Source organism: Coptis chinensis, chromosome 5, assembly GCF_015680905.1.
Source record: "Coptis chinensis isolate HL-2020 chromosome 5, ASM1568090v1, whole genome shotgun sequence".
Lineage (NCBI taxonomy): Eukaryota > Viridiplantae > Streptophyta > Magnoliopsida > Ranunculales > Ranunculaceae > Coptis > Coptis chinensis.
In genome coordinates, this window is record NC_141460.1 from 4,089,183 (window position 1) to 4,161,271 (window position 72,089).

Genomic DNA, 72,089 nt, shown 5'->3' on the forward strand with positions numbered 1-72,089 from the left:
CTGAATATCAAAAGACCCATTAGGAAGATCAATTGGAGCGCTACTAAGTTGTCTCCACATAGGGTGTATCAAAGATAAGGGGATGCTTCCCCTACCAATTAGAACAATTTCACATAACTCATGTGCACAAGGAAGCTCATACATACTCTTGTAAAGATAACGACAACGAATTTCATCTGTCCCAACTCTAACAAACCTTATTGGCTCTTTTGCTATCAAATCCAATGCATATCTAGAAATGGACCCTCTAAGTTGCACATATGTGTTTTGTTTGTAATGATGATCCCAGAGATTTAAGCTCCTATTAAAAGAACTTTCAATTTCTGTCACTTGGTTTGTCAGGAGATTAATCAAATTAAAGTTTCGGTAGAAGTTACCATTGCTAGAACCCAAATGCCTCTTCAAAGAGGAATGCATACTTTCAACTTGGTTACTGCTCGAAGTACCAAAATGCATATGGAGATCTATCCAGGCCGAGACAATCCTTTCTTTGTACTTCGAAAGCCACTGGTCTTCTATGTATTCCACCACATCATAATGATCTCCATACTCAAGTTTAAAACAACGTAGGTGTTCCAAGTACTTAACTTCAGTACAAGCTGTTATCATTGTTTCGAACATAAACATAAATTGTTCATACTCAACAAATTTCTCAAATGTTTTTTTGGCATTGGTCTCAATGTTTCTCCTGATGTGAACTCGACACAAGAAGTGTGTAGCTTTAGGAAACACTGCAACCATCACATTCATAAGTGCAAATTCACAATCAGTCATAATTATCTTTACAAAAATAGCTTTGTAGTCCAGAATATCACGTAACCTCTTCAAAACCCAAAGGTAAAAATCTTCTTTCCCGCTCTCCAAATACCCAAAAGCAATACAGAATGTCTTCATCGTGGATGTGAACCCAACAACTTCAAACAATGACATCTTGAACACATTCATCTTGTATGTAGGGGGATTTCCCATCACTGAACAGATGACATGTGTATGGGAAATAACCTAAGACTATAGATGTCTGAAATGAGATGAGGACCATCAGATTAGTTCTGTGAGTAAGTAATCTCGTGTGTAGCACGAGTGTTTAGTGAACATGTGCTAGGCACATGACTGACTGCCTTCCAACATAACAGTTACCCCAGTCATTAGGAACCGATGTAGACAGTTCCTGAATAGAAGGGAACTGAAGATGGCGATCTTTGATGATAAGGAAGGAATCATAAAGACATATCTTAGGAGTTACCTTTTAGATATAATCTTCCTATACACGATGGGACATTATGATAAACAAGGAAACTTACCTTTCACAAAGATATGGTCTAGATTCAGACTTCCATAAAGAGAGAATTCCTAATAGGAAGATAGAGTCCAAAGATGGAAGGGAACTCACTAGCGGTGAAGACAGCCCTAACCCTAGGACTCTCAAAGCTCTTCCTATATACACCATAGGGATTTCGCTCTTAGGAACTATGCAAGATAGGGTTTGATTCTCCATAATAAACAAGGAGATATGTAGGCAGCCGTCAGATGGTTCAACCCTAAACTCACAATCATTTCATCCTATCTCCATTCATACAAAGGTTCCAAGATCACAAGGCACAGAGGAAGATCAGGGAAAACTCGAAAAAAACCCCTACATCTAGTGGCGCCGTTTGTGGGGACAAAAACATGTAAATATTCATTTTCGACGATTGATTTAGCCTTAAAACTCTTACTGTTATGATGGCAGGAGCAAAGAAAACAAAGGGTGGCGCTACCACATGCAGCGTCGCTGTGAGAGAAGAAAAGCATGAGACACCTGAAGGAGGGGACAACGCTGGTCACCACGACGCGAACAACCCCCTCCAGAGACCCATGACTAGCACCGACGCACCAGCAATTCCTCATGCAGGCCCCAGGAATAACGCTCAAGAAGAGTGTCAAGATGGTGAGAATGTTGTCCTCACCAACCCAGAGTCTGTTCAGGCAAGCCAGGCAGTACAAGCTCTGGAATAGCAAAGGAACAATCTTGAACGAGAAGTACAGCTGCTGAGGCATTTGTATCAATCTGACACAGGGAAGGAGCCACTCATCGATCTCGATGATGATGACCTTCCAGAAGGTGGTCATGCAAAGAACCCATGGCATGGGGGTCCAGCTCGATGCGAGACATCTGAGTCGGAATACAACAACTCAGATGAGGACTTTGATATAACATCCGAACTAGAGTCAATAGACCAGGATCATGATGTCGACCCTCGACACAGAAAAAGAGCTCAAACCAATAAGCATTCTACCAAAGAAGCTGCATGGGAATTGAGAAGAATGACTTGATCCGTCAGATGCATCAGATGACAGGCAAGGGGAGAAAAATATAAAACTCCCTTGTTCAATCTGCCATAATGGGGGAAGGTAGATCTCCTTTCGCATCACGGGTGATGAGGAAACCATATCCTCGTGGTTACAGACAATTGAAGTTCAATGTCTTTAGTGGCAAGTCAGATCCGGTGGATCACGTATTCAGGTATCATGCCTCTATGGGGGTAATATGAGAGATATGACCATGTCATGTGTCAGGAATTCAAAGCCTCTTTGTCTGGATATACGCTCCAGTGGTACCACAGATTACCTGAGTGTCAGATCAGGTCCTCAGAAGAACTATTTAGGACCTTCATAAACAGGTACTCATGTAACAAGCATCAACCTAAACGGATCGATGCACTGTTCAACATCAAGAAAAAGGATGGAGAGGCACTAAGATCCTACATGCAACGATTCATGGAAATTTCCATCCAAATAGAGTCTTGTGATGAACAGACTGCTATAATAGCTTTTAAACAAGGGTTGGATGAAAACAACACCTTATTCGGATCTCTCTCCAGAAAACCACCCCGTGATTTAGAGGAACTCCTTGACAGGGTTGAAACTCATGCGGGGTGGGAAGAAGATGGCCTGAACATACATCAAGAAGTGAAGAAAACTAGTCGGACAGTTCCTGGAGTTCCTTAAAAAGGGAATGACAATTCTTCCCCTCGAAAATCAAATAGAGACCGTAATCGTGGTCGCCAAAGGGCCGAATCCCCATCAAAGGGACAAATGCCCAGAGGGAAATACCAAAATGTAGCCAGTAGTGTAGATGAAAAGCAACAGAAGAAGCCACATGTGGAAGGAACTGAAGAAGCTCCTCTTTCAATAGACAGAAACTTCGCCCCTCTGAACAAAATGCCAGATGAGGTTTTGGACTCGATAAAAAATCAGAGTTACCTAAAATGGCTAGCTCCGCTTAAGCCAGGTTCCCTGGGTACCAGAGACTAAAGAATCTATTGCAAGTTCCATAAGAGTAAGGGTCACAGCACCAGAGCCTGCAGGACCATGAAAAATGAACTACAGGATCTAATCGAAAGGGGGTGTTTGAAGCAATTTCTAGCAAACGAACAGGTAAATGCAGTATAGCCTGAGGAGATAAGCACGTCAGTTCAGGACTCCCAAGGTACTGAACCGGTCAATGGTTGACTCCAGATAAATATGATTTCTGGTAAAGCAAGTAAATGAAATGGACAGGTTACTGACAAGGGTGCGCGATATCAAATGTGCATCGCCAAGCAGATGATGATCATGAACAGTGAGTTGACTATAGGAGCTCAGGTCAACACGGTACCCCAAAAAGATCCGCTCATTCTTTTCACTGAAGCTGACTGCCTTAACATCCAAAGCCTACATGAGGATGCGCTGGTTCTCACGCTCCCTTTTGGAGATTATGATTTGTATCGCATATTGGTGGACCCAGGCAGTTCAGCAGATGTACTCTACTATGATTCATTCAAAAGTTACAGATCCCAGATGTGGAGATGGTGGCCACCAGCTCCAACCTGTATGGATTCAGTGGGGACAAAGCTCTCACAGTTGGGGATATCCAGTTACTTGTAGCCACTGGTCCGGTAACTCTTATCATAAATTTTGTTGTGGTAAAAGCTAACACACAATATCACATGATTTTAGGCAGGACCTGGCTACACAAACTCAGAGCCGTTCCTAACACCTATCACCAATGTCTAAAATTCCCACATCTTGGGAAAATTGAGACAATAAGAGGAGATCAGGTGGCTGCCAAGACATGCTATGCTTTGGCAATAAAGCAGTCCCCACTCCCTTTTGAACCAATAGAGGTGGGGCCACCCGCCAAATAGCAATTACAGTTGGATCCCCCTCTCTCGGACCTGGTCCCAAGAGAGAGGGAGGATCCCCCCTCATTGGAGCCGTTGGAGGAAGTGGATATTGGGGGAGGCAACTCGCCAAAAACCACTTTCATCGACACCATGTTGAGTTCTGAAGAGCGTATGGCTCTGATATAGTTCCTCCGAGAGCACAAGGACGTGTTTGCTTGGTCATTTGAAGAAATGCCAGAAATTGATCCCCATGTGGCATGCCACCAAGTCAATGTCCGCAGTGATGCAGTAGTGGTCAAGCAGAAACCAAGGAAAATAGGTGCTGACAGATCCAAAGCTATAAAAGCTAAAGTTGAAAAGCTGAAGGCAGCTAAATTTGTCAAAGAAATCAATTTTCCCACTTGGATTTGTAATATTGTCCCAGTAAGAAAGAAGAATGGGTCATGGAGAATTTGTATCGACTTCATGGATCTGAACCGTGCATGTCCGAAGGACAGTTACCCTATGCCACGAATTGATAAATTGGTGGATGCAACGGCTGGACATGAACTGTTGTCTTTCACAGATGGGTCGTCTGGTTATAACCAGATCCCCTTGCATGAAGAAGACCATAAGCATGCCAGTTTCGCAATCGAGGATGGCCTGTACTGCTATCAGGTCATGCCATTCGGACTGAAAAATGCAGGGGCTACATACCAACGATTGGTTAACAAGATGTTTAAAGGATTAATAAGTGACATTGTGGAGGTGTATGTAGACGATCTTTTGATCAAAAGCCTGAGACGAGGAGATAATCTCTTCCACCTGAAGCGTGCATTAGACATTCTCAGGGAGTATCGCATGAAGCTCAACCCTACAAAGTATGCTTTCGCTATCTTATCAGGGAAGTTTTTGGGGTATCTAGTTACTAAAAAAGGAATCGAGGCAAACCCAGATCAAATTCGGGCACTCCTAGATATGCCCTCACCTAAAAACATGAAAGAGGTTCAAAACGTTATAGGCAGGTTAGCAGCTCTGAACAGGTTCATCTCCAAGAGTTCAGATAAGTGCAAACCTCTCTTTCAGTTACTGCGAAAGAATACCTCATTTGCATAGACGGAAGAATGCCAGAAAGCATTTAATCAACTCAAAACATACCTGGGGGTACCACCAATTCTCTCCAAGCTAGTTGAGGGAGAAGTCTTGGGCGAGTGGCTTGCGAGATAACCTAAGTAACATTTATGATCCTGTGCTCAAAAACTTTGCCGCTTTTAATTAATGGGGACCAAAGGTTGGGAGAAGTCTTGGGCCAGAAAGCATTGATCTTTTGTCAATGGGGACCAAAGGTTGGGCGAGTGGGTGCGAGATAACCTAAGTAACATTTATGATCCTGTGCTCAAAAACTTTGCCGCTTTTAGTTAAAAAGTTTTAAGACAAAGCTTTCTTATCTTCTCAATCCTAATTTCCTTTCCTATTTAGGTAAAATCCATCACTGCCTAACAGTGATTGTTCTGGATAGGGCAAGGAAGTCGGATCAATTTCTCTCTTCTCTTTCACTCTTGTCGTCGGGTAAAATCCCTCACTGATCAACAGTGAGTGTTCCGGTCTCTATTAGGAAAGTTGACACCTTTGGTTTATCCTTGCTTTCAAGTAAAATCCACCACTGAGGTACAGTGGGTGTTCTGATTAGCTTCAGGAATCGGTCCTCTCACCTAATAGATCATGTGTACTTCCTCATTCGGGTAAAATCCTTTGCTGCTGACAGTATAAGTTCTAGAGAGGAAGGGACAGCCATGGACATCTATGAGTTTGAGAACCCCCATAAGGTGACCAACGAAAAGCTACAACCACCAACGCAATACATCACCATAGAGGCTCGAGCTGAAGATTCAGATCCTAAAGAATCACAGAGGATTTCATATGCGGCTGTGACAAAGCAACACCTAAGGGCGCTAGTGGAATTTCAGGAGCTGACTACTCCAGAAAAAATGGGAGAATACCCCGCTGTCACAATACCGGATAAGGCTTATGAGGCAGGGTTGCTATTCTGCAAACATTGTTTGGTGGGACGCATAGACCTTCAAAAAGTCTCGCTTGACAGAGTGCGTATTTTAGCGAACCAAATCTGGCAACCAACAGGCGAGTGGCTTATTACACCTATCGGAAAGGGGTTCCTATTCTTAAGATTTTCAAATGCGGATGATCTGAATAGAGTTTGGGCAAAGGGTTCTTGGGACTTTGATAAGAACCCTATGCGAATCAGCCAATGGTCTCCAAATTTCAATCCGCATGACCAAAGACAATCTCATGGTTTGGTCCGATTCGCTTTGCGTGTCTTGGACAGAATATCGGGAGCCGAAATCCCTCATGACAATTGCACGTGGAGTGGGTTATCCAATGCAAATAGATGAAAAAACACTCAATCGCGAGTATGGGTACTACACAAACATCTTAGTGGATGTGGATCTGTCAGAGCCTATCCCGGATCAAATCTACGTCAAAGCTAAGAATTTTAACTTCTGGCAAACAGTCGAGGTTGGGAAATTACAAAAAATGTGCACGCATTGTAAAATTGTTGGGCACTTGGTCACAGAGTGCAGGAAGCTAAGAAGGGATATGCAGCACAACAAGGATAAGGATAAGACAAATAAGGATAAAGAGGTGGTGGTGGACGCCACTCCCCTCCCAGAACATGGTGGAGATAGCTTTCACAGGCGAAAAGGGAGAAAAAGAAACTCAGGAGAGAGCAGCAAGCAAGGAGAGACTATCTGGAGACCAAAAGCCTCGGAGAAAAATAGAGGGGTTGATGTTCAAAACAGGTTCGATGGGTTAGGTGAAGTGGAGGAGGTTCATGTTATTGAGGATCAGGAGTTTTTGGTCCCAGACCAGGTACCAAAACCTCATACATGTACCGCAACTGTTCTTAGAGGTACCCAGCAGGAGCAAGAAGATTTTGGAAATGAGCAACATGCTGAGAATCGAGGTACTCAGATTGACCAAGTAGAACATGGTAAGGCGCAGCAAAATGACAGAGAACATGAGAAATCTCCTACAGAACAAGTTCCGGGGGAAACATTTCTGGTATCGGGAGATGTGGTCTGTGACACTAGGCAGCCTCGCGAAGATGGTGACTCTAGGCAGACTCGAGGGGAGACTCGAGAGGAGGAAGGGATCCATCAAACGGAGAGTGTAGCAGCAACAGATCTTCTGGTAATGGGAGATGTGGGCTGGGTCTATAGGCAGAATCGCGAGGTCTGGGATTCTAGGTAAACTCGAAAGGATTGTGACTCGGGCGCACTTCGAGAGAGTGTGTTTTTCTAGGCGCACTTCGAGAGGAGGAAGGGATCCAGCAAACAGAGAGTGTAGCAACAACAGTTCCACCACCTCATATAAGAGAGGAGGATTGGCTCATATTGCGCAATGGAATAAGCCCATTTTCAGAGAGAGGAGGATCTACATCTGAGTCTCTATCTCGTATCCATACAACTTCAGTGGGACTAAACATAGCAGACTCTGAGGCGGAGAAAGTGCTGCACCTACTGGTGCAAAAGCAACAAGTGAAGGAACTCGAGTCTAAGCCTCCTGATCCTACCTCTCCGCAATCATCGAACTGGAGTGATATGATTAAAGAGGAAGTGGAGGACCAACTCCAAAGCAACAAAGAAAGATACAAACCACAATGGCAGCTACAGTCTCACATTCCTCCAGCCACCAGGTCCAGATCAAGATCTAGGACTAAGGGACGGGAAGAATAACTCGACTTTCACCATCCAACCGAATAAATTTCCAATATTCTCAATGAGGTGCATATATTGGAATATTAGAGGTATAGCAAACGACAAGTCTCAGAATCGACTGTCCAAGCTTATCAATAAATGGGAACCAGAGATTGTGGGTATTGCAGAACCGATGATTTATCCCACTGATCTCCCCATGAGTTTTCTACAATCTTTGGGAATGAGTAGTGCTTTCTACTCCAATCCCAGTTCGGATCTTAAAAGAACACCTAACCTTTGGCTCATGTGGAAGGATTCAATTTCAGCTCCCAATATGATTCACTTTTCGAATCAGCATATTACAGTTATGGTTGACAATGTTTTAATCACCATAGTGCACGCCCATTGCCTTTACGTGCAAAGAAGACTTCTTTGGTTAGAACTATCCACCATCAACTCTTTAAATTTGCCATGGCTGATTCTGGGAGACTTCAATGCCTACTTAAGTGTCTCGGAAAAGAGAGGGGGGAATAATCCCACGGCTGCTTCCATGAATGACTTCAGAGACTTCATGAACAACAACCAACTGATGGAAGTTCCCAATTCTGGGTTTCAGCTTACTTGGTGGAATAAGCAAGTCGGAGATTTTAAAATTCTGGGCAAGCTCGATAGAATGCTATGTAATGTGAACTGGAGTTCCACATTCCCAGGATGGAAATACAAGGTGGTGAGCAGAATTTGCTTGGACCACTCACCTTTAATAGGGGCGATCGATCCCAGCGACCCAACAACATGCCTTTCAAGTTCTTCAACATGTGGTGCTCCCATCCAAAGTTCAAAGATGTGGTGATGGAATCTTGGCAGGAGCCATTATCGACACTCTTTTTATACATTCTCACTCAAACCGGCGACTAAAGGTTGTTTTGAAGAAGTGGAATAAAGAGACTTTTGGTAACATCAGTTCAAGGTAGAGCAAGAAACCAAGAGGTTGGAACCGATGCATGAGCAGCTCGAGAGTGGGGATGTTACGGGAGGACTTTGTGATGAACATGGTGGACCAAGAAAATCAAAATGGAACTGCCTCTACAAAGAGAACAAGATTTTGGAAACGAAAGTCAAGAACAAAATGGGACAAGGACAATGATCGAAACACAAAATTCTTTCATGCAATGGCCAATAGAAATAAAAGTAAGTCCCTGATCACATAAATGAGGAATGAGGAGGGTGTCACCCTTCACACTCAGGAGGAGATCGGCAGGCACATAGTCAACCATTACTCTGCCAAATTCAGGAGAGTGGAGCATACTATGGATTGGGATCTTATACATGCTATGCCTCAGGACTTGCAAGCTGAGGATAATGATCTCCTCACATCCATTCCAACACCAGAAGAAGTGAAAGTGGCTGTCTTTCATTTGAACCCAGACAGCTCCCCAGGTCTCGATGGGTTCTCCGGATATTTTTTCCACCATTGTTGGGATATAGTCGGGTATGATCTTACAAGGGCCATCTGCTATTTCTTCTTAAAATCTAGACTGCCATTTGGTATCAATACCAACTTCATTGTTCTAATCCCAAAGGAGAAAAATGCCAATCAGTTAGGCAGATTTCGGCCGATATGTCTTTCGAACTTCGTCTTCAAGGTCATCACAAAGATTCTTGCCGCAAGGCTGCATCTAGTAGCAGAACGAATCATCAGCAAGGAACAATATGGCTTCATCCCTAACAAAAATTCACAACAAGCCATTGGCCTAGCATCGGAACTGGTGAATAATTATTTTTGTGAATCATCAACTGAAAAGCTTATGAAATAGGGGTAGAGTCAACCTTTGGTTCACCATCAGTGCTTGTTGTTGCACCAGCATCAGGAACTCGTGCTTCACTCTCAGGAACAGATTGTGTGGTTGGATTAACTGAAACGATTGAAGACTGAATAGAACACTCACCTGAAACTGGAACTGGTAGAAAAGGAAGTTGAATGGGAGGCATGTCATCATCGGTGTCTTCTTCAGAGGATGAGGAAGCATCAGGCATAAGTTCTTCCTGTATAGCTGAGATGTTGGTGTCTAGATCAGGAAACAAGATGAAAGAGTTGGTCACTCGCCCCTGAGCATCCAACTGAGAGACATATTTAGTAGCCTCGATAGCCTCCTCAAACTTAACTTGTCTGGCAACCTCGAACGACTCTTGAGAAACATCAAGTGCTCTCAAAGCAAAGCGAACAGCATTTTCAGCTGACCTCTTCCTCACCTCCTTCACCACTTGAGAATAGAACTCAGAGGTCTCTGCCAAGAGGTCACTAGTCTTCTTATCAGAGCGAAGACATTTTTCTTTTAAAGCCCTCTCATAGCCTGACATGACCTCATTTGCATGGGCAATGACTTGCCCAAGTGTCCTCATCTCAGTGTTCCTACGGTTAAGTTCCCCTTGGACTTGATCATGTTGTGCTTGCAGGGTAGTGAAGTGGGCGTGCAATTCCAAGAACTTCACTTTCTAAATGGTAGCATCAGCAGCTCCTGTTTGGGTTTTCTCCAGAGAGCTCCGAAGGTTGGAGATAGTGTCTCTCATGTTCCTAAAGCCAGTATAAGATTTCTTCTCTTTTGCCAAGAGCTGGTCAACCTGGATCTACCGCTTCGTAGTTCTCTTCTCAGCTGCCTCTTTTGCCCAGATCAGCTCACAGTAGCCATGGCATCAGTGGATGAATCAGCGGAGGCCGCAAAGATGGGGTCTTTCATAGCCAAGAAGTTATTCACTAACTAGAGAAGAATATAGAATGTGTAAGTACCACAATGAGAGAAACCGAACATTGAACAGAGAAAAAAGTCTTACCTTGGCAAGGTGAACAGTAGAGTGGCAATAGGACAGGTCTAAGGTCCCAACTATATTGGCTTCAGACTTATCAACTGGAAGTCGCACAACTTCCAAAACTCCAAGCGCAATATCAATATCTTTAACAAAATGTTTGTTGGTAACAAGTTGTTCATCATTTCGTCCCTAACGCCTCATCTCCACTATCATATCCCTTTTAGGGGAATCTAGAGATCGAGGCGAGAAAGGGATGTCATCACTCTCCCTTCTCTTATCATCAAATCGAGAAGGGGGGGAGAGCGATAGTCACAATAGTGGTCTCAGTAATACCCTTCCTCTTGCGATTATTAGGAAGGGGATGGTCAACAGTCAGAAGGACATTATCACCAGTTTGTTCAGAACCTGTAGAAGGAACTGGAACTGGTAGAGATACAACTACATTCTTACAAGACTTAACAGGTAGGGGAATACTAGCAGAAACTTTAAAAAGTGTATCTTCACTAACAGAGAGAAGACGAAACTTCGTTTTCTTACCAGAGGGGGCAAACATCAGAAGCGGTATCAGGCCTCTTCAAGTTTGAATGGTTGGACGCACGCACTCCCTTTTTAAAATGACTGGCTGCCAGCAGTTCATGAGGCAGTTCAGAGCCCCTCCCGCCAGTGATCACACAATCATTACTAACAACAGGCTCCTAAACTGAACCCGATATCGCAACATCACTGGAGACGGCCTCTGAACTCTTCTCCTTGCATTTTCCTCTTCTTCTATTAATCAGAGAGGATTCATTCTGAACTAGAAGAGGAAGAAGTCTGGCATCCTGGTCAACAAGAGGAGGAAGTGTTGTGCACCCAGAATTCATAGTATTTATCCCAAAGGGGGAAGAGCTAGGAATAAGTTGCAACAATTCTTCAGTAGACATGTTGAGATATTTAAAAAGATGGGTGGGATCAAGAACTATCACCCAAGACATCCTCTGTTCCTTGGGGATCTTCTTGATAATGTCCACCGTAGTAGCATCAGTTGAAGTTAGTTGATTCCAGGGGGAAGACTCATCTAAGGAATAGTAGCAAAAGATATTCAGGCAAAAGACTCCTATATCAAGTTATAAAGTACCTAAATAGGACTTACTGGTTTGAGCATGGGTGTGCTTTTTGGGAACAGGAATTCCCATGGGCTCACCATCGTCATCAAAGGGGCGAATATCCCAAGCATCACCCAATACATGAAGGTGGTGATCAGCCTAGCCTTCGTCACTCTACTTCCCCTCAAAAAAGACGATCAGAGAATTCTTGTATCTGGTCATGAGGTAATAGTTCGATTGGTCTCGAATATGCCGGACCTCATAAAAGTAACCGAACACCCAACGGTTGAGAGCAAATCCATGTCTCTTGGCGAGAAGGGCAGAGTACATAACAGCTCTGTAAAATAGGGGTGCTACCTGACCAAGGGCGAGATTAAAGTGAATCAGACACTTTCGTAGCAATGGGTGGAGGGGAAGAGTGAGTCCGGCCCTAAGTTGACCATTGGTGATGAGCGCCACCTCCTTGTAGGCCAACTTATTAGATAACCTCCCCCACTCCAGGCCAACATCTTTAGGGATGTGAAATTTTGCGCGGATCAGTTCTAGGGAGGAAAGATCTCTGAAGTTTACAAGTGACCAATTGGGATTCATGGTCAAGAAAGATGAAAAGTTTCAAGTTTTGGTTAAACCCTAACGGGAGATCAAAAGGTTCAGTATGCAGAAAAAGTAGCAAAAGAGATAATGCAAGTTCTCTCCCCAGATCTCTTATATACAGATAAGATGGACGGTTAGGATGAACCTAAGCGGTGCGTCTTTTCGGGATTAAACTACTATCATTACCTTTTTCGGAAAATGCCGCGTCTGTTCGAGCCATCTTTTCAGAACCATAATTAGTTGGGTACATCAGCAGTTCCCAACAACAGTTTTGGAAAAAGGATTCTCGCGCCAAAAGTAGCGTCACTTCAAGTGCCCACGTGCTAGATGGCACGATAGGGGGCATCTGTAGAGGGGATTTCCTGTCATTGAACAAATAACACGTGTATGGGAAATAATCTAAAACTATAGATGTCCAGAATGAGACGAGGACCATCGGATCAGTTCTGTGAGTAAGTAATCTCGTGTGTAGCACGAGTGTTTAGTGGACATGTGCCAGGCACATGACTGACCGCATTCTAACATAACAGTTACTCCAGTTGTTAGGAACTGATGTAGACTGTTCCTGAACAGAAGGGAACTGAAGATGGCGATCTTTGATGATAAGGAAGGAATTGTGAAGACATATATTAGGAGTTACCTTTTAGATATAATTTTCCTATACATGATGGGACATTATGATCAGCAAGGAAACTTACCTCTCACAAAGATATGGTCTAGATTCAGACTTCCATAAAGAGGGAATTCCTAATAGGAAGATAGAGTCCAAAGATGGAAGGAAACTCACCAGCGGTGAAGACAGCCCTAACCCTATGACTCTCAAAGCTCTTCCTATATAAACTATAGGGATTTCGCTCTTAGGAACTATGCAAGATAGGGTTTGATTCTCCATAATAAACAAGGAGATACATAGACAGCCGTCAGACAGTTCAACCCTAAACTCACAATCATCTCATCCCATCTCCATTCATACAAAGGTTCCAAGATCACAAGGCACAAAGGAAGATAAGGGAAAACTCAAAAAATCCCCTACATTGTACGTGTAATCCATGACAATGACCTCAGGAAAATATTTTGCCAAATGAACTAATTGGGGATGTGCAAACAACAAATCTCTACCTTCACCTGTTACTGGATTATCTCTATGAAACTCTGTGTAACCAAATTCATCTAAATTTCTTAGAAATTCTTGCATTTGGTTTTTTCCACTCAACCGAACCAACTGATTCTTGTGACGATAATTGTATAAAGTACTTTTGTTTGACAAGTTATTGCCATCTCTCTATTTCAAAAGGGGAAAATTTCACGCGGTTTAACATACTCAAAGACAAATCTTGAACAATCAATTTTTTTTCAGCTTCTAACCTTCCGATGAATGCACGACCTATAAAATGCTCCCTCATAGTATGATTATGAGTTCTACATATAACATTTACTATCCATCCACCTTCATTTCGTAATTTCCCTTTCAACACAAATGGACAGCCACATTTGTTCGAACTAGATTGCCTATATTCTTTCATTTTTTTGTTCAATATTTTCAATTTTACGGATGGTCTAAATTTTCCACTTCTTTCACAACTCAAGAAAACTCTAGGTCTTCGCCCAAGTCCCGAATTATTAGACCTTGATATAACAACCACAACTCCAACAGTCATACCAACTACCGAACACCATTGGTTCAACGAGTGACAATCTTCGAAGACTTGCGTAAACCCTTGATCTTAGATATTATTGATGAAAATTTGTTTTTTGTTAAATTATTGATAAAATAAATAAACAAAATACAAGCTTTCAAATTATTACCTCAATTGTTGTAAATGATTTGGTCATATCGGGATAGCTAATTTCAACATTGTTGTGGAGTTCATCATTGGAACAATAATTGGATTGTAGTAGTGTTAAAGCTAATTCCATGTCATTTGGAGAACCTTGAAAGTTATCATTTTGATTTTGGCAGGAGAATTTATCTTGAATGTTGCTTCCACCACTTGAGCCCATTCTCAAAGTGAAAATTTGGTAGGAATAACAACAATTTTGTGGGAGACTCAAAACTAACCTAAGAGAACAAGAGAGGGAGGGGGAGAAATTTCAGAGAGCATGAGTGGTACGGTAGGAGTGTTGGTGGAGTTGTAAGTACGGTGAAGAACAAAGAGTGAAAAGCTGGACGTCTAAATTACAATGGGGTGTAGAGAGAGTTATTTAAGAGTCCTGTATTGGGCGCCACATAAATTGGATTGGGTAGCCTCCAGCCTAAGCCCAACAACAAAGCCCAACAACAAAAGCCCAATACACCCCCCAATCTCAATGCATATCGGCTACAACATGCTCTAACCGGTTATCTCTCTCGCGATTTCTCACCCAAAACCCAAAACTCTCTCGCGATTTCCACCAATCACTCGTGATTTAATTATTGACCACCAATCACTAATCACTGTCTTCAGTTTCGAATATCAATTTTTGTGAGTGTATTTTGTTAATTTTTTTAAAAATTCAACTCTAGTTTCTCAAATTGTGGTTTCCATTGTTGAATAATAAGTATGGTTGTTATTGTTAAATAATTTGTGGTTTATATTGTTGATTATTATACAATGCAAGTTGTTTGGACTCCAAAACGACAAATTATATAATGCAATTTGTGGTTTCTATTGTTGATTATTATATAATGCAAGATGAATAATGAAATCGATAGAATGTATAAAAAGGTGAGAGATATTTTTGGGTATAGTGAGGGAGTCTTGGCTTTGAAACTTTAGGGTTATGAAAAATTGGGTTTGAGTGCACCTACTGTTGTTAAGTTAGTAAGTTGTAGTCCATCGCTATTGGTTGGTGGTGTTAATGAGGATTTTGTTAGAGTTATTGAGAAGTTGAAGGGTCTAGGAGTTAGTAGTGATTGGCTTGTGGGACATTTGTCATATGGAAGTGTATATGATTGGAGTAGGATGCATGACATGATGTATTTTCTTGAAAAATTGGGTTGTAGTAAAAAAAATATTGGACGGCTGTTTGAGATAAATCCTGCTTTCTTGATCGAAAATTCTGGGAAGAAAGTTTATGTCCTAATATCTATGCTACTCAAAATAGGTCTCAAGATGAATGATATTGGAAATTGTTTGAATTTAATGGTATTTGATTTTTCTTTTAATAATCTTAGTGGTATACCAATTATGGCATTTGTTTCGTTGCGAAGTAATTCTTGTTGGGAATTTTGGAAGTTTGGAAGTTTTGGAACTGTAATAGTAATGTTAAAAATCAGAATATGATTTAGATTTGATTAAACTTAACTATTTGTGTATATATATATATATCTAGACATGGATCTTTGAGTACTTCTCAGTATTTAGACCAATCCCAAACATGGACTATAGCTTATCTGAGGCGTGTGCTCATAGACACACAGTAGTCGCTCTGCATTATGATGATACAACACATGCATTGCAGTATTATCGAGCGATACTTGATGATATATATGAATTGTTTTAATGTAAGTATTTAAGTTTGTTTATATTATTTTCTTTTGTTATTGATCATTAGAGTTGTTAATGACACATTTGATTTTGTTTCAGGTTGATTGGCATCCCTATAATAAAGTCAGAGCTACAAGCCCGATCAATGACATTGCATTTTTTTGAGGGATTGATATGTTTTTTCAACATTGTTGAGCTTTATGCTGTCGCAAGGGTTATGCGTCAGTTGGGTCACGTGTAGCTTATACCCATAGATCCTCCAACACTAAATTGGACGACAAGAACTATAGCAGGACGCGGGTATAATGTGAGATGGACCAATATTGGGCCAACTTACTAGGAGTCATGGAAGAATCACGTGATCCAACTCTGCAATCGAGGACCTATCTCATCTTATCCATGGGAGTGTCATCCAAACTACATGACTTGGTATGCGAGGAATTCTCACATTCGATTGGTAAACCCTGAGCGTCTTCCTATTCATTTCTCCCTAGGGACACTTCCCAACTGTACACTGATTGTGAGTATTGTGATTTTTAATTGAGTTTCTCTAATTGTGATTTTTTGCATTCGATTGGTAACTTATCTTGATTTCCCTTTTTTCGACAGAACGACGTCATCGATGAAACTAGTCGCATGCTAGAGAGAGGTCTGCAATTGGCTGGGAATAATATTCCAGAGGAAGCAAGGCCCTCCTTTAAACAGGCATACAATTTGACTAGGTGCAAGTGCAGTGGTGGGCGTTATAATTCATGATTTGTTTCGGTTTAGGGTTTGTAACTTTGTAATTTGTAACTTTGGAAGGAATGGATGGATTAAATGAATGAATTTTGATTTTGGAATGAATGGATGTTAAATGGAATTAGTTGTTATTTGAGTTTACAATGAATGAATTTTGAAATGAATGGATGTTTGTGTTTGTATAGATATGAAAGTGTTGTAAAAACAAAATGAAATTCTAAATTTTTTTTGTCCAAACGACCCGGCCATGTCGTCCCCTTGAATTCTCAAATGACCCAGCCACATCGTTCATTTGAATTCCCAAACGACCAGCTCAGATCGTTTCATGAAAAAACAGAGAACTTTTCTCAAACCACCAACTTAGACCGTTTGGTTCAAAGGTCAAACGACCAGTTCAGATCGTTTGGTTCAAAGGTCAAACGACCACCTCAGATTGTTTCATGAAAAAACAGAGAACTTTTCTCAAACGACCAGCTCAGACCGTTTAGTTCAAAGGTTAAACTACCAGCCCAGATCGTTTGGTTCAAAGGTCAAACGACATCACCATGTCGTTTGGGGTAAAATCAAATCAAATTACACTTATTCCAAATTACATTAAAATATCATATTGACAACATATAAACATTATCTCCAAATCACTCGATTGCCGTTTGAATCAACTTAGTCGATCACTCGATCTCCAAATCAAATCAAATAAAAGCCCAAACATTATTTCCAAATAACATATAAATCAAATCAAATTACACTTGTTCCAAATTATATCAAAATAACATGTCAAAATGAATTTACAAATTACATCAAAATATCATATCGACAACATACAAACAACTTAGTCGATAACATGTACTGTTAGGTCTTCAACGGGCTAGTCTTCCTATATTAGATTGGGAATATTCAATACCATAAATTGAAATTGCCTTGCTGTGAATGCCAAATTCCAAATTTCAACTTCCAGCAATATCATATCGAGCTCTAAGCTATTGGGGCATTACTGGAGGAATCGAACAATCTTCAACAAGTTCAACATTGACAAGATGATTTCCACCAACATGTGCGCTACCAACACTTTTTTCACTCTCTCAGGATTTGCTTGGGTTTTCAGCAGCATGATAAGGAAACACTGACGACTTCCTAAATGCATGAGGACAATATTAAATCTTGAAGCAAATAGGTATCCAACAAAGAGCATGCTCATCCACTTATTTAAGAATGTGTAACCTTCTTCATGTGGGATTGTTTTCTTCACATAAACAACCTCATTTTGAGTGTACAAAGTACAATAAAGGGGGAGGTAGTCAATAAGCTCTTCGTACAAGTCCTTTTTCATCTGCGGCCAATCTTCTTGACTTCTTCCTAATGCAATGCACAAAGCTCTATAACCGCAGTTGCCATCGCCAACAGGGTCATTTGCTCTAACAATGTATTTGTGCATTTCTTCAGGAATATCCAACTTGTAATCCTTAGGACCCCTCATATTTCCAAAGTCTACCCCATCTTTCACATTTCGTGGTGTGGTTGTTTTTGGAGAAGCCTTATTTCTTGGTGTGGTTGTTTTTGGTGTTTTTGGAGAAGCCTTATTTCTTGGTGTGATTGTTTTTGGTGTTTTTGGAGAAGCCTTCTTTCTTGGTGTGGTGTGGGTGTTTTGGGTGGTTGTTTTTGGAGAAGGCTTCTTTCTTGGTGTGGTGTGGGTGTTTTGGGTTGGTGTTTTTGGAGAAAGTTTCTTTCTTGGTGTGGTGTGGGTGTTTTGGGTGGGTGTAGTATTTTGTTGTGACGAGACCCACTCCTCATGGTCACGTTGAGAATGTTTAAAATGATATGGATCTCGCTTTGAAGAGTTCTCATCTCCAGTTAGAAGCTTTCTCTTGTAGCTACCTTTCGGCCGACCTTAGGTTTTTGCTTCCTCACAAGGCGGTACTAGTCATGTACTTTTTGGTATGACAATCTCCATAAGCTTCCTAATCATAACAATCTGCTCTTCTTCAAAAACCATTGCAAACCTTTTCATGAACAAGTCGATCGAAGGTCTAACATTGGGACTAACAACCACTAACACATTGGGAGAAGTAGACAATATTTTCCAAAAGGGGTCAATAACAGTCAAAGGGATGGACTGCTTTTGCTCTTCAAACTCAATTAATTCATGAGCACATAGCAGTCCATGACTTGTGCGTAAATAGCACTAACACCTGATCTCTCCATCTTTAACACGTTTTACGCGGGTATCTATTTCTTCAAATAGCAAGTCCAAACATTTGCGTAAGACAAGGACTTTGAGTTCATGAAACAAAGGAATCTGGTGGTGGTGCTGAGTTACAATCATACTCCTCTCGAAACTAGCTCTAATCTTGGACATCTGGATCTCTAGAATCGGATGGGCTTATGTCACCAAGCAAGCCACTAAACTGACGTAGGGACCACTCATAGTTGAATGTTGTTTCAGAATGAAGCAACACCTGGCACACGGTGAAAGACTTCCACGTTGAACTTACCCCAACAAACTGTACGAAAGGCCACCGATACCTCTTAGTTTTGTAGGTAGCGTCTAACATGAAAACTGTTGGAAAAGTCCGAGCTAACTTAACACCTTCTGGATAGGCCCATAACAACCCTGTTATATCCTCGGTATTCTCATCCTCTCTTAACTCCTCAAAATAATGTTTTTTTGCTAACAACTCACACAATCTCTGCAATTGTATGAGACTGTTCATATCCAATCTCCTCACCTTCTGCCTTACAGTGTAGACATGGGATATACTAGATATGTTTTTATGATACCTATTCTTGATAGAATCCAAATTTTGTTTAGGCTTTATTCCACACTTACTCATCTCTGACAAGTACTCGAACTTTGGAACGGTTAGACGAGTAGCAAATGCATGTCCTTCAAAGGTCTTCGCCAATACATGGTTGTGAATACCATTTCTAACTTATGTTTTCCAACTATCGATAGTGCCGCGTTGGAAAACACCTTTTAACTTAAATGGACATCCCGATTTCTTGGTTCCCGACTTTCTCTTATTAGCCTCCCTTCGCCTTCTTTTTTGTGTGACTGATACACACCCGAGCACTCGCAAGCCAAATTCAATCTTGCTACTTGGTTTTCCTTAGCATACTCTGACTTTTCAATTACCACAACCACATTAACTTGGTTTCCCTTCGCTACGTGTATGAAAGACCTAAACACATAAAAAACAATAACTATTATTAATACACTAATAAAATTACATTTAGAAAATAAAAAATAAAATAAAATCAATGCCTACTCCATCATAACTCTTCCGTAGTAAATATTTCTGTTGTATCACTTAGAATCGGTTAACAATCCACATTATTCGAGTTTGTAGAGGATCGATTCTCGGATAGCGGCAAAGGATCCTACATATCGAATAAAATAAGAGTCTAAAACAATTTGTGTAATGAGGGATTTCAAAGTCACAAAAAAAAATGAACTTCTCACTAAATTTAGTCCAAACGACCCAGCCACATCGGCCAATAAGGTTTCTAAACGACCTAGTCATGTAGTTCCATAGAGGGTCCAAACGACCCAGTTATGTAGTTCCATAGAGGGTCCAAACGACCCAGCCATGTTGGCTGCTAGAGTCCCTCTGGGTTGTTTGGGCTCGGGTTCTAAATGTTGTTGATTCATTCATTCAAGTGTTTTACATTCATTCATTCATTCAATCAATCAAGTGTTTTGCATTCATTCTAATCAATGCTCTCTTGTAGATTCATTCATTCATCCAATCAATCAAGTATTTTGTATTCATTCTAATCAAGTGTTACCTCATTATTTAGGTTTGTTTGTCTTTGCCGTCGACGATTTCTCGGAATCTCATTTGCTCGACTAGTCGCATCTTCTATTTCTTCAACTTCTTCACCTTCACCTTCACATTTTTTGCCACTTCTTCACTTTCTATTGGTTGTTCTTCACCTTCAACATTTCTTCTATTTTCTCCTTCTCTAATTTGTTTTTGCACCTCAAGCATTACCTCAAATGCTTCCTCTTCATCTGCATGTTCCATTTAGGATTTTGATTAGGTTTTGATTGAATATGAAAATAGTAAGGAGTAAATGAGAAACTTGAGTGTTTGATTGAGTATGAAAAAAAGAGTAAGGAGTAAATGAGAAACTTGAGTATTCTATGTAGAGATATTTGAAATTTTGATATATTTCAAATAATTGAGTGACATGTTTGTAAACCATAAACTCCAAACTAGTTTATTATTCACAATTGAAAATAATAAGTTTAGATATAAAATAAATTATTATTTTATATTTGGATAATTGAGTGAAATATGTTTGAAATTAATTTTTTTTTATGTAGGTACGAAATTTGTAAACCCTAAACCCTAAACTCAAAACCCCAAACTAGTTTATGATTCACAATTTGAAAAGGAAAATGGAAAATAACAAGTTTAGATATAAAACAAATTATTATTTTGAATAATTAAGTGAAATATGTTGGTACGAAATTTGTAAACCCTGAACCTTAAACCCCAAACCCCCAAACTAGTTTATGATTCACAATTTGAAAAAGAAAATAAAAAATAACAAGTTTAGATATAAAACAAATTATTATTTCAAATAATTGAGTGAAATATGTTGGAACGAAATTTGTAAACCCTAAACCCCAAACCCCAAACTAGTTTATGATTCACAATTGAAAAAAAAAATGGAAAATAATAAGTTTAGATATAAAATAAATTATTATTTTAGATTTTGACATGTTTGATTACAGATTTTAACTTAATTATATAGATACTATGTCATAACAGATAAAGAGTGTAGAGTGCATGTAATTATGTTGGTGCAACTAATTGTGTTGTTCCTAACCCAATTTTTTAAATCGGATTTCAATTTTGCTAATTTAATTGGAATGTGTTGATAATTGATCATTACTAATTCAATTTTGGAGATCATTGTTTAAATAAATTATTGTACAATTATGATCAATTAATGATTTTGTATTATAAGAAAAGTGTTCGGTGTTTATGTATAAGAAAAGTGTAATTGGTGTTTATGTAATCAATATTTATTAGTTAATCAGGCTAATCATTGGTTAATCAGGAATTTCTTTGGTTTAGAACTTCTCAATTATTTTAGTCCAAATGACTTCCCCAGGTTGCCCCATAGAAGCCCCAAATGACCCAACCATACTGCTTGCATGTGATACCAAGCGATATGTTCAAGCCGTTTTAGTGTACACTCAAACGATATGGTGGTACCTTTTGGGTGTACACTCAAACGACACGATCAGACCGTTCCATGGAGATTCCAGGAGCCAATTCACAAACGACAGGCTCAGACCGTATGGATGTACACTAGAATGACATGGTGATATCATTTGAGTGTATACTCAAACGACATGGTAAGACCGTTTGAGTGTACACTCAAACGACCCGGAGGTTTCGTTATGGCGAGACCAGTTGAATTGGTTGTTGGGCCTGGGCTTTGATGACAAACTTGTAAAATTTCTTTTTTTTTTGAGGTTTTCCAATCCAATTTGATGAGTGCCCAATTAAACTATCTTATTTAATGGTATACTGGTCATATTAACAAAAAATAGAGTGTGAAGAGAGCACTAATTTTTTTTGGAAAAAACTAACCATAATGTATAGAGAGACTATCGGGATGTGACTAGTATTACTCTTCATTTATTCCCTTAAGGTCAAATGAGGCTTTGATTGGATAATTTTCTAGCAGCACATACAAATAGTCAGGGAGGACCAAAGATTTTGTTACACATGGACTTATATTCACCAAAATACCATATGCTGATTGCTTGGACTTGACTCCTTTTTGTAGCTTTCATCCCCTATTGTGGTGGATAAGGGCCACTCCTAACTCTACAAGCCCAATCTACACAACAAATATCCACTTAAGACAATTTTTTTTTTGAAAAAGGTAATCTATAATTCTATACTCATTATTAATTAAGAGATTAGAGCAAATCTCCTAAAAGGAGAAAGAGATTAAGGTGTAGGGGTACCACAAAAAAGTGAAAAAAACTTATGTACTGACTACGTACTACTGATGTACAATCGGAGTACTAGACTTCTAGTCTACAAATTAAGAAAAATCAAAGTAATTACTGTCCATTAATTTAGAAGATAATAGTAAATCTCTCAAAAGGAGAAAGAGATTAAGGTGTAGGGTATAACACTAAAATCTTATTTAAAGTTTTAAACATAGAAAGGTAGGTGGTGGGTGCCTTGTCAAAGAAAGTGATATGTCCCTTAAACTTTTAGACAACACCCCTTAAAAACTAATTAATCTCTCTTCTAAACACACCATTAACGCCTTAAACACAACTTAAAACCCCTCCCAAAGTAGCTAAAATAATAACTCCGTTACCGTTATGAGTTAACGATGACTTCGCCAGAGAAAGAAAAAACGCCACCACCACCACAAGTCGTCGCCGTTACTAACGGCGTTGACGGAAATGATGACGTCAACAAAGCCCCGAGACTGCCTCGATGGACGAGACACGAAATACTAGTTTTGATAGAAGGAAAAAGAGTGGCAGAAAACCAGGTCCGACGTGTACGAACCGGCAACGGGTCGAATCAGTCAGAACCGAAATGGGTTTCTATATCATCGTACTGCAAACGGCACGGGGTGAGCCGGGAACCGGTGCAGTGTAGGAAAAGGTGGAGTAACTTGGCAGGAGATTTCAAGAAAATAAAAGAATGGGAATCGGGAAAATCGGACGAGTCGGAATCGTTTTGGATTATGAGGAATGATTTGAGGAGAGAGAGGAAGTTGCCTGGGTTTTTTGATAGGGAAATTTATGACGTTTTAAATAACGGGACTGTGACGGGAACGGAGTTAGTTGCCGTTACAACGGAAGAAGGTGGTGCTGGAGAGGAGGAAGAGGAGGAGGCTGTTTTTGATAGCGGACGGACCGCTGCAGCGGAGGATGGGTTGTTTTCGGAAGAGGAGGAGATGGGGGAAACTCCTACGACCACAACGGACTGTCCTAAGACTAGTACTATTCCAGCTCCATTTCCTATTTCAGGTAGTTTTTGATAATTCATTGACTTATCTAGAGTTTGCAAGAGTTGTATTTAGTTTCAAATGTTATTATGTTCATTGCTTGCCTGATAAGAAACACTCCTGTGTATTGTGGTTTTGGATGCAGAGAGGAGATTCCAACCTATGTACAAAGCATTTTTTTATGGAGGTAATATCTATGTTCTTTGGATGCTCTTTGTTTCATATGTTTGCTTAAGAGTTAAAGTTTCGAATGATTTTGTCTTGTTTGAAAGGTAGATGAATAATAGGAAATTGTGGTTGAGTTACTTGAGTATGCTCATAAAGTATTGCCACCGGTAAATTAAGCTTTTGGGGATAGGTGACAATGTTAGTGATCTCAGTGGTTGCTGAAAAGTTAGTTGAGTTTGATTGTTAATATCACTGAGAGCCTAGGGTGTGTTCAATTAGTTTTCAGGAAAATGCATGAAAATTGCCTAGAATACAGGACAAGAAATAGGATACTAGGAGGGAGTGTGATTGAAAAATGAGAGAGAGAGAGACTTTCCAATAGAACTGAAAATGACAACCACAATTTTGATTGAAAGCCTTTTCTCCGGATATTTCCCAACCTCGTGGATCTCTTATATATTTATTTTCATTATAAAATAACATATATTTTGGAAAATAAACATCCGGCGATTAAAAGTATATTGATGTTTTCTTTTGACACTGTATTCACTGTTGACTTTTTCTTACAGTCTGTATATTATTTAAACAGATATCAATATCATTTTTACTTAGAAACCTTATTATCATGTTAGAAAATAAATCTTGTTAGACATAAAATACTTATTTGTGTTGCCATTGAAAATCTTTTCTACTAGTTATGAGGATCTCCCTGAATTCCTCAGATTGAAATTGTATTGGTTTCAAATCATATTGATTGTGATTCCCTATAGGATGTTGCAATACAATGTAGTTCCTGTTAATGTCAGTTCCATGTTTTGTTATACTTCATCTCCACATTGCATTTATTTGCCAGTCCATTCTGACTCTTCGTCAAGGGAATCACCTCCATCCATCATTAAAAACTCAAATTTTGGTTATGCTTGTTATTTGATTTGCTCCTAGGAAAAGAGATATGCAATCATATCATCATTTTGACTCCTGTTAACTTTTAATATTGGTTTCACTAGATAGTTTCCTTTGAGATCTTTCAATTATGTCTGGTTTAGTCACAATCTCGTATAAGGATGGTATTGAGGATGAAATAGAATGGTAGTTTGGTAGATTGTAGGAGTTAAATTAGTGGGAAAAAAAATAAACTAGAGTCTATGGCTTCAGAAGCTTGAAAGTTGGTGTTGGTAGAAAGGTTTGAATGAACCAAATGTCATTGCGATCACACGCACTTAAATAGTAACTGTTTAAATTGAAATAAAACTGATTGCTATGGGTAAATACTTTCATACACTATGCTGTGTCTAGCTTTTTTATTTTTAGATCCCCCACCCCCTCTTTTGGTAGAGTAGGGAGAGAGTAGCGAGGTAGAAAAATCCCAAGTTTAGATATTGTTTTATGGGGCTTTCAATTTTTTTTTATTAAAATGAGTATTTTTATGCAGAGTTACCAATATGTGACTACGTCCATCCTAGAGCTCTTCTGATATTAGGTTCTGCCCAACAGACCAAACATTTGAAGTCTCCTCAAGACTCAAGACAGAATATTGCCTGTTTAGTTTCCATATGAAAGCCTGGACAGCCCCTCTCCTACTTCTGTTGTACCAAGCTTGAGAATCCAATAGACCTTGGGATTGTCAATCATTCTCGTACCAACTTCTTTTTTGTTTGTAGCTCAACTGAATCATCAAGTGTTGAAATATTTGAAGTCTTCCTCATCCTCAGAACACAACTGTTATTTCAAATCCAGTAGACTTGGAAAATCGTGACAGCCCAAAGCCCATAAACTTGTGTTGGTTGTCTTGGTTTGATCGTAGTTCAACTGAATCATCAAGACTAGTTTGTAGCCAGTACAACTTCTCCTGCATACTCGTCAAGATGGTATAGCATTATGTGATGGCCTGTGTCAGAGGTGTTTGTGCAGAGATTGTAGTTTAGCTAGTTGTTCATGGTAGCCGTCTCTTAGATTATAGAGAAAAAAATCTCATTCAGGGATGCGTTGGAGTTTACCTGCCTTAAGCTTGTTAAACCAAGTTTAGCAATGCAAACATTTGTCGATCATGCAAAATAATTCCTCATGTTGTATGCCAGTGGCATATCATATACAAGGATAGATTTGTGGAATAATTGTAGTTCCTGTTCTTAATCATTAATTATGTCATCAGTGTTTTCATGCTTGCGGAAGTGATCAACTAGCTAGAATTTAGTTTATGTTTTACTCAAATCTTAATGTGTCTGTGTCTTGATGAGATTATGATGCTTGTGTGGTAAATTGATAATACCCTAAATGAATCAGACAAGTTAAAACCATCTCATTGATATCTCAAGGCTGAGAATTTTTTTGAATGCTGTTCTTATTGGTTTTAATTTGGCAGGTAAAACAAACGTGAACCAGCCAGCATCAAATCCCGAAAAAGGGTCTCCTTCCCATGAGGGACGGAAAAGAAAGCGTTTGTCATCAGATGATGGTGGGGAGACCACTTTGCAGGAACAGTTGGTCAAAGTCCTGGAGAGGAACAACAAGATGCTGACAGCTCAGCTTGAAGCTCAGAACAACAATTGTCATTTGGATAGGGACCAGAGGAAGGACCAAGCTGACAGTTTAATTGCTGTTCTTAACAAGCTTGCAGATGCTCTTGTGAAAATTGCAGATAAGATGTAGTGAAATCCCATAGAAATCCAGGTGTACAGCTAGATATGTAAGGCAATCCTATATTTTGAAGGTCATAGCGGGGTGGAGAGGTTTAGAGGTTAATTTAATATTCTATATTGGATTTCAACTCAGCATTTGGGTTGAGATTTCGCAAGGAAATTGATCATATTTTTGGCTTCTCTGTTATACTTGTAGTTTTTACCTTCTTGCCTTGTGGGCTATGCAGTGCCCATGCTAGGCAATAAACCATAGAAAGTACAGCATTTCAAATGCTAAATTTTATTGAAACTTGGATTTGACGAGTTTCTGAGTGAATCAGTGTTTCTATTGTCTAGTATGGTTTATATGTTGTACAGGGATGATATGTTTTTAACTTAACCACTTATATGCTGCTTCTGCCTGCCAAATCATTAGATCTTCAAACTGGAAGGGAGTCTCTCTTTTTCTGGTTTTTACTACATTTACTCGGTAAAAAGGGAATTTACTTGGTCAATGAACTAAGAAAAAATTATATTGTTATCAGTTATGTTTCCTCCTGCTGGAGAATGCCAAGCAGAAAGGAGGAACCGAACCAGAAACCACACTGACGCAACATCCTGTGGTGCTGGGACTGTTCCCAACTAAGAGATTTCTGCTTAGGGTTTTTCAAGGGCACTCATGGTAGGAGATGCTTACCAGGTACCACCGCGGGAAAATGTTAGATCTGGTTAATTTGCAAGAGGACCTTAAGAGCATTTCCAATGCAAATAACAATTTGTTATCTCCACATAGGCGTCACATGATACTATTTCCCCCCATAGTTACCTTCTTGGTGAAAAGCTACTAGGAGTTGCCCAATGCAAAAATGACTTTAAAATTCGAACGGAATGTTTTATTCTGTTTGAATATAAAAAATGAAAAAATATCGAAAAAAACATGCCAGATAGCCAAACAGAAAGAAACATTCTGTCCGTCCGAAAAAAAACGGAAAACGAAAAAAACACACGAGACGGAATTAAAAGTTTCGTCTGAAGATCACAAGTCGCAACTATCTCAGTAGGAAGTGCTACTCTCATTGTAACTTGCATTGGGCCATTGTTTTTGGCTCACATCCTACCGACTCCAAAATAACCATCCAACTATGAGTTGGTTACAGAACCAATGAGACACTAAATCATGATTCTGAATCCACTGTCAGCACCAATGAGACGCTAAATCATGTTTCTGAATCTACTGTCAGCGCCTGTGCTCTGGCTGTTGTACATGCCCAGTGACGCTGCATCTAGTCTAGCAACAGTTCATAATCATAATTACTATCAAATCACAGCAGTTTTTTCATAACATTGTACTCCCACTGTGTCAAAATGCTCTACAGGACATTGCTTTTAATTTTTAAAATATCAAAATGTACAATAACATCAAATGAAAACTTTGGTCAACTCAAAATCATTTTGACATCAATACAGAACCAGTGAAGATTCAATTAACTAATTGCCACAGTTCGGTACAAAAAAAAAAAAAATCTACATAAGAGAAAGGTATAAAGTAGCCAAGCTCCATAAAAGGTCAAAGATAATGTCCTCTATGACAAGTCCAGAAGCCAATCCAGAGGGAGAAACAGTACATCATTTTTCTGAAAAATTGGAATGGGGAAAAGCTTTCTTCTTTCTCAAGGGTCAGTTGACTCAGCTGAAACATCATACTGAAAAGTAGAGCGAACTCACTGCAAATTTGCTACATCTTCGATATGCTACTGAAGTTTTACTTATGTGAAAATTCCAGGGAAGGATAATGGCAAGCCCATCAAGAAACAGTGTCATCAGGCCGAGCCTTTGATCTATATTGGCGACCTGGTTTGTGAGACTGACCTAATGAATTTTCTGTAGTCATTTCTGGTTCATCTTCCTCCATTGCACAGGCTCCATTTTCTTCCACTTCTGAAGCTGCAATTCCAGGGGCAAAGCCTTCCCTCTGTGATTCTTTCGAAGCATCATTGTGGCTTTGATTCACTGTTGTAGCATCATCAGTTTTCTTTTTAGGAATAAATGTTACTGATTCAGGAAGATTTGCAGGTGGTTCCAGCTGTGAATCTATGCTACTTGAATTCTTTATCATATTGAAAAGGTCTGAGTAAGCTTGTCGGTTAGAACTTTCATCGACTTTACTGGACGAATCAAAACTGTAATGTGTATACTTGGAAGGATTTTGTACATGATCAGGAATTCCACGCATACCCTGGGGTAACGGACAAGTATCTTCTGCAACTGTGGTTGTTTCCATCGAGTAGTTGATCATCGCAGAATCTTGGGTACCTTCCAACTCCTCTTCACTACTGTCCTTACATGCAGGGTCAAACCTGACACGTTTTCTTGACTTAGAGTCTGCAAGAGTTTCTTTCCTTTTCAATATAGACTTCAGATTACCTCCATCTTCAGTTACTGGGGAATCCACAAAACCTGGCATTTCCTGACCAACATCTGAGAAGGTATCCACACCAGATGCTTCCTCATCTTCTTTAAGCCTAATTTTAGCAGCCAAGAGATTGGCACGTGAATCCCTTTCACGATCTTTAAACGAATCAGGAAGAACGTTATATGAATTTAGATATTCCCCGTAATCAGTGATATCTTTCATATAAAGACGGTCACCGGTATTTTCCCTGCCAAGGGCGACTTTGTCATATTCATCTTCTTCTTCCTACAGTCATTTAAAGATATGTAATTATGTAAAAGATATGTATCATTTCATATTTAGGAGCATAAAAGCTTGTAAGCTGACAAAATAAATCATTGCAACAAACGAATACCACAAAACCCAGAAAACAGATTAAAATGAAGAAGTCCTGACACTATATAAAAGACATTGATTATGAATTTATGATATAAAAGTATAAAACTGAAAATGCTAATCAACAAATAATACATTGATAAAATTACACTCTATGCCCACTAATATGGGGTATCTAGAGATTTTATTTACTTAAAACGAGTAATTGGTCTATCACAATTCAGAAATCAAACTCAAACTTGGTCAAATTCATTTGGAGGAACGCCCGGTCTCTATCTTCTATTCTACTTGAAATAAATGAGAAGTGCAGGAAAAAGCAATGTCCAATGTGTTACCATATGTTACTATATCAAAAAAGAAATATACCTAAAACTCCCAAGGCAATGGTTAGTCAGTTCAAAGATGCAGAAACATTTATAACCAGGAGATAGGAGGGTACAAGACTACAAGTATCTAGTGCTGACCTCTCTTATATATTGTTTCCACTGTACCATTTACACCCCTCAGTATATTACATTTGAACCAGTCTGAATGGAAATCTAAAAGTTACTTTTTGCAAAAGCAAAAACGTCCAATGAAGCTCCAAATCAAGGACAGTATATGTTGGTGTGCACACAAACAAAAAAACTGGAGTGCCCAAAGAGAAGTTAAATGCCCAAAACCTTCTCCCACAACATATCAGGGCCAGTGGCTAGTCATAAAACCAACAGAGTGGTGTTAAGCTTTAAGAGAAAGAGAGATACGAAAATATGCTCGACCTGATGGCACACTTTGTAATTTAAAACTTTATACCTAGGGTTTTAACAATATTAATGAAATAATTACAAGAGAATTAGGGTGTACCTCATTATCGAGAGTACGGTCCAAGCCAATAGAAGAGCGAATATCAAAGTCACCTTTATCATCAAGATCATCAAGATCCTCATCATCTAAAAAATTCTTCCTCTCAGAAGAAGAACAATTATTATTATTATTAATATCTACTCCTCTTTCACGATTCCACTCTTTTTTTCGGATTTCTTGGTCAGTTAATGACCAAAGTGATGATGATTCTACTGGTTTTGATAAGGAACCAAACACCTTATCCACTCTCACGCTAAAACTCTCCTCCATACTCATTCTTTTTTTCAACTTTTGTTTTAGTTGGATTTGGGGGATTTATATACTGCCACCGCCCTTCAGAGTTCAGACAATTAGTGGGCTGGGTTGGGCCAGGCCCAATGATGTTCTCCCTCCTTTTCTCCTGTATTGCTGAGGCTCTTGGAAACTCACCTTTAATTTCACTTGGTCTTCCTTGTTTAACAAAATAAAATTACCACCTTTGTTAATGAAAATCTTGAGTTTCTTGAGACTTTTGATGAAGAAGATGTTACCATTGTACCTGATGATGAGGTTATTGAACTCTGGAGACTGGAGTGACTATTTGGTGGGTTTTTTTGTTGAAAAGCATATGCCTTTTCCTCTGGTTAAGAACACTCTTGATAGAGCTTGGAAAACAAAAGCTTCATATGAAATCTCAACTGATAGAGATTTATTCGACTTCAAATTCATGGACTATGAGGATAGGCAAAAAGTGTTGGATGGGGGACCTATCTTTGTAACTTGTAGGATCTTCATCATATGTCCTTGGTCTGATGACCTGGAGTATCAGAGAGATCACCTCAAATCAGTTCCTATATGGGTGAAATTATATGATGTCCCTAAGGTGCTATGGATTAAAAAATGTTTTAGCATGATAGGTAGTAAGCTGGGAAAACTGCATTGTTGGGATGTTGCTATCCAACGAAGAACACGACTAGATTATGTTCGTATCTGTGTTGAAGTTCGAGTTAATGCCAAATATCTCAAACAACTCAAGTTCGATGTGGGTAATGACAAAATCGTTACTATTGGAATAGAATATACATGGAAACCCCAATCTTGTTCACATTGTGAGAAATTTGGACATAACCTAGCTAAATGCCCTAACAACTCGGCTAGAACAAATATGGATGTGACCACTCAAAGAAATGTCACTTCTACAGTGAATAATGATGTCACTCAAAGAAATGCTATCCAAACTGTTAATCCACAAGTTACTCCAGTCATTGCCCAAGATGATGCAATTGTTACAAACCCGAGGCCTGGCAGCAAGTAAGAAACAGAAGGCAAAGACAAGTGTATGCAACAGCCTCAGTTACAGAGGAAACACATACACTGTCCTCAAGAAGAAACACATCATATAACACCAACACCAGTGGCTGCCGAGAACACACAACTGGCATGTACTGTTTATTCCACCAGTTCAAGAACATATTATTATTACAAATGTGGTCACTCTAGCAGAAAATCCTTTGTCAGCAGCCACTCCTTTACTCCTTGAATATTTGCAACTAGGAGAGCACACTTTTGACAGAGTTCAAGAGGTTGATATATACTTTAGTAGTCACTGCAGAAGTAAAAGGAACTGAAAAAACACAATACACAAGCACCATGAATGAGTTCTTAGAAGTGGAGGAACATGTTATTGCAACATTAATGGCCACCACTACACTACAACAAGAATTTTTTTGATGACCATGTTCCATCAAAAACTCAAAAGGATGCAAGTGGGAAAGCAACATCAGGCTCCTCAAGTACCACAACAACTGGAGGAAAATCCTAAAGCCACAGTAACATCAACAACTCAACAAAGAGCACTTCAAATGTCTCAAATACCAATGGCAAGGCAGCAAGAGGCAAAAACAAATCTCAGCAACCAGTTCCACAGAGTAATATAAAAACAAGGAGTAGGCCCAAATCCAAATCCAACCACAAACACCCTCTTCCCCTCAAACTGCCTACATTTGTAAGGTTAGCCAAACATAACCTTTACAACATCGTTTTGATTTTTTACGTTCTAACCTCGTCAACCTGCTGCCAAGTTTGCAGGGGAGTATTGACAAGCCTTCTATGTCTGGAATGCCTTCATCTCCAAGCTAGAGATCATGGATATATTCTCGGTAATATCTTGGATATCATGAATATATGCTACCATTATTGTACAAATCTTCCTAAGTTATAGGATCTCATACACTATATATATATATATATGTGTGTGTGTGTGATGAATGCATAGAAGAAACTAAGGCACTTTATTAATTGTTTAGGTGGAATCCGATTTTGAAGCAACAACACTTGCTTTTAACATGTACAACCTGCTGTGGACTCTCTTGCCAAGGTGGAAAGTCTGTAAAACTTAGCTGCAACAGTTCAAGATCACGTCCATATATAGAGGGAATGAAATTAATTTTACAGTGATAATCAAAGCTAAAGCAGGTGCTGCCCTTCAAAATACTTTACCCACGATGGTTGATGGCAAACCAAATTGGGTTAGGAAATGGGAAGGCCCTTTCAAGGTTACAAGTTATTTGTGTTAAACTAGGTGGGAGCAGTATGTTGCCCGGCCCCAATCCCTCTTGTATTCCCCGGCCTACCTTTCTTTTAATGCAATTCAACTTAACTTACCTAGCCAAAAAATATAAAAAAAAAATAAATAAATAAAACCATACAACCTAGTACTATATATCAAGGCCCAAAATATTGATATCGATGAATATATCGGTGTACCCAAAAACCGATATATATCGGATATATCGGATATTTCGGATATATCTATTTTTTTGGTAATCAGTCCAAACTATTTAAAATATCGGAAATATCGGATATATCGGAAATATAATATCGGAAATATCGGATATATATCGGAAATATATTGGAAATATCGGATTTATATTTTAAAATAGTCAAAAAGGCAACCGACATATATCGATTATATCGGAAATATCGATTATATCGGCGATATAAAGTTTCATATCGGAAATTCCGATATATATCGGAAAAAAAAGAACTCTATATTCGGTGGATATATGTCGGAAATATCGATATCGGTGTACCAAAATACCGATATATATCGGCGATATATCGGATATATCGGCGATATTTTGGTCCATGCTATATATAGCTAGCACACAAGTTACATTTGTTTGGTATTGCTAACACGCAAAACCAAAACTAAACTCAGACAAGTTTAAAAAACTATGGTCAGCACCTCCCATTTGGCCATTGGCCCCAATTGGCATGGGTATCCGAATTCTTTGTGTTACTGTATATTTGCCACTTACTCCATCCCCATCCTCTGAGAATGTCAACTTCATTCACAAGCTTGCTAATTCCTAAACCAACACTAATCAATGAGAAACTTCTAATATTGTACCATGTTCTAATTTAACTTGGCACCAATTATTAAACTTTATTTCGAATATACTAGATACCAATATACCATGCCAATCCTATGACTCTAAATAGATTAAGTTGATAGATTAAGTTGCTAAATCTAAATTTATAATCCCTACAATAGGTACTGTCTGTTTTTGCCTGTTTATGGGGACAGAGTGATGCAATGATGGTGGCGGCGGAGGTGCCACGCATCGTCATTGCAAAGTATGAAAACGAATTCGATGCACATGTACCCTCCAGAACAATGTGTTTTGTGAGTCTTGTGATGGAAAAGTATGTGTTTGATCATCTAGCTAGTTTGAACCCTGCCAATATTAGCGAGTTACATACTAATCTAATTTAAAATAGACTTGCCAAAAAAAAAAGATTGTTAGACTAAATAAAATTGAAAATGAATTTGTTAAAACCACTTAATGTTGGTAATAATGCAAGGTCACCTTAGCCTAGCGAGCATCTTTCCAACAATATGAGATCAAAATTATATGGTTATTCGTTCTATTCTGTAAGTTTTTTTTTGCGTTCTTGTTTTACATTTGTCCTTTATAGCTTTATCTAATTTTTGCCTAACAAAAAAAATAAAGAGAAGGATTTGGAGGAGCATTCTCCACGTAATAATGTGGAAAAAGGACACAAATGTTTCATGCAAATTTACTGGAGTTCCTAACTGTTGGAGCACCGCGCTAGCGAAAGCTTTATTTATTTAGCATAGAGATTTTAGATGGTGGAGAGAGTTGGATTGGAGATGCACACCATATCGGGTAGTGCAAAGCTCCTAGTTGAGCTATTGAAGTAGTAACAAGTTAATAAACAAATACTTTGTGTTATAGAGCGAATGGAAGGGGATTACATCTAACAATTCATATAGCTATACGTATAGCCTATGGAACACTCTAGATTCTAGAATCTAGGAACACACATGAAATCCTAGAGACTCTTACAACACCTAGACTGATCCATAAATTACCATTTGCAGTGGCGGAGCCAGTAGGGTCGCTTACCCTCAACATTCTATAAAAAAAGGTGATTCCATTGGGCACTCATCAAATTGGATTGGGCAACCCCTAAAAAAAAAAGAAATTTTACAAATTTGCCATATTACAAGTTTGCCATCAAAGCCCAAGCCCAGCAACCAATTCAACCGGTATCGCCAAAACGAACCCTCCGGGTCGTTTCTATTTACACTCAAACGACACACCGGCCCGATTATGCGTTTGAGTGTAAACAAAAAACGACAGCCAACGTAAACCGACTTGGCCAAGTCGTTTGAGTGTACACTTTCGATCGACATGACCATGTCGTTTGAGTGTTACTTTGAGTTTGAGTTACACTCAAACTACATGACCAAGTCGTTTGAGTGTATACTCAAACGATATGGACAAGTCGTTTGAGTGTTACTCACACTAACATCTTGAAACTACGTGTCCATGTCGTTTGAGTGTACACTCAAACTACTGCTGGCCATGTCGTTTGGCGTTACACTCAAACTACTTTCGGCCATGTCGTTTTGAGTGTATACTCAAACTACATGAACCCGTCGTTTGAGTGTTACTCACACTAACACTCAAACTACTGGCGGCCATGTCGTTTTGAGTGTACACTCAAACTTCTGCGCCGGCGTGGTTTGAGTGTTGAAGTGTGAGTAAACTCAAACTACGACCATGTCGCTTTGAGTATACACTTAAACGACTTGGTCATGTAGTTTGAGTGCACACTCAAACTACATGGCCGCGTAGTTTGAGTGTACACTCAAACGACATGGCCGCGTAGTTTGTGTGTTAGTGTGAGTAACACTCAAACGACTTGTCCATGTAGTTTTTGAGTATACACTCAAACGACTTGGTCACGTGTTTGAGTGTACACTCAAACGACGTGGACACGCACTCAAACGATTCACTCAAACGATTTCAATTGAATTAGAAAAATTAAAATCCGATTTAAAAAATTGGGTTAGAAACAACACAATTACATCAATAAAACTACATGCACTCTGCACTCTTTATCTGTTATGACATAGTATCTTTATAACCAAGTTAAAACATGTAATCAAACATGCTACATGTAATCAAACATACTATAAAATCTAAAATAATAATTTGTTTTATATCTAAACTTGTTATTATTATTATTTTTTCAATTGTGAATCATAAACTAGTTTGGGGTTTAGAGTTCAGAGTTCAAGGTTTAGAAATTTCGTACCAAACATATTTCACTTAATTATTTGAAATAATAATTTGTTTTATATCTAAACTTGTTATTTTTTTATTTTATTTTTAAAATTGTGAATCATAAACTAGGTTGAGATTTAGGGTTTAGGGTTTAGAGTTGTTTACAAATTTCGTGCTAACATATTTTACTTAATTATTCAAAATAATAATTTGTTTTATTTATAAACTTATTATTTTTTTTTATTTTCTTTTCAAATTTTGAATCATAAACTAGTTTGGGGGTTTGGGGTTTGGGTTTAGGGTTTAGGGTTTAGGGTTTACAAATTTCGTACCGACATAAAAAAAATTTAATTTCAAACATATTTCACTAAATTATCCAAATCTAAAATAATAATTTGTTTTATATCTAAACTTGTTATTTTCCATTTTTTTTATTCAATTGTAAATAATAAACTAGTTTGGGGGGTTTACAAATATATTTCACTCAATTATTCGAAATATATCAAAATTTCAAATATATATAGAATACTCATTCACTCAGTTTAGAGTTTAGGGTTTACATAGAATACTCAACTTTCTCTACATACTCAAGTTTATCTACACACTCAAGTTTCTCTAAATGGAACATGAAGATGAAGAAGAAGTATTTGAGGTAATGTTTGAGGTACAACAACAAATTAGAGAAGAACAACAAATTAGAGAAGGAGAAAATAGAAGATATGTTGAAAGTGAAGAAGTGGAACAAAATGTTGAAGATCAAGGTGAAGAATTTGAAGATCGACAAAGTCGAAAGCAAATGAAATTCGAGAAATCGTCGGCGACAAAATGCAAACCTAAATAATGAGGTAACACTTGATTAAAATGAATACAAAACACTTGATTGATTGAATGAATGAATGAATGGATGCAAAATGAATGAATGCAAAACCCGAGCCCAAACGACATGGTGGGTGGTTTTGGGAACACACTATCAAACGACATGGGCCTGTAGTTTGAGAACACTACCGAACGACATGGCGGTGTAGTTTGAGAACACTACAGAACGACATGGCCGGGTCGTTTCATTACACTATAGCACTACATGGCCGGGTCGTTTCATTACACTATAGAACTACATGGCCGGGTTGTTTGGACTCTTGATGAAACTACATGGCTTGGTCGTTTGGACTAAATGTAATTAATTTTTTTTTTGTGACTTTGAAACTAAATGCAAATTGTTTGAGACTCTTGTTTTATTCTTCTATATGTAGAATTCTTTGCCGCTATCCGGGAACCGATCTTCTGCAAACTCAAATGATGTGGATTGTCAACCGATTTTAAGTGATACAACAGAAATTTTTACTACGGAAGAGATATGATTGAGTAGGCATTGATTTCATTTTTTTTTTTAAAATTTTCTAAATATAATTTTATTAGTGTATTAATAATAGTTGTTGTTTTTATGTGTTTAGGTCTTTCATACACGTGGCGAGGCAATCGATTGGGCAACCGCTAGAGGAAGACAAGTTAATGTTGTTGTGGTCATTGAAAAGTCGGTGTGCCAAAGGAAACCGAGTAGCAAGATTGAATTTGGCTTGCGAGTGCTTTCGGTGTGTGTATCGGTCACACAAGAAGGAAGGCGAAGAGAAGGCTAATAAGAGAAGGTCGGGAACCAAGAAATCGGGATGTCCATTTAAGTTAAAAGGTGTTTTCAAACGCGGCAGTCGATAGTTGGAAAATTAATTGTCGTTCTTAATGGTGTTCACAACCATCCATTGGCGAAGACCCTTGAAGGACATGCATTTGCTACTCGACTAACCGCTTCGAGTTCGAAATATTTGTCGAGATGAGTAAGTGTGGAATAAAACCTAAACAAATATTGGATTCCATCAAGAATAGGTATCATGATAACATCTCTAGTATATCCCAAGTCTACACCGCAAGGCGTGAGGTGAAATTGGATATGAGCGGTCTCACACAATTCTGAGAGATTGCGTGAGTTGTTAGGAAAAGAACATTATTTTGATGAGTTGAGACGGGATGAGAATACCGAGGGGAGATAACGGATTGTTATGGGCCCATCCGGAAGGTGTTAAGTTGGCTTGGACTTTTCCAACCCGTTTTTCATGTTAGGCGTTACCTACAAAACTAACAGTGCATCGGTGGCCTTTAAATACGGTTTGTTGGGGTGACTTCAACGTGGAAATCTTTCACCGTGTGTCAGTCTTTGCCGCTCACGAAAACAACGATCGACTATGAGTGGGCCCCCGCATCATTTTAGTGGCTTGCTTGGTGACATAAGCCCATCCGTGATGGTGTCCGGCGGGGACTTAGCCCGATGAGTGCCGCCGACGAGTTTTTTTCCTAACACACACAAGCATCTATGTAGATGGCATATTGCTACGTCGCGGCCTTTCAAAATGTTACGATATTTTTCCAACTACTGAGAACTTGTAGAAGGCCGCCCGTGGAACAACGTAGTCAAATCGAAGACGAGAGGTTATTTTCCAGTAGAGATGGGATGATTTGGAAAAATATTACGGGGTTGAGTACTCCAATTTGTTTGTTATTTGCGAGAGACTTGGTTTCCTCCACGAGGGATCGATTAAGTATGTTGTTGGACTGACCAACACATTCACTTTAGGAGTACAACGACCAATAGAGTTGAAGGGTCTCATGCTTTCGGTGAAGCGTGTACTAGGAAATGCAAACCGTCATGATTTTTTGAGTATGTTTAGCTTAATCCACCCGATTCTAGAGATCCGGATGTCCGAGATTAGAGCTACCTTCGAGAGAGAAGTATGATTATAACTTCAGCACCACCACCGGATTCCTTTGTTTACGTGAACTTCGGAGGCCTTGTCTCCATAAGTGTTTAGACTTGTTATTTGAAGAAATAGATACCAGCGTAAAAGCGTGTTAATGATGGAGAGATAAGGTGTTAGTGCTATTTGCGCCGCGAGCCATGGACTGCCATGTGCTCATGAATTAATTGAGTTTGAAGAGCAAGAAGCGGTCCATCCCTTTGACTATCGACCCCTTTTGGAAAACATTATGCATCTCCCAATGTGTCGATTGGGTGTTGGTCCCGATGTTGCACCTTCGATGGACTTGTTCATGAATAGGTTTGCAATGGTTTCGAAGAAGAGCGGATGGTTATGATTATTAGAAGCTTATGGAGATTGCCGTGCCGGAAAGTACATGGCTAGTACCGCCTTGTGAGGAAGCAAAACCAAAGGTCGGCCGAAGGTAGCTGCGGCCGAAAGGTTCAAACCGGAGATGATAACTCTTCAAAGCGAGATCTATCTCATTTTGAACATTCTCAACGTGACCATGAAGAGTGGGTCTCCTCGTCACAACCAAACATTACGCCCACCCCAAAACACCCACACTACACCAAGAAAGAAGTCTTCTCCAAAACTACCAACCCAAAAACATCCACACCACACCAACAAATAAGCCTTCTCCAAAACACCAAAAAACAACCACACCAAGAAATAAACCTTCTCCCAAAACACCAAAACAACCACACCACGAAATAAGCCTTCTCCAAAAACAGGTCACACCAATGAAATGTGAGAGATGGCTTAGACTTTGGAAAGACGAGGGGTCCTAAGGATTACGGGTTGGATATTCCTGAAGAAATGTATAAATACATGGTTAGAGTCCATTACCCTGTTGGCGATGGCAACTGCGGTTATAGAGCTTTCTGCATTGCATTAGGAAGAAGTCAAGAAGAATGGCCACAGATGAGAAGGGAGTTGTACGAAGAGCTTACTGACAACCTCCCCCTTTATTGTACTTTGTACAATCAAAGTGAGGTTTTTTATTCGATGAAGGAAATCCTACATGAAGAAGGTTACACACCCTTAAATAAGTGGATGAGCATGCCTTTTGCTTGATACTTATTTGCTTCAAGATTTAATGTTGTCCTTATGCATTTAGGAGCTCATCAGTGCTTCCTTCTCATGCCGCTGAGAACCCAAGCAAATCCTGAGAGAGTGACCCAAGTGTTGGGTAGCGCACATGTTGGTGGAAATCATTTTGTCAATGTTGAACTTGTTGAAGATTGTCCGGTTCCTCCAGTAATGCGCCAATGGCTTAGAGCTCGATATGATATTGCTGAAAGTTGGAATTTGGCCTTGACAGTAAGGCAATTGCAATTTATGGCATTGAACATTCCCAATTTAATATGGGAAAATGAGCTCGTTGAAGACCCAACAGTACATGTTATCGACTAAGTTGTTTGTATGTCGTCGATATGATATTTTGATGTAATTTGTATTTTGATGTAATTTGGAACAAGTGTAATTTGTTTTGATTTTTATGTTATCAATGTTAGGGCTTTTATTTGATTTGATTTGGAAATCGAAAGTAATCGACTAAGTTAATTCGGACGGCAATCGAAAGATTTTGAAATCGAAGCGATCGACTAAGTGATATATTGATGTAATTTGATATTTTGATGTAATTTGGAACAAATGTAAATTTATTTTATTTTTTTGTTATTTGGAAATAATGTTAGGGCTTTTATTTGATTTGATTTGGAAATCGAGTGATCGATTAAGTTGATTCGGACGGCAATCGAAAGATTTGGAAATAGAAGCGTCGATTAAGTTGATTGATTCGACGTCAATCGAAATGATTTTGAAATTGAATGATCGACTAAGTTGATTCGGATGGCAATCGAGTGATCGACTAGTTGATTCGGACCGCAATCGAGTGATTTGAAATAATGTTCGTATGTTGTCAATAATGACCGAAACTACACGGTGAAGTCGTTTGGCTTTAATACAAAATGACCCAGCCAGATCGTTTGGTCTAAAGGCCAAACAATGTGGTCATGTCGTTTGGCCTTTAGACCAAACGATGTGTCCATGTCGTTTGGCCTTTAGACCAAACGATCTGGCTGGGTCGTTTGAGATTAAAAGTGAACGATCTGCCGTGGTCGTTTGGTATAAAGGAAAAACGATCTGCTGAGGTCGTTTGGCCTTTATGCCAAACGATCTTGGCCGGTCGTTTGGAAGAAATTTTTTTCAAAATTCGTTTTGTTTTTACAACACTTTCATATTCATCAAATTCCACTTTTCCATTCAAACATCAAATATCAAACACTCTCATTCATCAAATTCCACTTTTCCATTCAAACATCAGATATCAAACACTCTCATTCATCAAATTCATCCATACATAAAATTCCATTCAAACATTAAACCCTAAACTGAAACAAATTACATTCAAACATTAAACCCTAAACCCTAAACATTAAATTCCATTCAAACATTCATGCAAACATCATATCCATCAATTCATTCGAAGTTAACAAAATTACAAACCCTAAACTGAAACAAATTACATCCATCAAACTAAATTACAAAGTTACAAACCCTAAACTGAAACAAATCAACTATAGCGCCCACCAATGTATTTGCACCTAGTCAAGTTGTATGCTGTTCAAGGAGAACCTTGCTTCCTCGGCATATCATTCCCACCCAATTGCGGACCTCTCTCTAGCAAACGACCGTTTCATCGATGATGTCGATTACGTGAAAAAGAAAAATCAAGATAAGTTACCAATCGAATGCAAAAATCACGGTTAGAAAAACTCAATTAAAAATCACAATACTTACAATCGGTGAACAGTTAGGCAGTGTCTCCAGGGAGGGATGAATAGGAAGAAGCTTAGGGTTCACCAAAACTACATGAGAATTCCTCGCATACCAAGTCATGTAGTTTTGATGACACTCCCATGGATAAGACGAAATAGGTCCTCGGTTGCGAGTTGGATCACGTGATTCTGCCCCGCGACTCGATAAAGTGGCCCAATATTGGTCCAAATTCACCTCATACCCGCGTCACCCCACGGTTCTTGTTCTCCAATTTGGCATTGGAGGATCTTTAGGTACAAGTTGCACGTGACCCAACCGACGCACCACCCTTTGCGGCGATTGTAAAGCTCGACAATGTTGAAAAACATAGCAATCCCTCAAAAATGCAATGTCATCGATCGGGTTTGTATCTCGATATTTTTGTAGGGATGCCAAACAACTGAAACAAAATCAAATGTGTCATTAACAACTCTAATGATCAATTACTAAAAATAAATATAAACAAACTTAAATACCAAATTGTCATTGAATTTAATACTTACATTAAACTCATTCAAATCATCAATTATCGCCGTTAAAACTGCAATGCATACGTTGTGTCGTAATAGTGTGGAAGGCTTGGGATGTGTCTATGAGCACGCTGAGAGACGAGATATAGTTGAAGTTTGGGACTGTCATGAATACCGGAAAATACTCATAGATCCATGCCTAGATATACACAAATAGTTAACATATTGATAGAGTAATAAAATTAACATTAAAAAAAATAAACTCTAAAATACTCAAGTTTTACGTAGAAGAGTCATATAGCACATAACCCCTTTCACCTTCCGCACATGTGGCGGCCCCGACCTTTATATAAAAAAACGCCAAAATTGTCGCACCCCATGCATACTCTTCTATCTCACTGAATTTCAACAACGGCCTCGGATAACATATAGGCACTCCAAGTCCCGGACTTGTCGATAAAAAGCGGCACATCCAAAGAAAAAGCGAATAAACGCTCTAACGATCCGTTGAACATCCCGGAAACTTCGAGGCCTTCTCTACCACATTCCCGGCGTCACATATAGGGCTATCATGAACCTTGTTAGCAAAATGCTTCCGGATGAATTCTAGCCTTACTTTTGAAGTGAACTTGCTAGCTTCCATCTCCGCCCTAATCAAATCAATAGGGAGCCCCGACCAAGTTGTAAAGAGATTTATCGATTGTTGTAAGTTCAGCTCATTTGTCCCCTTGCACCGCTCTTCCTCTAATCGTGACTCCACAGATTTGGACAACATCGTCCAAAGTCACGATCATCTCCCCAACCGGCATATGGAAGGTGTTGGTCTCCGGATGCCATCTCCACAAACGCAGAGATCAATGGTGGATCCATATGCTCGTGATAACCTTCCACGAGATCAAACAACCCAAATCCTTCTCAATCGCACGGCAAATCTCGGAGACCTTTCACATTCATTTTTGAAATTCCATTGGGATAACTTCGCTAAGTGTGAAACACACTTCAACACTCATGATCCTCCTCAAAACAACCGAGCACGCATTAGATATATATGAACGAAACAAAAGATTTTGTAAAAAGAAAATCAAAGTATACAAGAAAAAACAAAATATTACCCTTCTCTCCCAAACATCGCGAAATTTACATGCACCGCATAGTCATACAAACAACTCGACTCATACGGGCCTCCCCCATACACACCTCTTTGAAACTCCAAATCATCATTGGATTTTCTTACGAAATCCAATACCGGAGGTGCTTCTTCCACTGGTGGTATGTCTTCTACCACATATTCTTCAACATCATCATCCTGCTCATCCTCCTCCTCACTCTCCTCCTCACTCTCTTCCTCACTCTCCTCACTCTCCTCTTCTACTATATATACTCTTCCCTTTGTCTAAACCTACATCTAAACCTACATTAGTATCACTATCTACACTATCTACACTATCTTCACTAAACGAATCAACCTCAGGAACCTTAGGAACCTCTTTTTCCAAATGGTCCCCTCTACGCGCTGATGCCGTTAAGGCGTCTACCCTATGTCTTTTTCTTCCAACTGCATCACCGCTAGAGGAACCGCCACCAAACAATTTCTTAACACCCTTGAATGTAGTTTTCGCTACATTCTTCACATTCTTTGATCGAGGACCCATCGCTACAAAGAAAAATAAAACAAGTATTAGTAAACCATATTTAAATAAACAATGTACAAAGAAAACCACTAGAAAAAAGAGATCATCCCAGTCGTAAAACTAATAGACTTATAAGCTTGCTATGATAACTCCAAGTATATATGAAGAAATAGAATGAGGCGTTACGCTATCCAAATTCTATCGAATTTTGGGCAGAGTTTCCTTTGTTTGGTCAACATTTCGTATACTTAAACCTGTCATAACCTGGAAATCAATAATGACATCCTTCCAACAACCATATGTACATATAACCTAACTTTTACACGACAGTGCAAAATGTATATATATACAAGAATGTTTCTGTATGAACCGTCATTTATGTACATCAAGTATTACAACAAAATAACTGGACTCTCTCTACAACAAAATGAACTTGACTCTGTCCCTCGTCAAGCATAGGGGAAACCACCCAAAAAAACCACCTTGATAACATACGTTCAGTAAGTTTGAAAACCAAAGAAAGCTTCTCACCTATAATGCTTTACCGCTTTAGTTTTGTTCCCTCAGATCCGGACCTTAAGCAAGTACTAAGTAAAAGCTGCATGTGATCAAGGTCATTACTCATTAGTCAAGACTCAAGAACATAAGCAGTATGAAAGGTGAGTAAAAGAATGTACAGAAACACTAATCATAAAATGGTAAAAGTATCTTCTCTTATAACATCAGGCCCTAAAGGAAAATACTAGGTATGAAAGATGAGCACTACTCCTAACTCTTAGTCTTTACGTCAATAAGCACATTATCAAGCTTTACGTTGTAGTGAATTATTGGTGGCTCACAATGCTCATGCAGAAAAGAGAGCCCAATTGCAATCTGAATTGCAATCTCATACAACTTCCCCCATTCTATGTTAAGGTGATTCTTGAACAAAATTTTATCGAATGATCCGTTTTCCACGTATTCGTAAACAAGTGCTTTCATGTTGGTATCAAAGCAATACCCATATAGTTTGATCAGGTTTTGATGGGAAGTTTTGCCCATGGTGCCCACTTCAGCTTCGAATTGTTTCCTCATAATTTCCTTTGTGTTATTGTTGTCTTTTAGTACCTTCACTGCTATTTTGACACCATTAGGGAATTCGCCCGTGTAGACGTCTCCAAACCCACCAGCACCTACATTCTTCTCAAGATTTGACGTAAATCTCTTAAGTTCATCAAGTGAAAATGATTTTGGTTTCTCGTTTGTTAGTTTATACAAGAAATCTTCGATTGGTTGTGAACCGTCATCGTGTTCCATCAGTTTATCTCACAAAATATAGGTTGTAGTCCAACAAAGTAGAGTATGAAAAACAGAGTGATAACGCCAACTTCTGGAAAAGAAAAGATGACAATGAGCTAGACATGAATTTCTATAGATTAGAGAATAGAAAATAGACACTGATGATATATCATTTATCCAATAAACAACTAGTTAGTTCTCAGGGAGATATTTCATTCAAGGATATCTTGGAGGAGCAATAGAATAAAAGTTCTAGGATTTTTAGTGCAACAGTTCAGTGCATATATTTTTGGTATATTATCCTAAAACTACAGATGTTCCAAAATGGGGGTTTTCAATAAAATTTGGTGAATAATTACTAAATTTTGTATTTTGGTGGTCTACAGGTTCTCTAAATTCAGCATTTGGAATAGGTTGACGCAAAAGGAAAAAACAAAAACAAATCAAGAAAAAAAAAAAAACTATCTTACCAGGAATGACTTGATCAAATTTAAGTTCCAGTGCACTCCGATTTCTTACGTGTCAAATAATGAGGCGTGATTTCTCCGGGGGCATGTTGTATATTGTATTATTTCATAATGAAGGCTTCGATACATACCAAAATGAATGGAGTCTGTGTTTTTAGATAGAAGTTGTTCTTCTCAAACTGTTGGACGAGACTAAGAGTTAGGAGTAGATACTTTGTTGGATTGAAGGATCGTGAGAGGGATTTTGTCGAGGTTTTTGGGTGAGAAATCGCAAGAGAGATGACCGGTTACAACAAGTTTTCCCGGTTTCGCGATTAGGTGGGGGGTGTACATGGGCTTTTTGTTGGGCTTTGTGATTTGGGCTTGGACTGGAGGCTGCCCAATCCAATTCTGGTGGCGCCCAATACTGGTGATGTGGATGTTGAATTTTTTGTTGTTGCAGGTCTCTTTCTCTTCTTATGCTCATACCCTCTAGCTTTAGCTTGACCATCTTTTACTTTCCTCAAATACATACTCACAGATCTTGAAGCAAACAAATTCGTTTGAAGGCTTCTTCCACCATTCTCCTCATAAGCAGCACTCAATCGTCCAATCATAGAATCAACACTACCCTAGTAGTTGAAATGGACAATGACAAGGCCCTGGTGGATTCGGATTGCCATAATAATGACAGTCCAACAAATGCACCCTAGTATTACCAAACTGATTTAAATTGTTCAAAAAGTCAATAACTTGACCATCACTACATCTTTCCAAAACTAAAGGGGGTTGATGGTTTTTCAAATACTTCAAAAAAGTATTCCAGTCTCTCTTCTTTTGTGTCTCGTAACGACTTAGTGGAACTAGTAATGAGTCTTGTGTGGATTCTATACATAATGTAGGTGAAGGTTCTAATGTTGAGTCCGTAACTTAAAACTGCAAACACAAATGCCACATATTAAGAAACCAAATTTCTCTGATGTTGGCTTAATGTTAAAGTTGCAACTGCAGTCCAAATCACCTGAACTAATTTAAATCATGAACCCATATAAGTTGCGGGTGATTCCAAATCACGTTTCTTGTTATTATTGAACCTTTTCCATAACTTGGTTTTCTTGAATCTCCTTTTTAACACCATTCTTATGCTCATACAAGTTTGATGCTGCAATAATATCTTGTTACTGCATATACCTTTGTAGGGTTCTTTTCCTTATTTTCATCTTTCATGTAGTTTCCTAGCTAGCTGCACTTGAATATTGCTACTTCAGCACTGAAGTTCATAGCATAAATGTTTTGTTTCTTCTATTGGTACTTCAATGATCATTTAACTCTTAAAGCTTATTCTATAACAACAAAGAGTCTCAGCCCTTCTTCCTCTAGTCCATTCTCCCCAAACCCACCAATTAATGAGCTCCAAGACACCAAATCAGACCTCGCAATACCATTAAAAACTCTCACCGAATCCCAAACACACCCACAACTTGCATACATACTGCGCAACTTCATAATACACTCAAAGCGACCCTCTAAACACTCCACATTAGATTTTTCATGTTATGATATTTTTTTCATCATGAAACATGAACAAGAATTAGATCACTGCCTGTCCGAAAACTAGACGCGCGACCCTCTAAACACTCCACATTATTAAAAAAAGTAGGTAAATCCTATCCAACGTTCTTTGTGTTTCAAAGGATCCTTCAAGTTTTGGACAGACCGACTTAATCCCTGTTCAATCATCATCATATAAGAATGCTAATATGACAACTTGAGTACTTGACAAGACAAATATTCATTTATGAATTACTGATGAGTTCGTTGCCATAGAAAAAACTCGGCACTAGTACAATCAAACTAAGATTATTCAGTAAGTACAAATTATTCAGTTTAGTATTAATTTTCCACATTGTTAACTAGCTTATTGTGTATATGTTCTACTTAGGTGCTGGCGGTGATGGCTTTATTGCTCGAGACATATCCTTTGTCAATACTGCCGGTCCATTTAAGGGTCAAGCAGTCGCTCTTGTAGTCCTTTGAGGATAAATCTGTGTTTTATCGATGTTCCATTATTGGTTACCAAGACACTTTGTACACCCTCTCGAATCGACAATTTTACAGAGAGACTGATATCTATGGAACTAAAACCTAGTACACTTTAGTTCACTTTAGTTCACACAATCGACACTTAGTACACTTTGTACCCTTAAAAAAAAATCTTTTGTTGTTCACTTTCAATGCATTGATTCTCTTTTTCAGTTTCTCTCGAAGAAAATATATAGGAAATTCGAGCTCATTTTCTCATACTATATAAAGATGAACAAGACAAACATCACATTCCCATAACTCATCAAATTAAAATTAAGAAGAACTAACCTGAATTAATTAAAACATCACATTCCCATAAGGAGAGACTTGCTGGTCGGGGTGTTCGACGATCGTGGTTTCTGTAGGCGAGCAGCTGGAGCCAAAAAACGTGAGCTCCCCTTTCCGCTTCTTTCTTCTTTCTGCAGCCACTCAAAGTAAAGCAAGCACTGAAATTGGGTAAGAGTGCTATATTGGGTTGCAAGGTTACATGAAAGATGCCCGATTTTGGATTTTTTTGGTTAGGTTTCGCGATAATTGGTCGAAGGGTTTTGGCGAGAGAGATGACCAAAGGAATAGGTTTTTCCGGTTTGCGATTTGGTGGGGTGTCTTGGGCTTTCTTGTTTGGAATTTGTTGTTTGGGCTGGGTTGGAGGCTGCCCGATCTAATTTCAGTGGCGCCCAATACAACACTCTAAAAAAAATATAAATAGTTATCACTTAAGACTTAATCATTGTACTCAACCAAAAAAAAAAAAGGCCCAAACAAACAGTAAGCCCAGACGTACTTCTCTCCTCCTCTCTTTTAGTTTTCTACCCGATCTCCTTTGCTATATCCCCTCCCTCCCCCCCCGGATAAACATACACACACAACAATTTGTCGTTGATCACTAGATTTTCCCACTAAGCCACTAGCCTACTCGGGTGTTTTTTTCAAACAATTAACATCTTTACACGGTTTTATTTTAAGTTTTCTTTCATCTCAGTCAAGATTTTCCTGGCATGAATTATATTCTTACTGAAGGGGTCATTACAACATGTAGTAACTAATAGGGCCACAGTCTATTAGTATATATACTATGTTTGTGAAAACGGTTTCAGGTTTTGAAGTCTGTTGTCACACCCCAAATTTCCAAACAATATTTAAAACAATGATATTCAATTATCTGGAAACCCGGGGTGAAACAAAACCCAATACCCTATTATCAAACATGATATAAAAAAAACTGAAATCAAAAGAAAACTAAAAGGAACAACTCTTCATCACATTATTAAACTACAAAGAAACTAACCAATTCTATTACATCTGTCTCAAAACAAAACCGTACACTTCAGAAAAACTTAGACCAGAAGACTCTAAGAGCAACTCCAAATCACGTGTCTTCATCCACTGCACTCCACCATCTATGTTTCCAAGAACACACCCACGTTGCAAAACAAAGCAAACATGGGTCAGCAAATTGAATTTGTTGGTATGAGTAATACTAAATATAAAATAGCAATACGTTCATATCTTTCGAATAAATAAATATACTATTCAATTATTTTAACTTGGAAGACAAGTTAGTTCCGTATTTTCAAAATGGCATGCAGTTTCTTCCCAAGTAAAATTTCAACCCCCAATATACATTTCTAAGAAATCTCAGATAACAGTATTCATCATGCTCAATTTCCAAAATAACTCACAATATAATTTCCACTTACATTCAACTTATTACATACACATATGATAACTTATTTAAATATGAGTTTGATACACTTTACCTTTAAGCCAGCACGTCGTCTTAGGGTAGGACAACGTCTCTGCATAAAAAGTTAATAAGTTCTACCCTCCTGCAAAACAAAGTTAGATTTTCCAAATGTAATCATTTATAATATACATCTATTTTACTCTCACTGCAACCATCATAGGTATATATAATCTGGCATAATATATCGCCAATATTAACTAATATTCATATCACACCACCATATCCATCATATCACGCTAACCATATTCACATTCCTTCATAAGAAATTATATGCATCATATCATAATATATCACCACTAGGGAGTACATTCATCCCTCGTGAGTATCAACTCACACAAACCACGTATATATTTCCTTGTAAGAAATCATGTACATCATAATACATAAATATTCATATGCAATAACTCAGTCACATATAAAATAAATGTTTTACTTTAATATCACTCGTCTACTTATGAGAACGAGGAAAAAATCACAACCAGGGAATGCATTCATCCATCGTGAGTATCAACTCACACAAACCACATAAATATTTCTCATAAGAAATCATATATATCATATGCAATAGCTCAATCCCACGTAAAATCAATATTTTACTTTGCTTATTAATTATCTCGTTGACTCATTTATTAAAAGACACAACCCAATCTTTAGTTTCTACTCCACGATTTGCACTACACACATTTGTTAAATCACACATATCCGTGTGCTTCACTCACACCGAGTACCACTACAAGACATATGTCTTAAGCGGGGATATCGCTCCAAGAAACATATTTTCATGTTGTAAACTCGTAACTTGTGAATCATAGCCATCTTTGGGCTTTCTATACACATAATCACAAAGCCTCCTCCTTTGGGCATAACAAAATATCAGGTCATTCATGGCACATTTAATGAATACCTTGGGTCATTCCCGCCACATTTAAGGAATAGCGATCATAATACTAACAGGTCATTCATTGCACATTCAATGAATAGCTTAAGTCATTCTCGCCACATTCAAGGAATACCTATCATAATACTAACATGTTATTCAATGAATACCTTGGGTCATTCCCGCCACATTCAAGGAATACCCACCTACATTTCCGTACATTCAAGGAATACAGCCAACCCGCAAGGCGAATGCATTAGTTCCTCTCTAATACGGCTTTTCACATGACATCATTAGTCATAAATATTTCTTTTCTTTTCTTTTCATCAAAGAGGCGTGGAGAGATCTAAAGGTGTGGGCGACACATTAAATTTTCACCAGACACTTTTACACCGAATTTTTAACACTCAAGAGTTCTCATTTATTATAATATTTTCATTACAAAACAAATATCATCTCAAACAATAGAATCATTACTAAATATTCCAAACACAATAACTAATCAACTCACATCATTATCAATTATATAAATCATAGATATCAAAAGGTTCAATCAGGAATAATGTATTAGTTAAATGTCTCGTGAATATATTTTAAATAACCACAATTACGTACACAATTAAATACTAACATTATACATATATAGTTATCACAATAACTAATAACTAATAATTAATAACTAATATATAATATAGTGGCTGCACTTTTGCTCAAAGCTGTCTACATATCCAAATCTTTCAAGATTGGAATCAAGCCTTCATAGTTCTTATCAGCGATATTGTCAAAGCTATAGCTTTTCCTACATTCATCCAAATGACATGTAATTTAATTATTTAGAAACTAAGGTATGTAGATATACTTTTTCATGTAGAACTCGAAGTCCCAGCCTCAACCCATCTAGAAGAAAACTTAGGTCGAAAATGGTAAAAATCCTAATTTTCAGCAAACTAGATTTCTGACGGACTATCTTCCGAATGACACAACTCTTTTCACAGGTATCCAAACGCATCGAGGATTTTTGTGTTGAAAGTCTGACACACAGAACTTACTTTATCATGTTTTACAAAAATACTCAATCTCATTCTAAATATTCAAAAGCTAGACTCGAACACAGTGCGCAGAAACTGATTTCTGACGCACTGTTTTCTGCCAGTCAAACTTCCAAATACCATAATTAATTCCATAGACCTCAAAATGCGATGAGGCCAATTGGAATAGAAAGAAGACTTCCAAATCTTACTTTTTTATGTTTTCATAAAAATCTAGTTCAAACTCTAAATAAATTAAAACTGGAGTTAAACACAGTGTACAGAAACTGATTTCTGACGCACTATTTTCTGTCAACCAAACTTCCAGACATCATATCTACCACCAAAGACCTCGGAATGCAACGAGGTAAATTGGAATAGAAAGAAGAAACAGAAAACTCACTTTTTAATGTTTTGGTAAGAGTTTGAATCTGACCCTAACTAGGCGAAAACTCGATTCCAACACAGACACAGTTCCTGATTTTCAGAAGACAGATTTCTGACGGTGTAACTTATCGACGGCATAACTTTTCACACTCACGATAAAATGAAGAAAGACTTCTTGTTCTAGAAAGTATACTCAAGCTAGGAACATGGTTTTTCATGTTTTAACAAGGTCCAAAATAAAACTCGAGCAACACACAAGATTAGTTCAAAGTCGGGGAAAAACTAGGCTTGAACATAAGCAATGGTCATGTTTATTACTAACCTTAATGAAACTAAGTAATTGTTTACCCACATCTATAGATCTATTTCCATGAAGACACATCTATCAATAGAGAAACTTGGCAGTAGAATGCTATCTATCTCATGCTTAACCACCTAAGCACTTTAGAAGTGAACCTTAATTAGCTGTAATTATAACAATCTAAAACACTTCAAAAGTTAACTTTAGCTATAACCAAACCTGTAACAGTAGGTAATAGTACCAACTTCTGAGACAATTTCAAACCTCATACGTACAGTACCACTTATATATTCTAATATATCATTACTTAAAATAGTAACCCTTATAGCTATAACTGAAACGTTAAAAATGAGAAGGTCAAACTTTTAACTTTTGAGTTCTGACACATCTAAAGAAATTCAAAGTCAACAATAACCAACTGCTACTGACTATCATATACATACCCATCGAAACATATATGTATATATATATATCATAAAGAAAACTTGGCGACATAAACCAATTAACACAGTATGCCATCTAATTCGATCAAATTAACATTCTTTTGTTTCACCTCAAGGTTCCATTAAATCAAATAACTAAAATTACTAGTAGAACACATATAAATAAATCAAATAGTTTTCTTAAAAGAAATAAAGTTTCGCCTACTCACCGGAATTAATCGAAAACGAAAACTTTAGTGAAAGCGAAATAACCGGCAAACTCGAAAACCAACGGTAAGGTGTTGTCTTCCGGCCTCCTCCCATTTATCTTTCAAGTACTCTCCAGCAATAACTATCTCTCTCTCTGTCTTTCCTTTGTACGTCTCTCTATTTTTCTCTTGTATTTCAAAAACCCAAAAAAAACTAACTAAGATGGAGAGTTCGGTTGTAACCAAACCCCTCTAACTCTCCCACGTTTTTATTTTATCTTATTTTATCTTTATCATTTTTTTTATCTTTTTAATATTATTGTTACTTTTTAAATCCTAATAAATAGGGAAAATAAAAGAAAATAAACGGGGTGTTATATCTGTTTTAATGAGAATCTATTTTATTTGGATGTGTTGGTCGTGGCGTTTCATATGTAAATTTTTTTAATCCATGTGCATGATTGTTATATATTCTCAGGTGATCTCAAGTTTGGTGTATATAATCTCATCTTGTATTAATCCAAGCTTACTTACTGTAAGTTTATTCTTTCCAGTTGGATACTTAGATTCCTCCAAAGTAGCTATACAGCTTAAACACTGAAGCTATTTTCATTTAAAGGGAAACATAATTGAATTTTATTATTGTTGATTGTGTAGGTAGGTGAAGCATGTTAGATACTACATGCAATAAGCTGTATCAGAAACTTAACTTTTGAAATTAGGATTTTGTGCATTCGTGTATAGCAAATTAAGTTTTGGTCTTGAGAAGTAATAATATCATATTTTTAAAGGGCTGGTACAATTAGAATTCCCATTTTTTTTTCTTAGTCATATATATGGTTCTCTAGGTGTGATTGTGTTGGACAAGGGATGTAAATGCGGTGGGCCAGGGTTGGCTTACCCTCACTCAATTTCCTGGTTTCGCCACTGACCATATGTGAAACATCTAGAGTGGCATGCACATTCTAGGGCGTTCTTTGAACCTTGAAATTTCTAGAACTTGACCCAATAAATTACAAATTACTTTCCAACAGACTAACACTAAAGCTTATTGTATATTACTTATTTCAAGCCCGTTATATGAACTCTGCCTTGTATGAACTCCAAATGAACTCCACCACCAAAAGTGGATTTATAAGATAAATTGAGGGCTGATTTTTTGTGAAGATAGTTTTCTCATAATAGAGAATCTCCCTACAAAAAATTAGCTCAAACGAAAATGTTTAACTTTGTCAAAAGTTATTTTGAAATTTGAAAAATCTAGACGGTTGGATAATTTTGTAACATTGTAAGCTAATTTTGATATGTCTAGGAATTTTCAAATGTACTAATTTTTTCTAAAGATGATCTATACTATAGAGAGAAAATCTCTACCAAAAATCAGTTTCTAATTCATTGTTTTTCATAGTGGATTTTTTTTGAAATTCGTATAAGTGAAGTTCATATAACGGGCAGGTACTTACTTAGACAAAAACTCTTAGTAAAGAGACTCTCAGGGTAAAAACATCGAAAATTGGAGTAATTCTACGCTAACACAACCAACCAACACACTGAGGTGGCTGGTGATGTGTCATGTCCACGTACGCAAAAGTCAAACAGACCAATTTTTTTTCTTATTTGTTTTTTTTTGGATGAATTATTAAACCCTCGTAATCTCGTATCTCTTATCTTTTTCTTTCTCAAAGTCAAAAAACGGGCACCAAACTTCTCAAACCCCCATGCTCTCTCTCTAACTCAATCTGAACAAGATTTGTATCTCTCTCTCAAGACTCAAGAGTCCCTTATTCTTTCTCTTTACAAATACTAGCTAAACTACACCCCCTATTTCGTACTAATTTTCTGATTATGGGCATGTTGTGTTTCTATCTTGCTCAAGGTATATGAACGACCACTTTCTTTGTTAATTTGAATGTTTAATATGATGTAATTTTCTGATTTCATCGAAACTTGATGTTTGTCGTATGTGGTGTCGGTAAGTTTCCCCAAACATGGTATTGATGATGTGTTTTTTTTTTTCATGGATAAATAGTTGAAAAGAGGGAGACAAATGGCCAGGAATAAGGGCACATAAACTGTTTGACAAATTGTCTGAAAAAATTTGGACAGTTGAAACTACTATCAAATTCCAAGATTCATAATTTGGTTCATTGGAAAACTATTTCTAGTTTGTCTATTGAATCAAGACTATGGCATATCTATGGGGGGCCTTCAATCGAAGGTCGTGGCATATCTATGCATTTTTTTTGGTAAATGATCATTGGGTTTGTGTAGATGTTCTTTTTACATACTAGAGTGGATTTTTAGCTTAAATGGTAAAGCGCTTGAGAGTCTGAGTGCATCTCTATGACATCTCAAGAAGAGATGGTGGTTTGAATCCACCAAAATCCAAATGATATTTTGATTAATTTGATTTTTGATTCGAACAATGAGAAACATATGAGGTACATTAAAAATCTAGTTATGTTATGTTGTCTATATATGTTCTGGTGAGAAGGCACCACTCGCTCCTATTTTAACTCACCGTTTTGCGCGATTCAGACTTGTACCAAGCTATAATAGATGGCCATGGAGTGTGTAGAGATACTTTTTAAGTCTACAACTCGAGTGTAAGTGGAACAAAAGGTTCACAACACTATTCTTGATGTTATATGAATAACATGTACTCCCTCATTTATTGCATTGTCGTCCGCTGTTGTGTTTTACTTCAAGTAAACTTGTATCATGGAACCCACTTTGGTTGAGTAGTACGAACCACCTAACTGTGTGGACATAATCTCGTGATTTTACCTTTTACTGGTCGCTTAATTCTTCACAATGTTTATAAGTCCGTGGTAATTACTCTTCACAAGTTTAAGGTACCTGATGAACTGAGATAGTACTCCATCGAACGCATAACTCCTTGTTGCATTTGCTCTTAGTTGCGGAATGCACTCTTCACCTGCAGTAAGAATCTGTCGGCTTCTTCATTCTTCATGATAAATGGCGAGTCTACACTGAACTTGATTCACACCATGGGGGCTCTTGTTCTTATTTTTCTACGCAGGTGAGAATTTTCAGGCCTGAAATGTAGTGGAGGATTTGCAAAACTCATTCAAAGATTATATACAAGCTTTAGTTGGAATTAGCTAGTAGCAAGGGGAAACTACTAGTGCCAAAGCTGTTGCATTCTTACACTAAAGGCTTAGTAAAAGACTCGATACTTATTACATAATATTCTTTGACAAATTACGAAAAAAGAATGTGATCAAAACAAATATGACTTTGTGATTTACAACCACGCTAAAAGACCTATCATAACCCAACAACAGCACCATGCCATACAACCTGCAAAATTGCTCCCAAACATATGAATCAAATGATCACCCAACAACGCAAAATGTCAATCAAAACCTGTAAGAAGAAGAAACCATAAGTAGGAACATAGAAATATGGTTTTTTTTTATGCTACCATTCAGTAATATACAAACAACTAAGAGTAAAAGAAATAGTTTGCTCGACTAACTTTCATTCTCCATTCACACCTACCAAATGCTTATACCAAACTCCATAAGTTTTGCTCCACCAATTGTATCCTACATACCATGCATGAATATAAATCCAATTACATCAAAACAACTTCGAAACAAAAATAGCAATAAACTATGATAAATAGAATTTCAATTGGATTTTAGTAGATTTGAACCACCATCTCTTGAGATATCGTCGAGATGCACTCAACCTCTCAAGCGCTTTACCGTTTAAGCTAAAAATCCACTACAGTATACCAAAAAAACATCTACACAAACCCAAGGATCATTTACCAAAAAAAAAAAAAAAAAACATGCCATAGTCTTTAGTGTCCAAATAAATATGCCATAGTCTTGATTCAGTAGGCAAACTAGAAATAATTTTCCAATGACCAAAATTACAATATGAATCTCAGAATTTCGACAAAAAGTAGTGGTCTGATCAAGTTTCACATTTATCTGATAGTAGTGAGAGTTAGAAACTGAGTAATTAATAAGAATCCCTCTATATTTGAATGGCATAATGAAAATTTATAATGCATCCCTACACTTAATCAAATAACACATGCACAAATACAAAATACTTAGTTTTAGCAGATTCATTTACTATCAAGAACCATCTAAAAAAAGTTTAAATGCTACAGAAACAAGCTCTATGCCTCTACAATCTTAACGTACTCTTAACCCATATACAGAATTGAGAACTAGTTAATATAAAAACCCCAATTTAATTGAACAAATAAAAAACAGATTTAGCAAAACACAACTCATAATTGGAAATATATAACTTATAACAAACAATATAAAATAAAGAAAACAAATCGGAGTTAAAAAACACGTGACCGAAAACAGTGTTGACTGGGTTCATTGCAACTTGATTATTAGCAGCATCACCAATCACCAATCAAACGTTCCGAATCAGTAATAGCAACATAAGAAGGAGATACAAATCTTGTTAAGATTGAGTTAGAGAGAGAGAGTGTAGGGTTTGAAAAGTTTGGCCCTTCCGTTTTTTGAGTTTGAGAAGGAAAGAGACGAGAGATACGTGAATTTATTTAATTAAAAAGAAAAGAAAATGAAAAGAAAACTGAAAAATGGTCTATTTGACTTTTGCTTATGTGGACATAACACGTCACCAGCCACCTCAATGTGTTGGTTGACTATGTCAAAATCCTGTGTGTCAGCGTAGAATTACTACGAAAATTGCATAACAAAGCGAGTAAAATAAATATGCCATAACCAACTATGGACCAGAGTCAGATTGAGACTGTTTGTTTCTTGATGTGGTAGGGAACAAAATTTGGTTTGTCAAGTGGCCTAAAACGTGCCCAATTTATTGTGCACTAAGTGTGGTTGCAAGTTGCAACTTGCAAGTTGTGCCAATTATTTTTACGATTAATGACGTTTGGGGTAGTTGGCATTTGCTCCTCCATGCCTTCTCTCACCATATAGTATATATAGTACTATAGCATGGCGCTAAAGTGCTAAACTGGCAAACTCAAACAATTCCTTCCTAGGCCTTACCCACTCAAAATGACTACTAGCCTTGTTGACATCAAAGAAAAGGTTCTAGTGTTCCCATCCGAACCAACTCCATTGAAAACTCCAATCCGCATCTCCGGTTCGATGTCAAATACCTCTTTGTTTATCAGTCTAACCCCGGTTTAAGCCGTAATGCCATTGTGGCAGGTATAAAAAATGCGCTCGCACGTGCTTTGGTTCCATATTACCCACTAGCCAGACGAGTTAGAGTTCGGCCGGATGGTAAGAATCTCGAGGTGGTATGTGAATCACAAGGTGTAATGTTCATTGAAGGTGTATCTAAAGATATTTCAATCGTTGACCTGGAACATGCTCCATCTCATTGTTTGCAGTGGAGAGACTTTTTGACCAAACCCGTGGATGATGTTGTATTCGAGGATGGTGCCCCACCTCTTGTTGTTCAGCTGACTTGGCTGGCTAATGGTGAACAGTGCTGGCCCTGACCTTTTAGTGGCCCAAAACATCACAATAGAATGTGGCCCTATATGCGAAACAATGAAATGAATAAGGCAATAGACCAATAGTCCAAAAAAGAGCCGAGTGACTTTGTTCTTTGAAGAGGATTTTTTATTTTTTTAAATGAAAATTTAGGTTTTTCTTTTATTTTTTTTAAAAAAATATAAGAATGAGGTCAAGTAGATTTTCTTTTTGTTTGTCTGTAACTAGTGGGGTAAGGATTGTAAAAAGAGTTTGTATGGAGTTGAGTTCTCAGATTAATTGATTAAAAGATGATGTGTGTTTTTCCTGAATTTTGGTTGGCATTTTGTCTTTAATGAAGTGGAAAGTCTATAATCGTAAAGGTTTCCCCATTAACAATAATGTGGCCCTATCTTATATATTTAGAGTTGGTGGCCCAAAGCCACCGCTTGGGTGGCTTTGCATCAGGGCTGGCACTGATGGTGAAGGTGCTGCAATTGGAGTTGGAACTAGCCATTGTCTTATGGATGGAATTGGTACTGCCCAGTTTCTCAACTCGTTTGCGGACTTGGCTTCTGGACGACGAGAACCTGATGATTTTCAACCAAAACCAGTTTGGGATCGTCATTTACTCGATCCAACACAATTGAGTCTTCATACTCGCAACCTCGAGTTTAACCTAATCTCGGACATTTCAGGGATTTTCTCCACATTCGATAGTGAAACTATGTCTCCAACATCAGTTGTTTTTGATAAGACAAGGTTAACTAAGTTGAAAAAACTAGCTTCCTCAACTTGTCAACACAGTGAGTTACCCTTTTCGTTTACCTCATTTGAGGTACTAACAGCTCATGTGTGGAGAAGTTGGGCTAGATCCTTGGATTTTCCTTCGGAACAAATATTGCGGATGCTCTTCAGCGTTAACATCCGTAACCGATTGAAACCAAGTTTACCTGAGGGATATTATGGAAACGGATTCGTACTCACATGCGCGCAAGCTAACGTTAAAGACCTCAGTGATAAAGATTTGGGTCATGCAGCTAGTTTGATTAGAAATGCCAAGGACAATGTTGGGGATGAGTACGTAAGATCGTTGATCCAAGCAATTAGTAAGTCGAGACTGACTACGGACTCGGTTGGACTACTCATGGTGTCACAATGGTCAAGATTTGGGTTAGAGAAAGTAGACTTTGGAATGGGTAAACCGGTCCATGTTGGACCTATTTGCCGCGATAGGTATTGTCTGTTTTTGCCTGTTTATGAACAGAGTGATTCAGTGATGGTGACGGTGGCTGTGCCAAACAGCGCCGTTGCAAAGTATGAATTTTTGCTTAGTAGTCCATGCTCGACCTCGTGTTGCCACTACTAAAAAAAAGGGTTTTTATCTCGGTTTTTCTTTAAACCGAGGTAATAACGTTTTTCAGTGTGTTTTTGGCAAAATGAGTTAATGTATTACCATGGTTAACTAGTAACCGAGATGAAAAATTTATCATTTAAATCGGTTCATAACTTGATATGTGATATGTAGCCGATTTAATATATATAATTTTATTACCACACTGTCTTCCATCTGAGATACATAATCTTTCAAATATCTCGGAATAAACCAAGATAACAACATTTAAATCAAGCGGGAGGTGAAATCAGAGACACGTGTTTTTCCCAAGTCTCCCACGATCACTGATCACACCCCCCCGCAAGAAACAGAAACCCCCTTCATCTCTCTTCAACTTTTTCCTTCTCAGCGTTAAAGACGTTTGTATCAACCACCATTATTTATCGCTACAGTCATCAGTTCCCTAGTAAGCTTTCCTCCACCTTTTTGTTTTCTCTGTTAGTAACATGTTTCTAGGTTAAGAATTATACAATGGAAAATTTTCAATTTTTTGTACATGGAATTTTGTATTTAGCTTGGAAAATAATTATACTGACCTTCTTACTAAGAATCCCCTTTTTCTTGCATTAACCTCTTTAAAATCATAAATCCATTGCTTAAAAGTTTGTTATGTGTAATTGCAAATGATAAATCATGACCGCCATTTGTTTGACGAAAATCCTTAAAGAAGTGCTTATTATGTATTTGTTTCTTTTCGAACAGATCAAAGAGTAGTGAAATTATTATGTATTGTTGGAAATAAGGCTGGGTCAAACCTGATATGGATAAACGCCCACCAAGATAAGGATAAACCACAGAGATAAGGATAATCACTAGGTATTGGGATGAGTGTAGGACTCTATCCTAGCCTACATTAGATGAGTATAGGACTCTATCCTTAGCTGATTTTGGATAAGTATGAGACTCTATCCTATCCAATTTTGAGGAGGTGGGAGAGTTCTATAAATAGACCCCCACCCCCTCACATATTGATCATCCCAAAAACAAGCAAAGCTCTCTCTCCCTTTAATGGTGGCCTCCAACATTTTAAAAAGTACAAGAACCTTGTTGAGAATCAACTTGATAGGACAATAAAGGCCTTAAGAACTGACCGCGAACGTGAGTATCTTTCTGATGAGTTTAAGGAACTCTATGAAAATAAGGGTATAGCTAGACAGCTAACTATTCCTTATACCCCTCAGCAGAATGGTGTCTCTGAGAGAAAGAATAGAACCCTGCTGGACATGGTTAGGTCTATGATGGCTTAGGCTAATTTGCCCATCTCATTTTGGGGTGATGCATTGTTAACGGCTGCGCACATACTTAACCTAGTTTTTTTAAAATTTGTTGACAAAACACCCTATGAACTATGGACTGGTAGACAACCCGTTTTGAACTACCTTAGACCATGGGGGTGTGCAGCCTTTGTCACTTCTCAAAATCGAGAATTTGGGAAGTTAAGTGCTCCTGGAAAGAAGTGTGTCTTTATAAGGTACAGTGAGACTTCTAAGGGGTATGCCTTCCTAGGGGAGGATACTCAAGGGCATGTCACAGAAATAGAAGCACGTAACGTCAGATTCTTAGAGGATCAATACCCAATGAAGGGTGAGGTTGATAAGGATCTACAACTTTACGAAGTTGATAACCTTATAACTGCTGTTGAACAAGGCGAAGATGAAAATTTCATCAACCTTGATTCCAGTGACAATGGCATTGGTCAATTGATTGATCAATCCCAACCTTATAAGAGTGTTAGAGGCCATATCCCTAAACGTCGGTTTGAGATTGAAGGGGAGATAAATATGACCAATGCACTTACAGAAATATCTGATGAACCTAAAACGTTCAAGGAGGCTATTTCTGGGTCCAATACAAGTAAGTGGATGGAAGCTATGAAGGAAGAATTGGAGTCGATGAAGAAAAACAAAGTATGGGACTTAGTTGATCTACCTCCAAACAGGAGATCTATTGTGAACAGGTGGGTTCTCAAGATCAAGAAAAATGCAGAAAGGAACATAGACAAATTCAAAGCCAGGCTTGTTGCAAAAGGTTACACCCAAAAAGAAAGAATAGACTATGAGGACACCTTCTCACCAGTAGTGAGATTTGCCTCCATACGTCTCCTCTTGTCAATGGTTGCCCACTTAGATTTAGAGCTTTACCAGATGGATGTCAAAACTGCTTTTCTCAATGGAGAATTGCAAGCAAGAGAAAATCTATATGGATCAACCCAATCGGTTTTTCAATCAAGGGTCGGGAACACAAAGTGTAAAACCGAAACAGATCCATATATGGTTTAAAACAGGCCTCTAGACAGTGGAATCTGAGATTCCATGAAGCTATGCTTCAAGACAAATTCAAAATGGTAAATGAGGACCATTGCGTATATGTCAAGACATCTAAAAATGGTTTTGTGATTCTATCTCTATATGTGGATGACATTTTGTTAGCAGGTAACAATAAGGCATTGATAAATTCCACTAAGGAGTGGTTGTCATTAAATTTCGAAATGAAGGACATGGGTGAAGCTAGTTATGTCTTAGGAGTTAAAATAACTCGGGATTGACCCAAACGCTTGTTGTCTTTGTCTCAGGAGACATATATGAAGAAGGTTTTGAAAAGATTCAACATGACTGATTGCAAGCAAATGGATATCCCAGTAAGTCTAGGAGAGTCTTTGAGTTCTGAAATGTCTCCTAAGAATCCTACTGAAACTCAAGCTATGAAAAATGTACCATACTCAAGCGCAGTCAGAAGCCTTATGTATGCAATGTTGTGTACAAGGCCAGACATCTGCTATGCAGTTGGGTTAGTATCAAGGTTCCAAACAAATCCTGGGGTCGCACATTGAAAGGCTGTCAAGAAGATAATGATGTATCTCAAAGGCACCGTGGACTACTCGCTTGTCTACCAAGGGAAAGATCTTAAGCTGATTGGGTACTCCGATGCTGACTGGGCTAGAGACCTTGATGAGAGAAAGTCAACTTCAGGATATACCTACATAATGAATGGAGGTGCTATATCCTGGAGCAGCAAGAAGCAAACTTCCATAACACTTTCAACTATGGAAGCTGAGTATATTGCATGCTGCTCTGCCACACAGGAAGCTGTGTGGCTCAGACGATTCATCAAACACTTGTCAGTGTTCTCAAAGAGTTGTTGAACCACCACCACATCCGGGTCCGACAAAGATGGCTGCTCTTGCATATACTAAAGATCCAAAATACCATGGAAGAACCAAGCATATAGAGTTAAAGTACCACTACGTACGACAAATGATACTGAAGAAGAAAGTGGTTCTACAACATATGTCCACTGACCAAATGGTTGCGGATCCATTGACTAAACCTATTCCAAAGGAACTCTTCCTTGCACATGTAAAAATGCTTGGGTTAAAATGGATGTAATTATGCTAAGAACACTTTGATGGTTTAATGAATAAACGTGCATTCTTTCCAGATCGATTGCATTCTCATTATACTGTTAATCATTTCATATGTATGTCAGTAGGGTTAACTGGTTCACTCACATGAACAGTCACTTCCATTTTAAACAGTGGGAGTTTTAGCTTTACAAGCCACTGGAAAGGGTGGACCTAGTGCCGAGTCATGCCCCTTCTTATAATTGGATAAGAAGAAACAGGCTTCATAGGGAAGATTCTGTCTAAATCTACAAACGGTTGTTGCCAAATGGGAGCAAAGTATCATTGGAATTGTCATTAGGGATGACAACACTTGCATGGTATGAGTGGACATACAAATATCTATTGTTGAGTAAACAAATTAGATACTCTTGCCATGACATATTTTCACACAACATGTGTATGTTTGACCACCTGAGAGCAAGAAAATAAATATCCCTAAAAATTCTTGCTATGTGAGCTCAATTGATAGGTTTTTTGTTTAAAACTTATCGAATGGTACCCTCCTTGAACTTTTGACCTTGTCAAGAAAATAAGAGGACTACTCGTAACTTTGGTTTGTTCCCAACAAACTCTTAGTATAAGGTTGATTGGATGCATACTGGGAAGTTGGTAGAACTCTGATGACAATGACTTGCGTGCAAAGGGTAAAAGAACTGAAGGTTTATCACACAATCACTGAGATTCTACCTGGCCAGGACAATTGATGATAATTGTGAATCATGTGATACATTTTTGACTTTATAGTGTGGACTCATGGGGATGAGTGCTATTTGTCAAAGTGATGAAACAAACAGATCTTGGGGTATACACATACTCTCTGGATATTAGGTTTCCAGATTCGAATTCTTTAAGATCACTTTCATGGTAGATCACTGTGTCGTGCTTTTCATTGCGACTTGCTACTTCACAGATATCATGATACGTGTGCTAGGGTCACACGAACCATTTGCCGTGTGAGACACACAAATGGTTGAGCATTCTACTTAAATGCTTCTCTTAGAAATCTTTTTCGCCGTTGTGGGCGAGTTGGAGATGTTGGAAATAAAGCTGAGTCAGACCTGTTATGGATAAACGCCCACCAAGATAAGGATAAACCATAAAGATAAGGATAACCACCAGGTATTAGGATGAGTGTAGGACTCTATCCTAGCCTACATTAGATGAGTATATGACTCTATCCTTAGCTGATTTTGGATAAGTATGAGACTCTATCCTATCCAATTTTGAGGAGGTGGGAGAGTTCTATAAATAGACCCCCACTCCCTCACATATTGATCATCCCAAAAATAAGCAAAGCTCTCTCTCCCTTTAATGGTGGCCTCCAACGTTTTCTAAAGTAGAAGCTAGTTTTTCGTGGAGATTCCATAGGTGGTAACCTCCATTGCTAGCCATTGTCAGTTCTTGGTTCTTGGTTCGTGAACAAAGGTTGCTTCCCGTTCGTGGTTGGAACTTGACTCTAGCTAAGTTGAGAAGAAGAAGATCTTGAGTGTGCAAAGAACATCATCTTCTCTGGTAGATCAAAGATTGGAACTTCGAATTGAAAGTTGTGACTAAGGTACGATCTTCTGTTTCCGTTGCGCTATTTTATGCATGTGATATAGCGTAATTGTACATATCGTAGGAATCATGCATGAGATATCGGTAAAAACACTACATGTACACTTGATATTCGTCTAAAAAACTTCTCTACTTTGTCTTTCATAATCATTTTTTTTGCTACGTAAGTTGATTGTATGGAGTATGGACAAAAAAGAAAATAAAGTTATGGATCTCTAAGATACCGGCCACAATCTGCTTCATTAGCTAGTTTCTAGTTATCTGCGTTTATCTGGTTCCTTTATTATTTGTCTATCTTGTTCCTTCTTGTGTGGGTGGGTAACTGACTAATCTGGTTCTAAATTTGAGGGTGGTGTGGTCCTAAAATGGGATCAATTTTGATAATTATGGGTTTAATTGAATGCTTTGCAAAGGAAACTTGGTTCATCTGCTTGGCCCCATGATTTTGGTTGGGAATTTGTTGTTGTTGCGTTCAATTTTGCAACTGACTGTTCCCCTATCATGAATTGGTTTGATTTGTCTTGTTCTTGATAAGTCGGTGGTATAAGAATTAGTTTAACCACTCCTCCAAACCTATTGTTGGATATACCTTACATTCACTTGTGTTCAATTTGAGTGGACCAACATGTGGTCGATCTTACTCAGCTGCACTTAGTAACAGGAGTCTTGTACGCAATAAGTACTTGAATATTATCAAGCAAAACTCTAGTAGCAGATGAGTCTTGTAATTAACACCAGCGCCTGAGCCTTATTAAATATGATCATTCTCTTTTACACCATTAGCTACTCCTTGAACATGAGTGTTGTAGCTATGCAGTCTTCTCATACCCCTATTTTTTATCAATAATCATTAGGAGCAGTCCATTGAATATGCTTTACTGTGCCTGCGATTTTACTGGGCTGTTCCATGTTTTCAATTTTTCTGCATAGATGCTTTAATTTTTAAAACTTTTTACTTTTATTGAGGTAAACTTTTTTTTCTTGGTTTTGGTTTTACATAGGCTTGTGCTTATGAAACCTATAGTAAATCCTCGACTCCCAGGAGCACTCCATTGGAGATGTTTTGCTATGTGTTTGCCTTATTCCAAACCTTTTAGTTTTTGTGCCTAGACTCATGCACTTTTAAAAGTACATACGTTTCGGCTAACCAAAGTTTAAGTCCTTGCATTGCAGCGTCTACCTATTGGAATACCACTTCCAATTTGATAGGGAAATAATCCTTTTGTTAATAGCTTTAGTTACGGTGATAGGGATTTGTTCAACTTAGAACTAAGTAGGGTAGCAATATGGTTAGCAAAGGAGCTCTTGCAATTGAATGTGGATCTTTTAGTTCAATGCGAGTCTTGGTGGTCAATTGCACATGTTCATGAGAAGTGAGAAGTTGATGTTTGTAAGAGATCCATTAGGAATGTCTGATCCTCTACTGACTTTTCTGATGCTTGTGTTATAATTTGTAAGAAGAACCTAAGCAAATCAGTATAGCTAGGAGAAACTTATGTCGCTAAGTATGCCAGAACCTTAATGAAATTAAATCACTGTTCTCTATTGCATAGCATACTTTACCGTTTGTTAACTTCCTGATTTTAATTAGTTTTAATTACTTCATTTCTAGTTAGTTTATTGTTATTGTTATATAAACTGATTATTCATCATGTGATATGTTAACCAACATCTGACATGCAAGTTTCTACTTCCAGTACATTGAACACGTACAGATGGGTTAAAGACTAGCCCACATTCACAAGAACTCTTAAGGCACACAAGTTAAAGTTGACTATCGAGGTAAAGGTGGGTTTAAAACTCAGGAGCGCTATGGGTGGAAGAAAAAGCCTGATATATCAAATTCATCAGGTGTAGTTCAGGTCATATCTGAAACACGGTCTAGCACTGAAGGTATAGGTAACAACACTAGGCAAAGGAGTTATGAGAACTCTAATTCAGTTTTTCATGAGGCGGCGAGATAAAGGAATGCATAATTTGCTCCTAAACACAAGTGATTATAAGGCAAAGGTACTATTTGTCTCCATTGCCTTCTTGCCACCGGATTCCTGATTCAAGCTCAAAGGTTGGTTAATAACTAGTTAGGAGAGCTTTTTTTTTATTGGTGTATGACTATCAATTACGTGCTACACACCTGGTTAGAACCTTTGGCTATTGTTGTTATACCTGTGTTATGTACTAACTTTCTCGTCTCAATCATTTTCCTAATTTTTAAAGATTAGTTGGTAGATGTTATTTGCTAGGCGTGTGGTTATTACGCCCTAACGGGTTTTGCAGGAGTGTTGGTTAAAAGTACTAAAAGGCGACTAAGTTCTATAAGTATTTTCTTTGTACCTCTTTTGTTTCTCTTTCAGAAAGTTTTATAGTAAATATCATTTGTTAAGGGTGTAAACCTTTTGATAGCTATGGGACTCGGATGTATGTATTTTATTTGTGTTTTCGGTAATGACTTTGTACGAGGTGCTTAGATGATCTAGCCTTAGGCGAGATGATAAGAGCCCAAAACTGTAGTTTTAACCCCTTAACAATCATACTTTTAGACCAATTATGTGAGTAATAAACAAGAGTTAACACTGATTACGTGTTTTTATGTATTTCAGGCAGTAAAGTCAATTATGTGCAGAAATGTGCTACTTTGGCGAGATAAAGGAGCAAGGATTGGTTGCTAAGAAGTTCTGTGATAAAGGCCAAGATTCAAGGAGACAAAGCCTTCGTAAAGCCCGGTCAAAAGCTGAAAAGTTAACACGGGCAGAAATAGTGCACAAGTCGGCAGAACTTCCGAAGACCATATCTTTGGACTCAGACCTCGGAATTGGGCCTACCTTATGCCAAAACGACCGGCTCAGAAAGAACTTTCCAATGGTCCAAGCCTTGGCCAAATCAAAGGAGCAAAAGTGGACAAAAAGTCTGTTGAAGTCAAATCCAGTTGAAGAGCCCTTTTCGGACTGAAAGAATTGGGTTTTGGGCCCGATTTTCCGGCCTAAAACATGGCTCCAAGCCCATACACGATTTTTGGATCTGAAGCATATAAAAACAAAAGTTTAGCTCTTTGTAAAAGGGTAGCTAATTAGACCTAAAATATAGATAATTCTAGATCTAGTTTTAATTATTTTTAATTAAGTTTAGTTTCATTTCATTCCTGGTTTTAGATTAAACCTTGAAAATATTGTTATTGCTTGATTAGATAAATAAAATAGTAGATTCTTGTTCATTTTGATTTTTGTCATTTACAATTGTTTAGATCTAAATTCCTTTATTACTTGTTATTCATTTCCTATTTATTACCTGAGATTTCAATTATTGTTTAGTAAAATTGCATAAGATAGAAGTTTTATATGATGTCTAGTTTTAATTCAATGGGAAATGATAGTAGTATGACTCAAGGCTAAACCTCCATTAAGAAGCCTTGATGAAGCTTGATCCTTGTTAACTTAGAAATCGTCGTGAGAGTTTATTCCACTCTAGAAGGTCGTTGATTCACCATAAGAATGGGTGGACGACCTCACATGCTAGTTATTGATTGGTAGAGATGCCATGTATAATTAGGGATTAGAATTACTATTTTGATATGCGAAGCATTCAATTTGGATCACGAGGAGTCTTTGTTAGTTGATTAAGTCGAGTTAAGGTGGATTCAATTCCCTTTAATTCTTTATCTAGATTCAACCCCTTAGCATTCTATAATTTCGTTATTCGTAACTTGTTAATTGAATTCACCTCGTAGTATAGAATTCCCCTCGTAAATCTCTCATTAGACTTTGGACTGATTAGTTGACACGAAACCATCGCATGCTAAAGAACTAGGAGTGGAACGAATCATCTACTCCCCTATATCTCAATAGGATTGAGAGTAAGAAAACTTTGATAAATTAGATAAGAAAGAAGTTTTAGTTTTACTAGCGTTTAGAGTTCTCGCGAGCTTTATTCATTAGTAAAACTATTCATTTTACGATTATCAAATGACGCCGCTGCCATCTTCGTTCCCTTTAGCATTGGTTTCATAGTAAAATTAGTCATTTTTAAGTCCCATTAAACCCACTCACCCTTGTTTGATTCATACTGTGGTTGTCCGTTTCAGCACTTAAATTTTCCTCGCGAAAATACATGGAGCGCACCTGCACCCAAATAGAGCGCTACCTGTGCTCAAACGCCTGGAAATTCATTTTTGTACGGAGCGCACTTGTGCCCAAACAGAGCACCATCTGCGCTCAAAACACTGGACATCGGACAAGTCCTGAGCGCACCTGCGCACAAAATGAGCGCCACCTGCGCCCAAAGACCTGGAACTCCGAGTTGTCCTGAGCGCACCTGTGCCCTCTGCTGAAATTGCCCGATTTCCTCAGGTTTGTTTCAAACTTTCCATTTCTTCAAGTTTTCAGTGTTCTAATTTGTTATACACACTGAGCACGCGTAAACAAGACGTTATTCCTAAGCGAAGCAAGGAGGCATTCAGGTACTCTTTTCTTCCACACCTCGCATCTCCAGTTAGAGGTTTATACTACTATATCAAGATTGTTTGGAGTGTTGTCGTGTTTAGACTTACCCTTGCATGAGATTGAGGTCTGGTGGGAGAAAAACACCGAACGTAATTAACCGTCAACGTCAACAAACATGTCTATCTAGTATACCAATCACTACACCTCTAGCTACTATTCCACACACCACACCTGACATAAAGGATGAAGAAAGAGAGACTCCTCTCTTTGACTTTTACAAAGCCTTGAGCGATAGCCCTAAATCTTGCATCGTTCTAGCAGACCCAGTGGGGGATTTTCGAATCCCCCCAATCATATTTAATTTGTTACCCGTTTTTCATGGTTTAGACCATGAAAAACCTTATCAGCACATGCGTAGGATTGAACAAGTCCTTACAACATTCCACCATCCTACGGTTGGTGCAGAACAAATTAAACTAAGGGTATTTCCCTTCACCTTAGCCGATAAGGCGGTGTCTTGGTTAACTGCCCAAGCACCTAATTCTGTAGACTCGTGGGCTAAACTTGTTCAGCTGTTTATGGAAAATTTTTACCCACCCCTAAAGACGGATGAGATGCTTTCCAAGATTCATTTCTTTCGACAAAATCCTCATGAATCATTTTCAGAGGCTTGGAATCGTTTCACCGATCTCCTTATAGAGTGTCCACATCATAACATAGCGAAAGACACGTTAGTTCGTGACTTTTTCAAAGGACTTCTACACCACCATAAAGAAGTCCTTGACATAATGAATGGGAGTAGTTTCCTAAGTAAAGGAGCCTCGGAGGCTTACAAATTTTTAGAAGATCAAACTAAGCGCAATAATAATTGGGGGGGGGGGGGGTAGTGATGATATCCCCCGCTCTGCTAGTTCTTCTTCAACAATCCATAAATCAGGGCATACAACAGTTAGCCCAACCAAAAGGCGTGTTTCTAGGCCAAGCGATACCAAACCGTAAAACAGCAAACACAGCCTTTGAGGTAAACGGTAATACTAGTATGGAAACTACAACCGTAGGTGAGCTAAATGCCATCACCACTCTCCGTTATGGTAAAGTGGTTGATAACAAAGTAACTATGCCTATAGTTACCCCACCAGTAGTCTCTACACCGGATATCGAACTAGATACCGAAATAGAAATTGAAAAGCCTACCACTGTAGAGGTACCAGTTAAACCACAACCTAAGAAACAAATACCCAAGGTTAGACATCTAGTTGAGCCATACACTAAATATAGAGAGAAACCACCGTTTCCCCAGAAATTAGCCATGCTAACCAGGGATACAAACTTTGAGGATATTAGGAACGTTTTCAAAATTCTAACGATAAACCTTCCTTTTCTCGAAGCTATTAAAAAGCTACCTAACCACGCTAAGTTTCTTAAAGAGTTGTGCACTACTAGGCGTAAGACCAACATACCTAAAGACGCCTTTCTACCTGAACAGTTCCCAACTTTATCAGAAAATAATGGAATTGTTAACTACAAGGACCCTGGTCGTCCTACTGTAAAATGCACCTTAGGAGATTCCCACACGACGACCACTTTATTAGACCTGGGGGCGAGTGTTAACTTACTCCCATTTTATTTGTATAAAAAAATAGGTCTACAGGAAATGCAACCTACAAAAATGACATTGCAGTTAGCGGACAGGTCTATAAAGTATCCTAAGGGTGTAGTGGAAAATGTGCTTGTTAAGGTTCAGGATTTCTACTATCCTACAGATTTTGTTATCCTCGATACAGAAGTCGCTAACGACTCTGTACCCATCATCTTAGAGCGTCCCTTCTTGGCAACTACTAACGCGCTTATAAATTGCCGCGATGGTAAGATGTCCTTATCTTTTGGCCACCTTTCTGTTGAGGTAAATGTTTTTAAAATGATGAAACAGTTACCAGAATCGTCTATAGATGGGGAGGTTAGCATGATCGAGAGCTTAGCTCAAGATTATTTTAACAACACGTTTCCCGAAAACCATATGTATAAATTCCTTTCTTTTGAAACTTCAGATTTTATAAATGACTCCTACTTAGAGGAAGTCAACACCATCCTTGAGTCCACACCAATTGTAGACCCTTCGGTTGCTCCATATACTGAGTATGAAGACTTGCTACCTAAGAAAGTATTCATTACGCAAGATGAGGACCCTGATGAAACATCTATTGACATTCCTTCCACCCCGGTGCTTAAACCTCTTCCCCTGGAGTTAAAATATATTCAACTTGATCCGGATGGTAGTCATCCGGTAATTATATCTTCTCTGTTATCTAAGGATGAAGAGACACGTTTAATCAGGGTGATTAGGGAACATCGGTCTGCGATTGGTTGGTCCCTAGCTGACATTAAGGGAATTGACCCTAATGTTTGCACTCATCGTATCCATTTGGAGGATAACGCGAAGACCTCTCGCGAACCTCAGCATCGCTTGAACCCTGCCATGAAAGAGGTGGTTAGGGAAGAAGTCTTACGATTACTCAATGCGGGTATCATATACCCAATCTCCGATAGCAAATGGGTAAGTCCCATTCATGTAGTTCCTAAGAAATCGGGGGTTACCATGGTACGTAACCCTAAGGGTGACTATGTTTTCACACAAAGTCCTATGAAATGGAGAATCTGTATTGATTACAGACGTTTAAATGCTATGAAATGAAAGGATTACTTTCCCTTATCTTTTATAGATCAGGTGCTCGAACGTCTAGCTGGTCATGCTTTTTATTGTTTTCTGGATGGCTACTCTGGCTATTTTCAGATTATTATTGATATTGATGACTAAAAAAAGACTACCTTCACATGTCCCTTTGGAACGTATGCCTATAAACGAATGCCTTTTGGCCTTTGTAATGCTCCTGGTACCTTCCAGCGGTGTATGCTTCATATATTTAGTGACATGGTAAAGCGCTTTATGGAAGTTTTCATGGATGATTTTTCTATCTATGGAGACTCCTTCACAGATTGCTTGTCAAACCTGTCTAAGGTTTTGACATGGTGTGAAGAAAAGAGCATCGTTTTAAATTGGGAAAAGTGTCATTTCATGGTGAAAAAGGGCATAGTACTAGGTCACATTGTATCTAGTGATGACATCGAAGTAGATAAGGCCAAACTAGATAAGATAGCGACTCTACCTATACCCCGGACTGTCCATAATATTAGAGCCTTTCTAGGCCATGCAGGTTTTTATAGGCGCTTTATTAAAGATTTCTCAAAAATAGCTAGGCCTTTAACTAATCTGCTTTTAAAGGATGCCATCTTTGATTTTAATTTTAACCGTAAGCGTGCTTTTGAAACTTTAAAAGTCATGCTAACCTCTGCACCAATTATACACCCTCCCGATTGGTCTAAACCTTTCGAACTCATGTGTGATGCTAGTGATTATGCAGGTTGGTGCTTTGTCTTGGGACGTAAACTAGATAATAAGTCTACTGTTATTTATTATGCTAGTAAAACCTTAAACGATGCTCAACAGAATTATACAACTACTGAAAAAGAATTCTTAGCTGTCATTTATGCTTTAGATAAGTTTCGTCCTTATTTGGTTGGTTCTAAAACTTCAGTTTACACGGACCATGCAACCCTTAGGTACCTTCTTACAAAGAAGGATGCTAAGCAGAGATTAATCCGATGGATTCTTCTTCTGCAATAGTTCACATTAGAAATAAAAGATAAAAGAGGGGTAAAAAACGTAGTTGCCGACCACTTATCTAGACTTACAAACGACGATGATAGTGATTCTGAGTCCATACCGGACTCTTTTCTTGATG

General features: G+C 38.2%; 3 protein-coding genes and 1 pseudogene across 3 annotated transcripts; 2 read left to right on the plus strand and 2 right to left on the minus strand.

Moving 5' to 3' along the window:
• The first annotated feature begins 22,580 nt into the window (after nucleotides 1-22,580).
• LOC147496338 (trihelix transcription factor ASR3-like) lies at nucleotides 22,581-26,668 on the plus strand. Its single transcript, XM_086559341.1, has 3 exons — nucleotides 22,581-23,550; nucleotides 23,674-23,715; nucleotides 26,059-26,668. The coding sequence occupies exons 1-3, from the start codon at nucleotides 22,902-22,904 to the stop codon at nucleotides 26,343-26,345; spliced, it is 978 nt and encodes a 325-aa protein (XP_086415467.1). The 5' UTR covers nucleotides 22,581-22,901; the 3' UTR covers nucleotides 26,346-26,668.
• Nucleotides 26,669-27,764: 1,096 nt separating this feature from the next.
• Nucleotides 27,765-30,249, minus strand: LOC147496339 (midasin-like protein). Its single transcript, XM_086559340.1, has 2 exons — nucleotides 29,946-30,249; nucleotides 27,765-29,012 (listed from the first exon to the last, which is right to left on the minus strand). Exons 1-2 carry the CDS (start codon nucleotides 30,219-30,221, stop codon nucleotides 28,119-28,121), a joined length of 1,170 nt encoding a protein of 389 aa, XP_086415466.1. The 5' UTR covers nucleotides 30,222-30,249; the 3' UTR covers nucleotides 27,765-28,118.
• A 13,771-nt stretch (nucleotides 30,250-44,020) lies between these two features.
• Nucleotides 44,021-44,548, minus strand: LOC147496340 (LEAF RUST 10 DISEASE-RESISTANCE LOCUS RECEPTOR-LIKE PROTEIN KINASE-like 2.1). The gene has a single exon (XM_086562549.1). The coding sequence runs from the start codon at nucleotides 44,546-44,548 to the stop codon at nucleotides 44,021-44,023; it is 528 nt and encodes a 175-aa protein (XP_086418675.1).
• A 12,523-nt stretch (nucleotides 44,549-57,071) lies between these two features.
• On the plus strand, nucleotides 57,072-58,866 carry LOC147496341 (alcohol acyltransferase 9 pseudogene; annotated as a pseudogene).
• The last annotated feature ends 13,223 nt before the right edge of the window (nucleotides 58,867-72,089 follow it).

What these genes read in the sequence shown, in the direction of transcription:
- LOC147496340 (XM_086562549.1), bottom strand. Translation starts at nt 44,548, where the DNA reads ATGGAACACGATGACGGTTCACAACCAATCGAAGATTTCTTGTATAAA.
- LOC147496338 (XM_086559341.1), top strand. Translation starts at nt 22,902, where the DNA reads ATGACTTCGCCAGAGAAAGAAAAAACGCCACCACCACCACAAGTCGTC. An exon ending in AGCTCCATTTCCTATTTCAG is followed by an intron (nt 23,551 to 23,673) that starts GTAGTTTTTGAT and finishes TTTTGGATGCAG; the next exon opens with AGAGGAGATTCCAACCTATG. An exon ending in CAAAGCATTTTTTTATGGAG is followed by an intron (nt 23,716 to 26,058) that starts GTAATATCTATG and finishes TTAATTTGGCAG; the next exon opens with GTAAAACAAACGTGAACCAG.
- LOC147496339 (XM_086559340.1), bottom strand. Translation starts at nt 30,221, where the DNA reads ATGAGTATGGAGGAGAGTTTTAGCGTGAGAGTGGATAAGGTGTTTGGT. An exon ending in ACCGTACTCTCGATAATGAG is followed by an intron (nt 29,013 to 29,945) that starts GTACACCCTAAT and finishes AAATGACTGTAG; the next exon opens with GAAGAAGAAGATGAATATGA.